The sequence below is a fragment of the Diadema antillarum genome, unplaced genomic scaffold (assembly GCF_040938485.1).
Source record: "Diadema antillarum isolate AM-2024a unplaced genomic scaffold, OU_Dant_1.0 seq00001265_RagTag, whole genome shotgun sequence".
Classification (NCBI taxonomy): domain Eukaryota; kingdom Metazoa; phylum Echinodermata; class Echinoidea; order Diadematoida; family Diadematidae; genus Diadema; species Diadema antillarum.
The window spans coordinates 1,897,744-1,969,832 of record NW_027272047.1 but is presented as its reverse complement, the minus strand read 5'-3'; the positions used below and the strand labels follow the sequence as shown (position 1 = coordinate 1,969,832).

The window sequence follows — 72,089 nt, the reverse complement described above, 5'->3', positions numbered from 1 at the left end:
AGCTGCATGGACGTTCAACTTTGAACGTTCGAATTCAATCAACATACAAAACTTGTATAGGCCCTTTTTTCACTTTAATATTGGATGATACAATTTCATTGTAATTTCAAAGTCTCTAAATTGTATTGTATTTATTTCTTTCCTGTCGATCTTTCTTTCACTTTCAATTCATCCCTAACAGTATGGATGTAACATTTAGGAAATAGCTATATCCCAAAATATCTTAGGAGTACTACCCGTCCAAATCCATATGGATCCATTTTGATTCCATTGCTTAGTTTCCCATGTCCATACCATAATTTGCCGCAATAGGATCAGCTGCTATAGATAGACCTATTTCACCAAAGGGTTATATCGCCAGTTTTGCTGGTCTTCACGGCGATGTTTGGCATCCACTAATTCTGTCTGTATTCGAGATGTTCACGTATACTCTGTAATGTAGCAGCGGCTACAATCGTGTATGAATAAAGTGTAAATATATGTGTTTGAAAGTTGGGTTATACGAGTTATTAGCCAGTATGATTAAAAAATCACATTTCAAGGTATATTTAGTTTGCATATTCAAACAGCTGAGTCATATACAAAGAATAAAAGCAACAACGAAAAAGACTGCACATACTTTGTAATTGTTTGCCTTATCGTGAACTTGGATATGATACCTTAACCCTCTTCACGGCGGTGCTGTTGCGAATTTGAATGCGTTGCACTTGCATTTTGAACACCCTTGTGTGAGAAACTCATGAAATCGCATGCAGATGAAATTAAATTGAATGAACTAGTGTAGTTACCTTTTTGAATGTCAATCTCGGTGACCATTCATATTCACTCGAACTTGAATGACCCCATCGTTAAATCGAATGCGAATCTGATGAAATTGGGCGGTAAAACCTATATTACTGAGACGATCAGGACCGGGAGCCTTTTGAGATTTGTTTGTTTGTTTGTTTATTATTTACCGTAAAATCACAAAAAAATAACAATGATACAATACAACTGGGTTATATAACTGAAGGAAAACGGATGGATTGCCCTGCTCAGCTCGGCCTTCATGGCCGTGCTGGTCTTCCCAGGAGTTCAACTTCACATTAAAAATTACAATAGTCGAAACTCTATACAATAAAAGTAATGATACACGCACTTACTTGCACATGACAATATAATACGGACAAAAAATTGATACAACAGTACAAAATCAACTAAAACGACATTACAAACATGACAAATAAAAGCTTGTGAAAATGGCACCCCCCATACCGACTACCAATATACCCTCCCCATACAACATAATCATTAACATATTACAGAGATACGTGATCATTATCATAGCATCCAGTGTAAAACATAACTATTTATTGCTTTCTTAAAGGAATCACATTGTGATGAAGATATTATATCCAAGGGAACAGTATTGTACATGGATGCCCCATAACATGCACGGTACGCGAACATGCGTCTACAATATTCTGTTCTGGGCTTTGACAGCGTTATTCTTCCATAAGATCGTAAAAATTATAGATGAGATCAAAATCAAACTGGTCCAATAAATAAGGAGCGGTGAAATTATTAAGAGTTTTAAATACCATTAACAAAATATGCTTTAAACGGCATGTTTTTAAAGATTCCCAATTTAGTGTCTGATGAATAGCCTTTTCAAAAAACAACCAGACATCGTGTTCAAAAACTGCAACTGTATTTTCCTGGGCGCCTATAACTGCTTTCATTTCCTGAACAATTCCATCATCACCGTTGACAAAATCATCACAGTCGAATCTGCAGTAGAATTCATTCACTTCATCAACAAATGACTGAGATATGAGGACATGCGGTACTCGAGGTTTTTGTTTATAATCTCTCAGAATTTGTACATCTTGCCAACCACCCTGCAAATCATTTTTCTGCATTTGTTTAAATCTTCCTTTTAAAATCCTCTTTAAATACCAGAACCTTCTCTTTAATTTGTCTTTATTCATTTGCAACTTCTTCTAAATTACCATTGTTGAGTTCATTGCTCTTTTTGTCCAGAAAGTCTCTCAATTCTTTCGATACCAGCATGGTTTGTTGTTTGGGTAAACTCTTGGCATTCTACGTGGAACATTAAAATCAACACTAAAGCTTACGTAGTCTGTGACAACTTCTGTAGCCTCATGGAGCGTGTCGGATGTATTCAAAAGAACATTTCAATCTGTGCAATCAAGGCAAGCTCGCGGGCCCTCTGTTGACTCATCAGACCAAACGTATCGTTGCCTAGTGACCACCGACGCTCGCTTCAGTTTCTGTCAATAAACCGGGATGAGTTGAATATTCACATGGTCGGATCCTAGGTGAAGTTTTGCTAAGTGAAGAATTGTACATGATCATGTAATTGTCGTTTGTATATAGTATCCAGGAGAAAAGTGAAAAAAAATAAAATAAAGCAAAATAAAGAAATAAGTAGCTCTTTTCTTCTAACTTTTGCTGCTGAATCACATTATTCTCTTTTGACATACAATACAATATACTTTTTTATGCAAATCGTTCCATGTACATACAAAAGTGATATAAAACTCTACATAAATCTCAGATTAAGCTATCTTGATCAACCTTATCAGACTAATCAACATCTGCTTCATTACACAAACGCTGGTGCTGCTGGATCACACCCACATACACACTCACACACAAACCTACACCCACACACACACACGGACACACTCACACACACACACACGCACACACACACACACATACACACGGAAAGAGCGCGGTCTTACACTCATTATCGTAGACAATCACCCTTTATATCGATAGAGGAGAGGCTACTGGGGGCACAAAATTTGCCCAGGCCTTGTGACCATGAAAGAGCTATCAATTGAGTGAAAATACAAAACACAAACAATACGATCGAATTCATTCCCAGTACCGTCGAGGACATCAATGACGCATTTTTACACAAAATTTGCTTTATTTGTTTTTGTAGTTGCTTTTTTTAAAGGAAATACGCCTTTTCTTTGCTAGCTCCATCAAAATTGCAACGAGCCACTTTGCCAGATTAATTGTTTTGAATAATTTCTATTTCACCAATATGTCCCCGCATGAAAGTGATAGAAAGAGAGAGAGAGAGAGAGGGGGGGGGGTGAGGTACACATCCTCGATATTGTGACATTGTGAATCTGTAATTCTGAATTAAATTGAATTAAATCTGAAATTCTCCGAAACATTTCCTCTTTTCTTTTCTTTTCTTTTTTTGCTGTGAAATGAGGTTTGGAATTGAGAAAGAGCCTATAGTCTGAAGTCAGTTAGTGTAACAATCTCGCTCTCCTTCAGGTCAGGCCTACAGATCGAATGTTAAATATCTTTTAAAATGGAAATTCGCTTTTGTTTCTTGTGAGTAGGCTTAACAGTCTATGACATGGGTTGGGAAGTCTACAACTTGAGCTTACAGCTGTCATAATGATTTTACTAGATTGCATTATAAGTTTCCCATATCACACTGACCTATACAGCTCGCGTTTCTACAACACCACCGAGTTTTCGCTCAGGGGACGGACGAACCATCTACGACGCGAGTGCTATCAGATTTGCGTCCATCGTAGACAGAGCCGACTGCCATTATTTGTTGCGGCACAGATTGTCGCCCACCCTCGAAGCACATTAGGGTTGTAATATCATTCTTGATATATAAGCACTGTAAAAGCAACACATAACTTACATGGCTACATCCATGCAAACAAGTTTCAAAGAAGTGTGTATGTACGCGCGCACATGATAATTGAGAGTCCGTTTGTGTGTGTGAGTGAGTGTGTGTATGTATGTATGTACACTGTATGTGTGGGGTGCGCGGGAAGAGGAGAGGAGTGGATTGATGGGGTGTGGGTTTGAGGGATGGGTTTGAATGTGTGTGTGTGTGTGTGTTTGTGTGTGCAGTGGGTGGATGACGGATGAGTGTAAGGGAAATGGGTGTGTATGAGTGTTATTGCATATGGAAGAATGTGTGTTAGAGGTGGCATTATGAGGATTTGTGTGAGTGTGTGTTTAATAGTGCTTGTTTATACATACTTATGTATTGGGGGAGTGTGCATACCAGTTCGTATGTGTTAATATACAAATGATGCACAGGATAGAGTGCGTTAGTGTAGGCGTAGTGCACTCGAGGGTATTTACAATTGTGAAACATGCACTACATTGTAAATACCCGAGAGTGAGCTACGCCTACACTAACGCCACGAAATAATCCTGTGCATCATTTGTTTTATAAAATGGGTCGAAAATTCGAAAACTAACATCATTTTTCAGCGTTTTTCACGTACCTTTGTGGGTCAAGACGTCCGAAGATGTTCGTCCCAAACTTTTACGCACGTCGCACTCGCGGAAGTCCCGCACATACAGTATAAGTATAATGGGGGGTTGGGTTTCCGGACACCCGCATGAAAACTTACTTATTTTACATAGAATATGCACCCTTTACCTTAAAGACTTGATATAGACTCCTCATATAGGCCTACTAGACAACATACTCTGAAAACGGCGTGAGAATTAACCTGCTAAATCGTTGGATTTGCTCTTCAAAGTGACTCCATGTACGCGTCCGGTCCCATAACGCTTGGTCTACTGTACTGTACAAAGTGTACGTATAGTACAGTATACGTACGTACGCCACATATGTTATGCACAACGCAAGCCCCTGGGAGCCGGGGGTGCTGGGGGTGCTGCAGCACCCCTGACTTTTTGAGCAGGGGGGCATAGCACCCCTGTGAAAAATAAAAGTTTGGGGTGCTTCTGCACCCCCAACTTATATCTTTTTACAGGGAAATTTGCTTCTTTTTTTTATAGAAAATTGTCCAAATATCCCACCCAAAGTGTGCATCAGATTGCTGAATTTCACTTCTGAAAATGCGAAATCCCCATAGCGTGGGAGGGGTATCCCCCTCCCACGCAGAACAAGCTTAAAGTGAAGACAGCACTATTAAAGCATTTCCATTGTCCCTGGATATTTTGCTTTTCCTACTTTTCTATTGATTTTTTTTTAAATATGCTATACCTGAAGAGCTCACTAGATTGCTGAATTTCAAATCTAAAAATGCAGAAGTTCCCTCATTAGGGGGAGGGTACCCCGTTCAGGAGAGCATCGATGGAGGGGGCAGCATATCATGTTGACCCCCCCCCCCCCCAGTAATTTCCAAGATGTGGATTTTTTTTTTATTCGACACTGTCCCAATCTTCATACAACGTGTGCACCTGTCAATTCTGAAATGCGAAATCTCCCTTGTATTGGAGGGAAATACCCCCTCTCACGATATTTTCCTTTCTATTCTAGAGTAATGCAAAAGCTCCCTCGTATGCAAGGGTGCGGGGTAGTTGCCATGATATTACCCCCCTCCAATAATGATTTTCGGGATGTCGGAGATTTTCTTGTTTTTTGTGATGGAAAACTGTCCAAATATTTTACCGAAACTGTGCACGGCATTGTTGCAGTTCAATTCTAAAAAATGGGTTTATACCCCTTCCACATCCTCCCCCTTTGGCCCTTTCCCATAAGATTGGCATATCTCCGAATGATTTCTTTCATCAAAAGATCTCTCATTTCTGTTCAAAAAATGCAAGATAAATTTTCTCGTGTGGGAATATAATATCCTCCTTTCATTAAGGCCCTAACCATTTCCCCGCTTAGTTCCCCTCCATACGTTCCATAGACGTAGTAGTAGTACACTTCTTGGATTGATTATTTCCCTACTTCCACCAAAAAAATGTGTTTGCGAGACAATGTCAATTGGATTCTAAAAATAACACAGTTTCCTCATACCAAATAGCATTAATCCTGGAATAAAAATATTGGGTGGGAGCTATGCAAAGCTTTGCCCCCACCCTCCCAATCCCCCCCCCCCCCCCCCAAAAAAAAAAAAATAAAAAAAATAAATTCCCACGATGTGGAATTTTGAATTTTTTTTTTAAATAGAAACTGTCCAGATATTTCACCAAAAGTGCACAAGATCGTTTAATTTCAATTCTGAAAATGGAAAATGACCCTGGAAGGGATACCCCCTCCCCCCCCCCCCTTATAGGCCAACTTCCATCCACTTAGTAGACTTTTGAGATCGACACTTTTTGAATATTTCATCAAAAAGTGCCCCCCAGATCTGTCACTTCAATTTAAGCAAATCCAAAAGTTCCAAAATGTGGGAAGGGGATATTCTCTTTCAGTTTACCCTTATTCCCCTGCTACATTTAGTGGGCTTATGCTTCTTTGTTTGACAGTTTTTCAAATACTCCATCATAAATGACTGTTGTGTAGAGACAAAATATTTTCATTTCAATCCTTAAAATACAAAGGCTCTCTCGAATGGGAGGCCTGGGGTTAGGGGATGGGGGACGACCCCTTCTAAAATCCTCCACCTTGCTGTATTAGCCTCCACCCCTTGCATTGATTATAGCTACATTACATTACATATTAAATCAAAAATATGCGCCAGAAATTCCACATCTTTGAATCACAGTCAAAAAGATGCAAAAGCTTTCTCTTGTAGGAAGTGGATACATCCTCCCACATCCTTCCCCCGCTTGGTCTCCCTCCATAGATGTCTTAATACACTTGTCTAATCGAAAACTCCAGGATATTCCACCAAGATTTTGCATCAGATCATTAAACATTGTACAATGTATATTCCAATTCTAAAAATGCAAAAGCTCCGTCGTTTGGGAGGGGGCTACCCCCTCCCAACCCCGCCTACTCAACTTCCTTACATTTATCACACAGTGATGATGCATACCTAGAACAAGAGCTGATTATACCCCGATTTAATGGTCATTCACATTTCTGTGAATATTTATCTTTCATACTTTTTTTTTTAAATTTCAAAAGTGTGCACCAAATCACTGAATTTCAGGTCTAAATATCCAAAATCTCCCTTGTGTGGGAGGGGGATACCCCCTCCCACACCCTCCCCCTTATGTCCCCTTCCATGACTTATACAAAGCAAAGACCAACAAACGATTCTTTGATACATATATGGGGATAGTCCATACCATGATTGTGCATCATATCGTTGTAATTAAATTCTACAAATGCAAAAGCTCCGTCGCATGGTAGCCACCTCCCATCCCCGCCTCATCAACTTCCATACAGTTATTTCACAGTGATGACGCACACATGGAACAAGAGTTGATTGTAACCCAATTTATTGGTCATTCACATTTCTGTGAATATTTTATTTTCATACTTTTTAAAAATATTCACCAAAAGTGTGCGTCAGATCCCTGAATTTCAGATATGAAAATTCAGAATCTCTCCAGGGTGGGAGGGGATACCCCTCACAGTGATGACGCGCACACGGAACAAGAGTTGATTGTAACCCGATTTAATGGTCATTCACATTTCTGTGAATATTTTTTTAAATACTTTTTAAGAAATTTCACCAAAAGTGTGCACCAGATCGCTGAATTTCAGGAATGAAAATTCAAAATCTCTCCAGTGTGGGAGGGGGATACCCCCTCCCACACACTCCCCCGTAGGTCCCCTTCCATGGACTTATACAAAGTGAAGACACACACAAGAATCAAGAGGTGGGGCGTTCAGCAATTCATCCATGAACATAGTCCACGAGTATTCACTTTTTTTTTTCTTTGATTGAAGAATTTCAAAATTTACCACATAAAGTGTGTTCAATTTCAATAAGAGTGCAAAAGTTTCCTTGTGTGGTAGACACCTAGATGGCTTTCTCACCCTCGTTTCCATGTCCCCATCCCCTCCCTTCACCTCCCCTGCCCCCCCCCCCCCCCCCCCCCCCAATATACTAAAACGCTGCTAATATGGTCCGGCAACCGGGGGTGGGTCAGGGGTTCAGCACCCCTGTGGAAAAAGTTGCTCCCAGGGGCCTGTGCACAAGGGAAGACAGGCCGGCCGGCCGGCAGCCCGAACTAGAAGTTGTTTACAGGATTGACAGCGCGTACGCGTATGCATGCAATTCATCAAAGGAGCCGCCGCGCGCACAGACGATCGGCAATCTACCATAGGATTACAGGCAGTGCAGTTGTACTGAAGTAAAGGAAGGAGGTGTGTCTCATTTCAGCGCTTCCTATTGGCTACATTCTTGAACCCATTTTATAAAACCAACTAACGATTTTATTTATCTATTTCAATATTCTTTTAGCAGGGTAGCCCTTTCAGTTGGTTAACTGTTCTACCAAGGGGCCCTGCTCACATTATGTACAGATAGAAATGTCTTGAACATCAAAACAGAGTACAAACAATGAAATAACTTATACTACTAATCAGCCACTACACCAAAACAAATATACAAACACAATCAAACAGTAATACAATTACAGCTTAATAACAGCTTGATAGGGCAATCAGAAAGTATTGCCACTTCACCTATCGCCCCCCCCTTACAATCAATATCATACAATAATATCATCAAATTTCGGTCTTCATTGTCATTACTTCATACAAAAGAAAAACACAAACTTAATGAACTTAGTTTATATATAACACAAAATAACATAAACACACAAATCTCAGTTGATTTTAATACATTTTCTATATGCATACTTTCATAACCGTTCAATCATGCTGAGTACCCTGCATATTTTTTTTTTTGAGAACAGTCAATGACTGCGCATTTCGAATAAATTTTGGCAAATTATTCCACATATCTAAAGCTTGATAATTTCAATTCAATTCAATTTATTCGGCACAAAATGAATCAAAAGTACATTATGTACACAATAAAAACAAAAGCAATGTGAATAAACATACATCCGCATATTGTGGAAATTAATGCCGGGACCCCTTTGAAGTATCTGGTGCTTGTTGTTGGGGCCCAAAACAAAATTATACAAAATACAGTTGCTAAATAGCATATTGTGCAAAAATGAAAATGAAAACAAAAAATACATCCACACACACTGGCGTAGCCAGGGGGGGGCGATGGGGGCGGTCGCCCCCCCCCCCCCCCTAAGATTTGGACCGGGGATTTGGGAGGCGGAAAAAAAATGCGTGTATACTGTATGCATGCACATGAAGCGGGTCTCCTTTGCAACCTTTCATCAAATAAGATATTTTTTTGAATATTTCACTCAAATTGTGCACCAGATCGTTGAATTTCAATTCAAAATATGCAAAATCTCTCGTGCTTGGGAGGGGGAAACCCCCTCCCAAACCCTCCCCCTCTGTGCCTCTTTCCCTAGCTTAGTACACTTTTTAGATTTGCACAAAAATTATGAATAATTCTGAGTGCACAAGACTTATCACTTATATTCCGAAAACTCAAGGTTCCCTCATGTATAAGGGGAGTTTCCCCTTTTAATCGACCCTTTCCTCCCTCAGTCCCCCCTCCCCCTCCCCATCAGTTGGTTTTTTTTTTTTTGTGATTTCCCAAATGTTGATTCCATCAAATATGCGTATACGAGATATCTCAATTTCAACCTCAAAAAGGCAAAAGCTCCATCGGAAGGGAAGGGTGGAGATAACACTCGCCCACGCCTTCTCCCTGCTCGCCCGCCCCTCCACCCCCCCCCCCCCCCCCCCCCCCCTTCCGCCATGCATAGAAGTAGACTGTGGCTATACCCAGATCGCTTTATTTCAATTCTAAAAACGCAAAAGCTCCGCGAGCGGGAGGGGAAATCCCCCTTCCCCTAAGCTCTACCTCACTAGACTTTATACATACACACAGATGGTGCACATTCGGAATAAGAGCTAAATTCCGTGATTTTAACACTTCGATGACAAAGTATTGCACCAAAAATTTGCACCAGATCGCTGAATTTCAGGTCTGAAAACGCAAAGTCACGTTCGTGTGGGAGGGGATATGCCCCTATCATCTACACCCTCGTGTGCATGTTTTTTCTGTTTGATTGCTGAACAGACAGCGTTCATGATATTCAGTGTAAGAATTAATACAAGAAGATTATTTAAATGATACCATTTTATAGGCATATTGTTCAATAATAATCTACACTAAAATATACTGCAACCTTCAACAAGTGGGACTGTTTCAACTCGTTAAAACACGCAAAAACATGCATCAAATTGCACCATTTGCAACATCAAAATGCAAAAAGTTCTCCCACACCTTCCCCTCCCCCCTCGCTCGCTCCGCTCGTTCGGGTTCAGTCGCGTTCATGATATTCAGAGAAAAAAATTAATACAAGAAGTGTATTTAAATCATTCCATATTACAGGCTAATTGTTCAATGATAATCTACATCAAGATATACTGCAACCTTAAACAAGTGGGACTGTTTCAACTCGTTAAAACACGCAAAAACATGCATCAAATTGCACCATTTGCAACATCAAAATGCAAAAAGTTCTTACCGTGGGAGGGGGGACACCCCCTCCCACACCCTCCCCTCCCCCTTCGCTCGCTCCGCTCGCTCGGGTTCAGTCGCGTTCATGATATTCAGTGAAAAGAATTAATACTAGAAGTGTATTTAAAGAATACCATTTTATAGGCAAATTGTTCAATAATAATCTACACCAAAATATACTGCTACCTTAAACAAGTGGGACTGTTTCACGTCGATAAAACGCGCAAAAACATGCATCAAACTGCACCATTTGCAACATCAAAATGCAAAAAGTTCTTACCGTGGGAAGGGGGACACCCCCCTCCCACACCCTCCCCCGCGCTCGCTCCGTTCGCTCGGGTTCAGTCGCGTTCATGATATTCAGTGAAAAAATTAATACAAGAAGTGTATCTAAATCATGCCATATTACAGGCAAATTGTTCAATGATAATCTACATCAAGATATACGGCAACCTTAAACAAGTGGGACTGTTTCAACTCGTTAAAACATGCAAAAACATGCATCAAATTGAACCATTTACAACATCAAAATGCAAAAAGTTCTTACCGTGGGAGGGGGGACACCCCCCTCCCACACCCTCCCCTCCCCCTTCGTTCGCTCCGTTCGCTCGCGTTCAGTCGCGTTCATGATATTCAGTGAAAAGAATTGATACTAGAAGTGTATTTGAATGATACCATTTTATAGGCAAATTGTTCAATAATAATCTACACTAAAATATACTGCTACCTTAAACAAGTGGGACTGTTTCACGTCGATAAAACGCGCAAAAACAAGCATCAAATTGCACTATTTGCAACATCAAAATGCAAAAAGTTCTCACCGTGGGAGGGGGGACACCCCCCTCCCACACCCTCCCCTCCCCCTTCGTTCGCTCCGTTCGCTCGCGTTCAGTCGCGTTCATGATATTCAGTGAAAAGAATTGATACTAGAAGTGTATTTAAATGATACCATTTTATAGGCAAATTGGTCAATAATAATCTACACTAAAATATACTGCTACCTTAAACAAGTGGGACTGTTTCACGTCGATAAAACGCGCAAAAACAAGCATCAAATTGCACTATTTGCAACATCAAAATGCAAAAAGTTCTCACCGTGGGAGGGGGGACACCCCCCTCCCACACCCTCCCCTCCCCCTCGCTCGCTCCGCTAGCTCGGGTTCAGCCGCGTTCATGATTCAGTGAAAAGAATTGATACAAGAAGTGTATTTAAATTATACAATTTTACAGGCAAATTGTTCAATAATGATCGACATCAAAATAAACTGCTACCTTAAACAAGTGGGACTGTTTCACGTCGATAAAACGCGCAAAAACATGCATCAAATTGCACCATTTACAACATCAAAATGCAAAAAGTTCTTACCGTGGGAGGGGGGACACCCCCCTCCTACACCCTCCCCTCCCCCTCGCTCGCTCCGCTCGCTCGGGTTCAGTCGCGTTCATGATATTCATGAAAAAATTAATACAAGAAGTGTATTTAAATCATGCCATATTACAGGCAAATTGTTCAATGATAATCTACATCAAGATATACTGCAACCTTAAACAAGTGGGACTGTTTCAACTCGTTAAAACATGCAAAAACATGCATCAAATTGAACCATTTACAACATCAAAATGCAAAAAGTTCTTACCGTGGGAGGGGGGACACCCCCTCCCACACCCTCCCCTCCCCCTTCGCTCGCTCCGTTCGCTCGCGTTCAGTCGCGTTCATGATATTCAGTGAAAAGAATTGATACTAGAAGCGTATTTAAATGATACCATTTTATAGGCAAATTGGTCAATAATAATCTACACTAAAATATACTGCTACCTTAAACAAGTGGGACTGTTTCACGTCGATAAAACGCGCAAAAACAAGCATCAAATTGCACTATTTGCAACATCAAAATGCAAAAAGTTCTCACCGTGGGAGGGGGGACACCCCCCTCCCACACCCTCCCCTCCCCCTCGCTCGCTCCGCTCGCTCGGGTTCAGCCGCGTTCATGATTCAGTGAAAAGAATTGATACAAGAAGTGTATTTAAATTATACAATTTTACAGGCAAATTGTTCAATAATAATCGACATCAAAATAAACTGCTACCTTAAACAAGTGGGACTGTTTCATGTCGATAAAACGCGCAAAAACATGCATCAAATTGCACCATTTACAACATCAAAATGCAAAAAGTTCTTACCGTGGGAGGGGGGACACCCCCCTCCCACACCATCCCCCCCTCGCTCGCTCCGCTCGCTCGGGCTCGGTCGCTTCGCTCCCTCGCAGACTAACCGCCCCCCCTAAGATGAAATCCTGGCTACGCCGTTGTCCACACACACACAAAAAAAAACCTTATCAGCCCTACACTAAGCACACACACACCACATTCTCATCATACACACAGCGCACACCCAACACACTCATTCAGTAGCGATGTCAGGATCAAAGAAGTGAAAAGTAGAAGAAATTTGGTAGCAAGCAGTCTTCACAGACATGGATAACAGTTTCTTAAAAGTATGTTGTTTGAATAATGTTTTGAAGCGAGAAAGTGTAGTGCTGGACTTAAGATCTGGACTAATTGAATTCCATTCATTTACACCTGTAAATCGAATTGAATGGGTTCTAACTGTTAAACGGGCTAATGGCATTCTCAGGCTATATCTTTCCCGAAAACACAAATTACATTTAAACATATCATGAAACAAAATTGGGAGAATACCTTTATGATACTTAAACATAAACACTAATATATTAAATCGAACAAGTTCATGAATAGGTAGAATCTTTAACTTGACAAAGATTGGTAAACTTAAACTTTGAGAATTGCTCTTAGAAATCAATCTTATCGCACGCTGTTGTAACATATATTATTTCTCGACATGAGTTTTATAAGTCTTACCCCATATTTCATTACAATAATTAAAATGTGTTAATATTATTGCATTGTATATATAGAATGAAATTTTTCTAGGCACAAAATCTACCAATTTAGATAACACTCCAACGCATTTTGATATTCTCGAAGATATTTTTTCTAAGTGGTGCTTCCACTCAAGAGATTCATGAATAAAAATACCAAGAAAATGTATAATTTGAGTTCTTTCAATAATTACATTTTCAATCTTAATCAAATCAGACTTTACAAAAATGTTCTTTCTCTTAGAATGAAATAAAACATATTTTGTTTTGGTAAAATTCAAAAATAACTTATTACATTTAAACCATTCATTCAACATTTGTGATTCATTAATCAGGGTAAATATAAGTGTGTTTACATTTCTGTGAGAATATAATACTACAGTGTCATCAGCAAAAAGAGAACATCTCAATATATCTGAACAATTTACAATATCATTAACACAATGATACTAGAAATAACAGTGGCCCCAGCACAGAGCCCTGAGGTACACCGATGTGTACCTCTCCTTGCATGGATTCGACACCATCAATGAAAAGAGTTCTTAAAATAATCTGTTTTAGGGACATTTATAAATAAGGGACAATTAATGGCATATCGTGTATAAAATGGTGTGTGTCTTACAACAATTAATTGTTTGAGATAACGTGAGCTCATCCCATTGATTATCTTATACAAATATATGCAACTCTGATACTGAACTCGTTGATGTTTTGATTGCCATTGTAATTTGGAGAGCATTTGCTTATGTGGCGTTAATATACTGGCTTTCAGAACGATTCTTGCATACCGATTTTTAAGTTTTTGGAGTTTCTCCAAATGACAATGTGCACTTCTACCCCAAACAACAATACAATAATCTATTTGTGGCAAGATCAAACTCTTATATAACAAATGCATTATACTTTCGGGCAAATAATGTTTAATTCTACGAATGTATCCAATTATTCGAGAAATCTTACTAAATACTGCATTGATATGCTTATCCCATCTGAGATTACTATCAATAATCACACCTAAATATTTGAATGAATCAACATGTTCAATACTACAACCTTTATACACAATACGCAACTTATTCTTCTTTATCCTCCCTTTCGATCCAATTAACATAACTTTCGTTTTTTTTAATATTCATAAAAAGACAATTTATCTCCAGCCATTGACCGATTAAATTCATTTTATCTTGCAAAAGTTGACCTTATTCCTGTACATTTTTCGAACGAACAAACACTGCAGTGTCATCTGCATACAAACACATTTTTTAATCATTTCCCAAATCAACTGTACAAATATCATTTACAAATAACGTGAAAAATAATGAACCCAACAGGGAGCCTTGAGGTGTCCCAATGGAAACTTTTCTAAGCACAGACTGGGCCCCATTAATACAAACACACTGTTCTCTATTTCGGAAATAATTAACACACCACTCTAATTCTTTACCAACAATACCATAGCTACTCAATTTTTCAAACAATATAGCATGATTCACTGTATCAAAAGCACGTTTTAAATCCAGAAATATCGCCCCAATAGCATAACTTTGATCAATACACCTTAACATATATTCCTTCAAATCAAGCAGGACTGTACTTGCTGAATGCAGTGGACGAAATCCCGATTGACAATCGCTTAGCAAATTGAAATCATTCAAATAGCGATATAATTGACCATGAACTAATTTTTCCACTGATTTTTATTATGACTGACACCACAGATATAGGTCGGTAATTTTTTTGGTTTTGTCTTTTCACCTGATTTATGAACTGGTGTGACTCTTTTCTGCTTCCACTCACCGGGTATTATACCTGTTTCACTGGATGCATTAAACAAATGAGTAAGAGGCTGTGTGACAAATGGGATGTCCTCTGATAACATCCGAGGGTGAATGTCGTCTAATCCAGGTGCCTTGTAAAAAGACACATTATCTAGGGCTTTGGCCACTTCTGCCTCTGTTATTTGAACAAACATAAACTTACTGTCAGTGAACTTATAGTCCATGGGCCAAGACCCGAAAAATGGGTTGTTGGTACCATCTGAGGTGGCACAACCTTTTTGGTGTCAGTTTGTTTGTCGGGCATAGATATGCTTATCAAGCTATGATAGCATTTCCAAATGAGTAGCTTAGTCATAATAAATGAATTTTTAACCAATTTGGTCTCGTTTTTATATCCCTATACTTCTGAATCGAAACTAAACCGCTATACAAAGAAGAGCACTGCCTTCTGTATGTCCACATGTGTTCTGTTGTAAACGCGGTGCGCTTAGTCTTTATTCAAGGCAGCGAAGGGAATATCCAAAGGGTTATGATGTCCACAGCTGTCACGCGGTGTGCTTAGTCTTTATCTAGACCAATGTACCGTTATCATATCTAAAGTTCCTCATAAAAGGGATTATCTATACTGTTTTTATACTACCCTATCAACATACAGCAGTTTTAAACAAAAATCACTTTGTTCATTTACAATATCATTCATTATAATGTATTGTAGTGTACCAGTACATTGTTTTTGCATTATCTTTTATTGTTGGAGGGAAATAAAGCGACATTGGCGTGGTATCAGCGTTTTCACCGTAGCGTTTTCGCCGGAAAATGATAAAATAATAATTGAAAGATACGGTAAAATTCACGAAGAATTGTTTTTGTTGTTGTTTTCTTAGATAAAAGGATATACACTGTATCATACGCTTTGGATATTCCCTTCGCCGTCTAGAATAAAGACTAAGCGCTGTGGACATCATAACCTTTGGATATTCCCTTCGCTGCCTTGAATAAAGACTAAGCGCACCGCGTTTACAATAGAACACCTGTGAACATACCATAGAGCTGCATGAACATACAGAAGACAGCGCTCTTCTTTGTGTAGCGGTTAGTTTCGATTCAGAAGTATAGGGATATAACAACGAGACCAAATTGGTTAAAAATTCATTTACTATGACTAAGCTACCCATTTGGAAATGCTATCATAGCTTGATAAGCGTATCTATGCCCAACAAACAAAATGACACCAAAAAGGTTTTGCCACCTCAGATGGTACCAATATCTGGCCTGGCCCATGGACTATTAGGGGGATTATTAGAGCCTGTATTTGACTTCGGTATCTCATTGACAGTAGTAAAGTGCTCATTGAAAGCATTGGCAACGTCACGTGCATTCGATAATTTGGTACCATTGACATTCAGGTCAACCTGTCTAGTCTTTGAACTAGTCGTGAATGACTGCAACGCTTTCCACGTCTTTCTAGAATCGTGGCTGCAAGAGTGAAATTCATCAAAATAATATTGCCGCTTTAACTTCTTATTCATATTATTAAGTGAATTACGGACCCTCTTATATTTTTCCCAATACATTGTATTACCAGTGTCATCAAATTTTCTTTTCAGAAAATCTCTTTCTCTAGACAATTCAAAATATGTATTATTTATCCAAGGCGAATTTCTATTCCGTTTTCTCATTGATATCTTGGGGGCATGCTTGTCACATAACTTCAAAAAAGATTCCTCAAAAAATTTCCATAATTGATTTACGTCACGTTGCAGATAATATGTGGACCACAATAGCTCATTACCGTCGGAAAGAAATTGTTCTCTGTCAAACGTTTTAAACGAACGAAATATACAACTCTGAGAAATATCATGGGGTACTTCGATTTTCAGATTAACATAACTCAGCCCCATTGAAATAACTCCTGATTTTACATTGCTCTTCCCATTTGGTACAAGAATAAGGTCAATGCATGTACGACTACGTTCAGTAATTCTCGTGGGCTTGTCAACAATCTGTTGCAACTGAAGGTAAGTACATAGATTAAGAATCTTGTCTGACATTGGCTTTTGACTTAACATGTTGACGTTAAAATCACCAAGTATCATCGTCTGATATTGTGTCATCTAACCAACTTTCCGAAATGGTTAGCACGTTAATCGGGTTGTGTAATACAAAATATCTTATTATTATGATCCATTTTATTTCTTAAACTTCTTACATTCGAATGGCCAATCGTGAGGCCCGTGCCTTTTAATTCACTGATGACAGGACTATTATCCATCTCAATCGGCGGACTAACGTTTATGCAATTATTGCTTGACATTGCTTCAAATTCATACTCTTGATGAGCAACATCAACAAAAGGAAGCTCCTTAAATGTGCATGCATTACAAATCCAATCCTGATCACTCTGATATGATATACGTCGAGTGGAACATTGCACTTTAAATGACACCATTGTTTACATTTCACACAGAGTATAGCATTCTGATTACTTTTTACAGGTAAGCTGCAGCATGCAAAACAAGGATACTTAACATTTCTGATATATCTAGGTTGAGAATTAAATTGAATACTTTGAGTAATCGACATAATGAAAAAAAAAAACATACCTATCTCTGTATCACAAACTGCATAAATCCATTTAGAGACGGTCAAGATCACGTGTGTTTACGATGTTTATTACTTTATTCTGCGTAGTGAGAGCACGAATTCTTCCGTCGTTGGACCAGGCTTTCGACACCGAGTCGTGTTTGAGAGTTTTCCGCATGAGTTCTTGTCGTCGGGGTGTGAGGTCCTCGTGTACGTAGATCTTCGTTCTTTTCAGCTTCGATCGCGCTGCATACACTTTCTGCTTCATGTTGTGTCTTGCAAATTTCACGATGATGGGTCCTAGATGCTCAGATGGTTTCCTTGGAGTAACACGATGACTTCTGTCGAGATCGCCTTCAGTGACTGTTACGTCGAGCTGTAGTTTCGTGTTGATGAATTCTACGACGACCTTATCGGTTATCTCACCACTCTCCTCCTTGATTCCATGCAGTAGCAAGGAGTTGCGTCTCGAGTATTGTGTTGTTACTCGTGACCACTTGTACGTTGTTGTTTTTTTTTTGGAAATTGTTACAAATATGTTCTGCAAATGTATTGTATAAATTTTCCCTGTTTATTCAATGGAAATCGAAGTAAAATTGAAATTGAAATTGAATTGAACTAACGGATCGCCTGCGGCGTCTGACCGTCCGTCGTCCGTCCGCCCGTCCGCCGTCCCTCCGTCCGTCGTCTGTCCGTGCCGCTACAAAAACTTTAATAACTCTTTACTCTGGGCTTCAATTGCAATTAAACTTCGAGGGAAGAGGGGGTCATTAAAAGTTTCACATTTTACCATTCTTTTTTTTTTAATATGAAGATCACCTCAAGGTAAAGCTCGCAGGTAGGGGTCAATGAACTTTAGGATCAGATGTTAAGTTTTAATGGCGCGTTTCTATTATGGGTCATAACTTTTGTTCCATAGGTCCGTTTGTAACTAAACTTCAACGGTAGATGTCCCTTGGGACTCTGGTGGATGGTCACCACAAGGTCAAAGGTCATAAACAGGGGTCAACAAACTTCTAGAGCCCAATGTTAAGTTTTTATGGCGCGTTTCTATTATGGGTCATAACTTCTAATCCATAAGTCCGTTTGTGACTAAACTTGGATGGTAGATGTCCCTTGGGGAGTGGATGATCACCACAAAGACAAAGGTCACAAGCAGGGTCAAAAACTTTTAGAGGCCAATGTTAAGTTTTTATGGCGCGTTTCTATTATGGGTCATAGCTTTTGATCCATAACTCCATTTGTGACTAAACTTGGATGGTAGATGTCCCTTGGGGAGTGGATGGTCACCACAAGGTCAATGGTCACAAGCATGGGTCAACGAACTTTTAGAGCCCAATGTTAAGTTTTTAAGGCACGTTTCTATTATGGGTCATAACTTTTGATCCATAGGTACGTTTGTGACCAAACTTGGATAGTAGATGTCCCTTGGGTAGGTTAAGGTCAACTCAAGTTCAAAGGTCACAGACAGGGGTCAACAAACTTTTAGGGCACAATGTTATGTTTTCACGGCACATTTCGATTATGGCTCTTAAATTTGTATCCCTTTGTCCATTTGGGACCAAACTTGGGTTGTAAATATCCCTTTGGAAGCTGAAGGTCACCACCAGGTCAAAGGTCATAGGCGGGTCAATACATTTCCGGGAATTAGATTAACATTAATTTCTTCTTCGCGAATGGGCCAGACACAATTTGGCACTTGCCTTGTTGAGTTCATTGCTCTTTTTGTCCAGTAGGTCTCTCAATTCTTTCGACACCAGCATGGTTTGTTGTTTGGGTATGCTCTTGTCATTCTACGTGCAACACTAACATCAACACAAATGTGTAAGTTTTTCTTGAGAACTTCTGTAGCCTCATTTAGCGTGTCTGATGCATTCAAAAGAACATTTCAATCTGTGCAGTCAAGGAAAGCTCGCAGGCGCTCTGTTGACTCATCAGACCAAACGTACCGTTGCCTAGAGACCACCGACGCTCGCTTCAATTTCTCCTTATAAACCGGGATGAGTTGAATATTCGCATGATCGGAGTATCAGTGAAGTTTTGCCAAATTAAGTTTGTTCAATTTAAAATTTAAATTTACCAAAGAATTTTACATGATCATGTAATTGTTGTTTGTATATAGTAGCCAGGAGAAAAGTAGAAAAAAAAGAATAAATGGAATAAAGCAAAATAAAGATATAAGAAACTCCTCTCGTCTCGTTTGTACTGCTGAATCAAATTATTTCATTTAAAGATAACATAAAGTTTTGGTACCTCAAAAGTTTCCCTGAGTTTCCTTGTCTTCGTTGTAGTTTATATTTCAGGTTAAAGTACTTTTCATCTAACTTACACTGTGAGACTTACTCGCCCCAAAGTGCTCTCATGTCTTAGTAATCATGCAATAATGGATTCGTACCAGAGCAGAGCGAGCTCTGAAAAATTCGAACAAACCGTTAGTTTGACTCGACGCGGTACCGCGAGAATCAATATGCACGTATTGTACGAAACCATTATTGCATGATTATTAAGACATGAGAGCACTTTGGGGAGAGTAAGTCTCACAGTGTTAGTAGTTATATGAAAGGTACTTTAACCTGAAACACAAACTAAGACAAGAAAACTCAGGGAGACTTTTTTGAGGTACCAAAAATTTATATGATCTTTAACACACAATACAATGTTATACTTTTTTATGTAGGCCTAAATCGTTCCATGTATACAAAAGTGATATAAAATTCTACATAAATCTCAGAATAAGCTCTCTTGATCAACCTAATCAGACTTATCAACATCTGCTTCATTAGACAAACGCTAGTGCTGCTGGATCACACACGCATACACACTCACACACATCCCCACATCCACACAAATACACACACACGCGGAAAGAATGCGGTCTTACACTCATTATCATATACAATCACTCTTTATATCGATAGAGAAGAGGCTACAGGGGGCACAGGATTTGCCAAGGTCTTGTGACCATGAAAGAGCTATAAACTGAGTGAAAAGACAAAACACACAAACAATAGGATTGAATTCATTTCCAGTACCGTGAAGAGCAGCAATGACGCATTTTTACACAAATTTTGCTTTATTTGTTGTTGCAGTTGCTTTTTTAAAGGAAATATGACTTTTCTTTGCTAGCTCCATCAAAATTGCAACGAGCCACTTTGCCAGATTAATTGTTTTGAATAATTTCTATTTCACAAATATGTCCCTGCATGACAGTGATAGAAAGAGAGAGAGAGGGGGGGGGGGGGGGGGGGTGGGGGAGGTGAGGTACACATCCTCGATATTGTGACATTGTGAATCTGTAATTCTGAATTAAATTGAATTAAATCTGAAATTTTCAGAAACATGTCCTTGTTCTTCTTTCTTTTTTTTTCTTTTTTTTTTTTTGCTATGAGGGTTGGAATTGAGAAAGTGCCTATAGTCTGAAGTCAGTCAGTGTCACAATCTCGCTCTCCCACAGGTCAGGCCTACAGATCGAATATCAAATATTCTTTAAAATGGAAATTCTGTTTTGTTTCTTGTGAGTAGGCTTAAAGGGGATGGCTAGTAACTGGTCAGTGGGAATCAGTGGGAATGCTTGGGGTGATTGTTCCAATTCTTGTGGGATTCATTTAAGAGTACATTATATATCTATTGTTATGTGAAAATTATTTGCTTCAGAACGGTATCATATTCAAGTAATGTGCAGTTTAATGCCCCGTCACTGTACAGGCATGCTAACCTGCAACCATTTAACTGCGTATTACTTGAATATGAGACCATTCTGAAGAAAATAATTTTCACACAACAACAGATATATTTATAATGTTTTCGTAAATGAATCCCACAAGGATTGGAACAACCATCCCCAAGCATTCCCAGTTATTCCTACTGATCAGTTACTAGCCTTCCCCTTTAAAAATCTATGACATGAGTTGGCAGGTCTAAACCTTGAGCTTACAGCTAACAATCTTTATTAGATTCCATTATATGTTTCCCATATCACACTGACCTATACAGCTCGCGCTTCTACAAAACCATCGAGTTTTCGCTCAGGCGACGGACTAACCATCTACGACGCGGGTGATATCAGATACTGTATGGAGTCCATGGGGCATACAATGATCCTTGCATTTCAACTGAACTTTAGCTAAATATTGTGCATTATACCGGGTGTCCCAAAAAAGCGGAACGGTGGATTTCCAGTACCTTGCGGTCTGAAAGCTATATATCTATTGACATCATTAGAAAGAGCATCTTCCGCAGAAGACTATGATACCAAAATCATTAAATTTGGTTTAGCACTTTTTATTCTACGCCAATTTCTGAAAATGCAGTCATTGTCAAATTTCGGCGGTTTTTTGCGACTTATGAGATAATAATTTGAGTGCGACACGCGATCCATACGATGAATATTGTGTAAGCTCGGTGATCCATGTCAACAAAAGATACAGCTTTCACATTGGGCACGGCCAGGAAAAAACAGTGTGTGTGTGTGTCTGTGTGTGTGTGTGTGTGTGTGCGCGCTCCCAATATGAAAGCGTTATCTTTTGTTGACATGGATCAACGAGCTTACACAATTCACCGTATGGAACGCGTGTCGCATCCAAATTATTATCTCATAAGTCGCAAAAAATTGAAAATGATTGCATTTACAGAAATTGGCGTAGAATAAAAAGTACTGATCCAAATTTAATGATTTTGGTATCATTGTCTTCTGCGGAAGATGCTCTTTCTAATGATGTCAAAAAATATATCACTTTTAGAACGCAAGGTACCGAAAATCCACCGTTCCGCTTTTTTGGGGACACCCGGTGTAGTATTCTGTGCACTCGACCCGTTGTGCGCTCTGTACGATGGGTGCACCTCCCTGGTGGGTGCGATCCCCGCTGTAGTGTCGTTTTTGTTTTTGTTGCTTTTTCCCCCTCCGCGACTTTGGCGAGTGTTGGCGTTCCATTCGTGCGGACGCTGCTTATGATGATCAATTATCGAGTAAAAAAGTCAATACCATTTTTTTTTTTCACTGATCCAATCGCATTGTCAATCTGTCTGCAAACTTGAAATGAATAGAAAAAATTGAACCCACATATATACACTGAATAGTTTTAAATTATGTTCAGCAGATATTTTGTTTCATTCTCTTCAATCTGAGTATAACCTTGTTTGATATGTTGTAATGATAGGGACTGGGTTGAAGAAAGCTTACGATGAGGTGATATTCGGGAAAGCTGGTAGTATTAATCAGCTATACGCTTATTACCTACACTCTCTTATGATATGTTCTGTATTTGTTGTTTGTTTTTCTTTGTTCTTCTCTGATTTCTTTTCCGTTTTTTTTTCTTTCCTTCATGACATTCCCAGCGAACAAATATTTAGAATTGATTTCTATACATTGTAGTTGTCTATCATGACTTGTGAAGATATTACACTTATTGTTTTACTATGGCCAATAGCCACTCACTGTTAATATAGAAACTGCAGCGTAGGTGTATACAGTAATCATTACAGTTCTATTCGTGTCTCCCTTCGTCTCTCTCCTTCTCTCCTGACCCCCAAATAACCTCAAACATTTATATTAATTGTTTGAATTATGCACATGAAAATATCTCGTATGAAATTTTATTTTTGAATATCAAGGGAGCTCACTCACCCAAATGCAGTCTGTTGTTAAATCCATGCTGATATTATTGCTTATGCCTCGTTTTGTCTTTGCAGAGCAGACGCAGGCCACGGCCGTGTGTGCCAAACCTCATATCATCGGCTATGTCTTGTCTGCGTCCTTGTTGTTTCCCGTGTCTTGTGTGTGTCTCATGTCTGTGTTTCATGTGTGTGTTTCTTGTATGTGTTTCATGTTTGTGTGTAAGCGTTTCTCTTTCTCTTTTCCCGGTCTGTACAATCCCACATAACTACAATCTCCAGGTCCAGGTCTAAGTGGAACTCTTGTCGATTCTGGTGTAATTTTCTTTATACTTATGGCTAATCCAACATTTGTTTTCAACTCTGTGAACGATGATGAATTTTATGATACAGTTGGGCGCTCTTTTACGTCTGCGCAGGAAAACAAAACTTCCACCTTATATGAAGCATATATATCGAACAAACTTAATGCTTCGGCACAAGAATTTGAATATAATTTTGATCCCCAAGATCCTGTGCACAAGTTCATCATGTGTTTATCTGACTGTAAACCAGTATAAACAATATGTTATGAATAGTGATGATGATAACCTTTTGTTAGCTCATTTGAATATACGAAGCATAAGTAGAAATTTTGATAAATTGCGATAATTTTTAGAAAATTCTGGTAAAAACTGTTCCGTTATAGTCCTAACCGAAACATGGTTGAACTCCCAATATAAGTCATTTATATTTTATGTCCGGCTTTGATTTTGTGTACAGAAATAGAAAAGAAAGAATGGGTGGTGGTGTGGGTTTATACATCCCCAACAAATTTGAATATTCTATCCAAGAAGAACTGAATGTCATGAATGATGTAGTTGAATCGCTTTTTGTTGAATTGGCAAACCCCAATGGGAAAAAAATTTGATTGGAGTTGTTTACAGACCCCTTGGATCGAATCCGAATGATTTTTTGTTGTATATACAAAATTTAATGCAGAACTCTATTTTTACAAATAAACATGTATATTTAATGGGTGATTTCAATATTGATCTTATGAAATGTAGCTCCCAACATATTTCGCAAGAATTTGTAGAAACCTTAATGTTTGCTTCTTTATTACCGTTAATTTCTAAGCCGACCCGTGTTACTGACCGATCTGCCACTTTGATTGTTAATAATGTTTGTAATATCCTCCCAATCCCCGAGTCTGGTATTGTTTTATCTGACATCTCTGATCATTATCCTATATTTACACAAGTGCCAATTAAGTTATCTCTTAGGCAAAATAAGTATCAGGGACGTCGTAAGATTACGAACAATAATTTTATTAATTTGCAAAATAGTTTAAAAGATATTGATTGGTCTTTTATATACAATAATACCGATCTTGATTTATGTTATGATTATTTTATGAAAACTATCACTTCTAAAATTCATTAACATATTCCGTTTTGCACAAGGAAAAGTAGTTACAAAAGAACTCCTAGACTCCCGTGGATAACCTAATCACTTAATCGATTAATAGAAAAAATAATTTGTTTTATATATACAGGAGTAACCCTACGGATAAAAATAGACAAGAATATGTGATTTATGAAAACACGCTTACTAATCTATTACGTTTACAAAAGAGAACATTTTATGTTAACCAGATAACAAAATACAAAAATGATAGCAAGAATACCTGGAAAGCAATAACAAATGTTATGAATACATCTAATGATGTATCTAATATTTCAGAAGTACGATTTGGTAATACCTCAAGCAATGTACCTGCTGCCATGGCCGAAATTTTTAATGATTTTTTTTTTTTTTTTGCGTCGATTGGGAAAAAATTATCACAAAGTATCTCTTCATCTAATAAAGTGTGTTATGATTTTTTAGATATACATCGTGTCCCAGAAAAAAAAAACGAAACCGAGTTTCATTGCAATTCTTTGCGATCATAGTCACATATTTGCTTTATGAGTTGTACATGGATTGAAAGATACACTTCTCTTCTTTCATTCGATGCACAACACGTTGTTCATAATTCATGCATGACTGAGTTAGAACAATAGACAGTGGTGCTACTAGAATTTCATTTGCACGAGCAAATGGCAACTTTGAATGAATTTTTTAGACTTTTCCAGCAATCTTTTACAAAAGACAGAGTCATAGCTTTAATATCCATTCTTTTTCCTTTCATATGATATCCCATGCGTAAAAAATGATCAACGCCTGCTCGAAAAAACTTAATTTGAAAATATCCTTACATTTTACCCAGATAGATAGATAGTAAAAAAAGGAGCAGTTAGCTATTTCCCGACTCCTGCCCGACTTGGCAGATAACAATGGCCTTCATGCTTCAATGAATTTCCACAAACATGAAGGGAGGGGGTAAAAGGGAATGTTACAGACGATTCGGTTGTGAATAGGGTCCTAAATTAGCACGTGATCATGAGCTTGCCTGACCATGCAGCTAACTACAGAGCAAAGGGTGTTCATCAGCGGAATGTTTGGGAAGGTAGGGTGGGAGTAACGGACCGAAAAAAAAGCCTTCCGAGCCCCCCCCCCCCCCCCCAAAAAAAAAAAAAACAAAACAAAACAAAACAAAACAAAACAAAACAAAAAAAAACAAAAAAAAAACAAACAAACAAAACAAAACAAAACAAAACAAAAACAAAAACAAAAAAACAGACAACTTTCTGCCCTGCAGTTGCACCTTTGAAATGTTAGAAGTTCATTGATAAACAAAGTGATGTACCCTCTCTTTCTGCTTCGCCCCCCCCCCCCCCTTCAAAAACTTCAAAACCCTGTCAGTGATGAAGGACTAACCATGCGTGAGGGAAATGTAGGGAGGAATTAAAAACAGTTAATAAGTTTGGGGTATCATCAAAATGTGTATCATTGTTGTAATGTTGATTTCTCGTAGCCATTGGACTGCGTGCAGCCTGAGAATACTCGCGATATTAGTCTTCAATTATTATAAATAATTATGTCTCATAGCTTATTCTAAATAAATGACAACAAAGGGCTGTCCGTCTCATACCTCATTTTCTGTAAATACCCCCCCCCCCCCCCCCCCGAACAACATCCACTGTAGCACTACGGTTGTTTTGTGTGAATCCAATAGCGGAGATGAGCCCATTGTCTGTTTGCTAAGACGGGAGAGCTGAATGCTTGTTTTTTTCGCTTATTCGTAGAATTGGTAGAAATGAAGCATGCTTTCATACAGATTTTTCTCAAGCATGCGTTATTCATATTTGACGCGTAAAGTCTCATATGAAAGAAAAAAATATGAATATTTGGGTTATGAACTTTATTTTTCGAACACGTAACGTTGTAAGTCTGAAAAATTCACTTAAAGTCACCATTTGCGCGTGCAAATGAAAATTTGATAGCACCATTGTTCATTGTTCTAACTCAGTCATGCATGAACAATGAACATTAAGTTGTACATCAAATGAAAGAAGAAGAGGTTATCTTTCCATTGATGTATATCTCATAGAGAAAATGTATGATTTCGATAGTAAAAAGTTGCATGGAAACCCGGTTTCGTTTTTTTTCTGGGACACGCTGTACCTACGTATAATGAAGAAGTTATTGACATTATTTAGAATTTGAAAGAAGGGAAAAGCCCAGGTTGTGATGGGATCGATAATTATTTGTTGAAAAATATAATTCTTCAAATAATAGATCCTTTAGTATATATTATCAATTCATCACTTATTGCTGGGCTTGTACCAAAGCAGATGAAGACTGCCAAAGTTATACCTATACATAAGAAAGGGGAGAAGAATGATGTCAATAATTACAGACCAATATCGTTATTAACTTCAATTTCTAAAATTCTGGAAAAAGTAGTATATATCCGAACTGTATATATGAGTAATATATTTACGAATTTTCAATTTGGATTCAGAGACAATCATAACACCATCCACGCTTTACTTACCTTTGTGGAAAAGATTACACATGCACTTGATACATTTTCACATACAATAGGCATCTTCCTGGGTTTTTCCAAAGCCTTTGATACGATTAATCACGGTATACTTCTCTCTAAGTTATCTCATTATGGTATTCGCGGAAAAGCCTTGCAATGGTTCACGAGCTATTTATCTGACAGATTTCAATATGTACATGTGAAAAGTTTTGATTCTTCCATGAAGAAAATCGAATGTGGCGTTCCTCAAGGCAGTTTGTTAGGCCCACTGTTATTTATAGTTTATATTAATGATTTTTATAGATCTTCAGATAAACTCTCTTTCATATTATTTGCGGATGATTCCAATCTTTTTTATTCCCACCCTGACCCTAATATTTTAATTAGTACAGTGAATTATGAAATGAAAAATGTCTCACAATGGATACATGCAAATAAATTGTCACTGAATATTGAGAAGACTAAGTATATGTTCTTCAGTAATTCCTTAGATAGATTACCAGGTAATGTTATATTTCCCACTACTCCATTAGAAGAGGTTTCGTCTATTAACTCTTTATGTGCCACGTTCGCAAGTCCCGCTCAGTCGACGGCGTGCCAACTTCGCATATTCTGCTCAACAAACAAAGCTGCCAAAACCGATCGATAAATCGCTAATCCCGCGGTACAATCAAAGCGTTTCTCGCGCTTTTGTTCCTCTAACATACGGCTTGCATTCTATGTGGTGATTGACTGTCAAGCGGTGTTCCCAACTAGATTTGCGTGTACATTCTAAGTTGCTGTCACTATTTTATGTGCAAAAGTCATGCCTTTACAGTAATGTAGCAACTGGTAATTCAAAAGAAAAATTGAAAATAGAATTGTTATATAAAAAGGAAGCAAAGTTTGGCATTCCTCTTTAACTTTGCTCACTATTATGTCCAGCTTAACAGGAATTTGTAGAAGTTATACAAATTGGAAGAAAAAATATTCTTTCTCAAAGCATGACTACCTTCTTGTCTCAGAATAACGTGGCACACAGGGGGTTTCCACCATGGCACATAAAGAGTTAAATTCTTAGGTGTTTGTGTTGATAATAAGTTATCATGGAAGTTTCATATAAACAACATTTGTAATGTAATTGCACGTAACATAGGCATAATGAATAGATTGAAATATTATCTTCCTTCTTCGGCTTTGATTACGCTTTATTCAAGTTTGGTATTGCCGTACTTGAATTACGGAATTCTTGCTTGGGGGAATACATATTCGACATTGTTAAATAAACTTTTTCTTCTGCAAAAGATGGCGCTCAGAACTGTTTTTAACCTTCATATCCGAGCACATACTGGCAAGCTGTTCCTTGAACACAAAATTCTGTAAATAAAAGAGTTGTATTTGTTTCAACTTGGTCAATTTATGTTTAATTACAACTGCAACCATCTACCCAAAATATTGTATTCTTTATTTCACTGTAACAGCCTCGCACATAATTATCCCACGAGACAATCTAAAGAATTTCATCTTCCCTTAGTGAGAACTGTACACACTCAAAATACATTTGAGTATCTGAATATAAGAACGACCCAAGTCCATGGAAGACGATTTTGAGTAAACTTAAAAAAAAAAACTTCATGTTTTTTTTTTATTTGTGCAATAGTATTCTATTTAACTGTGATGGGAAGGCAACATTGTATATGTAAATTAGAACATATAATTATTATGACAATTAACATTTACATTACTTTTGGAGAGGCAATTTTATGTGATGAACTTGGGTCGTTCTTTGAATCATATGGACTTGGGTCGTTCTTTGATTCATAGACATGATATTCTGCTATAGAGATGAGAGAAGGATGAGAGAGGGCGCTATAATATGAATGTAAGAATGACCCAAGTCCTTCATTCTTACATTAATATAAAATTTAACTCATTCATTTCAGGAACTCCCGGGGGTAATTAGGATTTATCACTTATACACAAGATGAGTCCATGCATAAGCTACAATTTCCCATGTCAAACTGAATTTGGCCAAAAATTGGACTTTGGTCATTTTTATATCCAGGTCTTCATTTGTTTACACCGGACCCAGATTTTGGAATAGCTTGGATAATGATTTAAAAGAATCTGTGAATTTAATTACATTTAAGAGTAAACTTCAAAAAATATTTGTTTTCTAAATATACCAGTTAATTTTGTTTAATGAAAAAACCCCTCATATTTCACTATGATCTTGTCCTTGAGATTTTGTAGTGTGTCCTCAGACATTTTCAATCCCTGTCCTTTTCGCTCTCCTTTTCCTTCTCTATTCTTCCCTCTTTCGTCGTTCTTCGTTGTCCAGTATCTGTCTGAGTGCATATCCTCAAGTGCTGTTATTTCTGTGTTTTGTGTTGTTATTGTTGTCGGTTTTTTTTTTCTTGTGGCCGATTGCATATGAAGAGTTTGTTCGCAAAAACCGATAAGTCCACTTTTGAAGATTTTGTAGTACGATCTCTGACATAAAGTACAAAATAATACCTTTCAAATGATATATTGGTCACTACATATAAAGGTACATTTTCGAAGTTATGGTCAAAAGAAGCAAACATTTTCTTATTATTTTCTTTATTTTACTTGACCTTTAATCGCAAATATCTCAATTTGGCAAATATGGACTTATCGGTTTTTGTGAACAAACTCTTCATAAATGCGTGATGGAAAACTGCGTTGCCATAGGAACGACATATTTTCATTCATGTGCTCCAGTTTCGTCCCGACTCGGACGAAAGCTTGGCTGCCTTTAGAAGACTTTATTTTATGCCTCCGTAATTATTTAGATCAGCGTGCATTTGGCGCTGGAGCCTGCATAAATCACGAAGTCCGCATCGTGCGCGTGTGTACATTAATAATAAATACTGCATGCATTGCAGCGTAATAATCATGGGGGCACACATCTTCAGATCATTTGGTACATAAAATCTAGTGTTGATTGGTTAAAGTGGACATCTCGGCTTTAGGAAACAATGGAGGATGGCGGTTATCTGTTCATTAAACAAAACTCAAATCTTAAACCTGAAAACCCGAGTAGTATTGCGTTGTGTGCCAAACTAATCTTATCTTATAGATGGTACAGTCAGATACTTTCTTAAATAACAGTTTGTATCGACGGATTTTCTTGAAGAATTAATCTCGTCTTTATCTTTTTTTTTTCTTTGCGATCATTATTTCATTGTTCTTTATTGTATATTGTTTTCTTTAAAAAAAAAGCAGAAATTCATACATGAATGACACCCCCTACACACACACACACACACACACACACACACACACACACAAACACACAAGGGGTCTCAGGAAGAGAGTGCGGTCGCGCCTGCGTAATCGCATACAATCCCTCGATATGGAGACTAATGGAGGCACAGAAATTACCCCGGTCTTCGTGACCTCGGGAGAACAAAGCGAGTGAAACGACAAAACCAAAAACCGTATACGATTGATTTCATATCCAGGATTGTCAGGGGCGTCAGCAGTACACATTTTCGCGCAAAATCTAATTCTTTTTTTTTTTGGGGGGGGGGGGAGGTGGGGGGGTTGTTTCATTGCTAGCCCCATTATTATTGCAATGGAACCACTTCGTCTGATTAAAATTTTCGAACACTATCCATCTCAGCAATGCGTTCTTGCATACGAAAGAGAGTGACAAAAGAGATAATTGCAGTGAGGAGATTCCAGCCTTGTAAGTTTGCAAATACTGAAACTTCTACATATTACAACCCCCCCTCCCATGAATTTGGTATTGAGACAGCTATGCTAAATAATAACAATTTGCCTGTTTATAGAAGTTACAATTCTTGAAATCCTTTATATTTTTTTTCATTTATAAGGCCACGTACTGCCCCACCCCCCAGTCAATGCCACAATCGCGGTCTTCTTCGACGGCAAAAGCAAACAAACAAACAAACATAAACTTTGTCTTTTGTGAGCAGGCTAAACAATTGACGGCATATATTGGGGATACTAAATGTTGGGCTTACGGCCATTATATTATAGGTTTTCCCATTCATTTTCAAACTTTTTTCATTCAATTTCACAAATTTTTGCTTCAATTTCGTCGCGAGATGTCGGGAATAGGCCAATCTTACTTTCAAATTCGTCTTTCGTCGTTCATTTTCAAATAAAGTCCATACAATTTAGTCATTTGGCATACATTTTCGTCATTTACAGTTCAAATTCGTCAGTCTCACTTGCAGCACTCAAAACAGCAGGATCGATTTCGTCTTTCGTCAATCATTTTCGTTAAATTTTCATTCATATTCGTCTCATATCTCTATCCGGTGTGATTTCCCAGTCATTCTTGTATTTTTTTTTCTGTAACCGTTCACATTAAAATTTTTACATTCAGGAGATATACACACAAGTGCCCCCCCCCCCCCCCACACACACACACACACAGAGAACCACAGATACAGACACACACACAAGCAATCCGAGTACACACTGATACAAACAGACGTACCGTCTCGCATACAACATCTGGCTGATTTGAATGAAAAATTCATGAAATTGTGTGAACAAAAACGAATTTGGTCTTCACATTCTGCGATCCATCAGCAGGAGGGATGAATTTGAATGACAATTGACGATTTTGAAGTTAGGATTTGCGTTCCACATGCTTCTCGGGACGAAATTGAATAATAAATCTTTCAAATTGAATGACAAAAGTGCGAAAATGGATGGGAAGACCTATTTTTCTTTTGTAACCGTTCACATTTTACATTCAGGAGTTAGCATACACACAAGTGTCCCCCCCCCCCCACACACACACAGAACCACAGATACAGACACATACACAAGCAATCCGAGTACACACTGATACAAACTGACATACCGTCTCGCATACAACATCTGGCTAATTGGAATGAAAAATTCATGAAATTGCGTGAACAACAACGAATTTGATCTTCACATTCTGCGATCCGTCAGCGGGAGGGATGAATTTGAATGACAATTGACGATTTTTAATGCTATGTCTTCGAAAATGTTTGACGAAAAACGAATTACAATGACAATAGACGAAATTGAATAATAAATCTTTGAAATTGAATGACAAAAGTGGGAAAATGGATGGGAAAGGTTTTCGTCCCGAGAAGCACGAGGAACGCAATCCTAACTTCAGTTTCGTCAATATTGTCATTGTAATTCGTTTTTCGTCAAACATTTTCAAAGACATAGCATTCAAAATCGTCAATTGTCATTCAAATTCATCCCTCCCTCTTACGGATCGCAGAATGTGAAGATCAAATTCGTTTTTGTTCACACAATTTCATGAATTTTTCATTTAAATTAGCCAGATATATGTTGTCGATTCTTTATTTTGAGGGTGAATCAACTTTAAGCCGGCATATCACTCTCTCTCGTAAATCGTATCGTTACACATTATTCCCAAACCATTTGACACTTCAAACAGACTACAATTCTACACTTAAAATTTTATCTTTGATCATGTTTGCTTAGAAATCGTTTGTCAGTGTTTTCGTATGCGAGACGGTACGTCTGTTTGTATCAGTGTGTACTCGGATTGCTTGTGTATGTGTCTGTATCTGTGGTTCTCTGTGTGTGTGTGTGTGGGGGGGGGGCACTTGTGTGTATGTTAACTCCTGAATGTAAAATGTGAACGGTTACAGAAAAAAAAAATACATGAATGACTGGGAAATCACATCGGATAGATATATGAGACGAATATGAATGAAAATTTAACGAAAATGATTAACAAAAGACGAAATCGATCCTGCTGTTTTAAGTGCTGCGAGTGAGACTGGCGAATTTGAACTGTAAATGATAAAAATGTATGCCAAATGACTAAATTGAATGGACTTTATTTGAAAATGAACGACGGAAGACGAATTTGAAAGTAAGATTGGCCTGTTCCCGACATCTCGCGACGAAATTGAAGCAAAAATTTGTGAAATTGAATGAAAAAAGTTTGAAAATGAATGGGAAAACATATATTACATTATATTTCCCACATCACACTGATCTATACACAGCTCGTGCTTCTACAATTCAACAACGCGCACAGTATTTTACAGCACGCCCTCTAACATTTTTGTGGATGTGGAAGAGGCAGGGGGAGGGATAAGAGGCAAGGAAACCCCACCAACATCTCAGCATCTCAACATCTCAGCAACCAACATGAGGGACATGGAAGTCAGAGGCAACCACTTTGGGGCAAAAGAGATGAAAGCTTAAAGTTAGTGTCGATATGTTAACGTAGAATAATAATCTAGTTATGGTTTGGTTACCTTATCATTCATAAAAGGCCTATTGATTGAAGAAGAAATGAATGACAAGAGATAGGAAAATTGAAATATGAAATTAAATAGGAATAGAAAAATGCTGTAAAATATAGAAGAAAACAAAATATTTTGGAAAATTCTAATCTATTCTAATCTTTGTTCCTTCTTGTGTGTTCCTCAATAATTTGGTTTTATTTCCTAATTTCTAGTTATCTGAGGTATCACATACAATTGTAGCTGAGGTTTATTAGTTGATAATTTAACTTAAGATCTTTTGCCTCGAGTTTTATGTTAAATAACTAATTAATCAACACATCACAAATCACATAGGTACATTAATAAACACAAGTAGCTCGTTAGAAATTTCCGGCAGAGACCGGCGGGTGGCCGCCGGTACGCCTACGGGTCACCGGTAGATGACCTATCGATCACCCGTCGGTTGCTGAGCGATTTCGTAAAAATCGGCCGGTGGCCGGTGGGAGATCGTCCAGTTGCCGATGGGTCATCGCTCGGTGATTGCTCGGACTCTGCGCGTTGCAGATCCCCATATTTCGCCAAAATTTTACTGAAAATCGATCGGTGACCGACGGGAAATCGACAGGGCACTGCTCGGTCATCGCTAGGGTTTTACAGCCTGCTCAACATCTCCAAAAACTGCTGAGCGGTGCCAAAATTTCAGCAGCGACCGAGCAGGCTACAAATCGGTCGGTCGCCGCTCTGAGTTGTGACCGTAGCCTAATCAATATAATATGGCTCATCATTCAGTTAACAACAACTGATACCACGCCAGATCCCCGTGTTCGATGGCTAGTTATCCTACTCAATATGTCTACATGCATGCGTGCACACACCTACAAAGACAATCACACACGCAAAAACATCCCCCACACATATACACACGAGTCCACATACCCATGACACACCCACTGTTTTGTAGACGCAGAAATATGATTATAGATAAAATCATAGATATAATAATAAATATATTGACAAGTAAATACAAGCAAGACTTATTATGTATGTAGGCAAGGAGAATTATGATTATGGACATGCGTTTGTTTGTGTAAACATATATTTTTACATTCAAGATAATAATAACTTTATTCACTTATCACACAATTAATCTGCCTGAAAATGGTAGGAAGAAAAACAATGTCATAACATCTAGATAAAGATGGGTTAAAGGTCCAGTTTACCTTTGGGAGCAGTGATTTCAAAAATGTTCAAGATATCACATTTGATGCATACGTGTAGGTCTGTTGTATCACAAAACATCCTACCATATAAATTTTTTGCAATAAAGCCTAAAATATGAGGAGATATCTGCATTTTTCTCAATAAACCATAACTGTATACGGTTTAGTCTGGAAGCATTCTTATTCTAACTATTGTTCACATTTTGTGTATTTAACAACACTTAACATCGATTATACGGATTCAAATTTTTACAGTGGTTGTTTCTATTCCTAACTCACATTCTGGAACTATTATAAAGCACTAATGTTGGGTTTTTGCTTCATCTGCAAATGGTAAATTATGCCTTTAAAATTGATGACAAAAACAAGAATATGACAATTATGCTGAATGATAAAATGTTCATATGATTAAGGACAACCGGCGGAGTTTGCCCAGATCATCCGTCATTCAATGGCTGCACACGTCTCACGTGAATGAGCTGACGGTCCTGTTTACCTTTGAGAGCACTGATCTAAAAATGTTCAAGATATCACATCTGATGCATATATGCACGTCAGTTGTATCACAAAACATCCTACCATCTATGAATGTTGCGATAGAACCTGAAATATAAGGAGATATCACTATTTTTCTCAAAAAAACTATAACTGTACACGGCTTAGTATGGAAACATTTTTGTTATAACCATTGTTCACATGTTGTGTATTTAACAATACTTGATTTTACTAATTCAACAACATTGATTATACTAATTCAAATTTTTACATTGGTTGTTTCTATCCCTAACACACATGTTGGAACTATTTTGAGCATTAATGATGGGTTTTTATTTCATGCAATGGTAAATTATGCCTTTAAGGTATTATTAAATTGGAAGGGCGTGTGCAGAGGAGAGTGAAAAAAACAACAACACAAGGGGAAAAGCAAACGTCAAAACAATGCAAGGATGATAGAAGAGGATGAACATAAGGAAAGAGAGGGATACGTTATTCCAGGAATACAAAGACAATCTGAGATTTGAGCTATCTGGTGGGCGCGAGAGTGCAAACATGTTTATAAAAGCTAATCACACGACTGATGTTTGCTGTGTGGCTATCCGCACGATATTGAAAGATTAGGTCTTTTGATATCAATTACATGCAGTATGTCCAAAAAAAAAAACACACAAACAATTGGATATTTGCATTGAAAACTTTCAATATGATTATAATAATTATTACAATCTAAATGCTACTTCAGTCTCTTAGAATATAACATCTGAGCTATATTTTGCAGAAAATCCCATTCAATTTGGTTAAGTTGTCACAAAGAAATATGGATCTTTGTAAAGCATATGCCACGGGTCTGATTCTTCCAAATTAAGCACTCATTGATACTGCTTGGTAGTGTGAACACACTGGAAAGAACTTGGAGGGAAGGGATTCCTAACAACCTCTACAAAACTCCTCATTTCTCTGTGACTACTGAAGTAAATTGGTTGGGGTTCTCAGTAAGATGTGGTTGTAGTTTCATATACCCTGAAATTGTATTAGGATGGATTCACTAATTCTACAGTTGCCATTGCAGAAGGTCCCATTGTAATTTTTGGAGGACATACGGTACAGTCACTCACTCTCGAGCACATAGCCCATAGTAGGTATGCTCATTCTAGTAGAAGTGAATTGTTTGAAAGAAAATGTAAGTGTCTGCTTAGAAATGGTATATTTTCTGCTGCATAGTACTTTTGTATATCAACACAATGTATGGTAGTTTGTAATACATGTACCGTAAGAGTAGGTACAGCAGTCACGTCACGTCTTGCAAGATGGCAATTCATATTGAATTCCACAGACTTAAGAGTTTGATGTGTACAGATCTCTCCCCTCAGCGTGTGTGCATTATATCAATTGTTGCTACATGGTAAGCGAGTCTTCACTAATCTTTTTTCCATCAAATATGATACTGTACAGAATTGTATTAGTAAACTGGTCCACTGGCATCACAGCAAGACATCTATTGTTTTCATAATAGTGTGTGATTATGCAATAAGATCGTGTTCATGAACAAAATCAGTGCTACATCATAATTACACTTTATATGATATATTGAATGAGTTGCTCTGGCACACAATATAAAACTAACATATTAACAACTATGTAAAAGCAACATTCTTTTTATGTATCTCATCAGGTATACATTACAGTGCACTCCCATTATAACGAAAGACTCGGGACCGGCAGTTTTCTTTCGTTATAACGAAATTTCGTTACAACCGAACAAATAAAATATATAACAAAAACAAGGAAACCACACATATATCATATTCTGTTTGTTGAATACTCATCTTACAATGCGCAGCTATGTGAAACGGGACGGTACACTGTAGGCTACCTCTTAAATTTCCTTTGGATATTACATTAAAGAGAGCATAAAATTGACAGAAACTGTGCGTGACACACGGAGCGAACACACCGCAGTGTGAAGCGTTTGCCCATGCTTGTTCCGCTACGTATTTTCGAAAGCGATCCGCATTTTGTTATAACGGAGCACATTTCTTTTGTTTTTCTTTGTCTGTGGGGCTCGGAAAAGACTTCGTTATAACGAAAATTTTGCTATAACCGTGTTCGTTATAAGCGAATTTTGTACCATAGACATTAATGGCAATAATTTTGGGTCCAGAAGTTTTACTTCGTTATAACGAAATTTCGTTATAACCGTGTTCGTTGTAACGGGAGTGCACTGTATCACACAATATACACAAACATGATGCCACGAAACAATATCAACAAACAAAACACAGGAATAAAAACTGTGACATCAAAACACACAAAAATGCATACAGGAATGTAATTGGAATGATGCAATTTATTTTCTAAATGCATAGTGTAACATAGCAATACTTGTATTAGCATGCCTATACACAAGACTGGGTATACTTGCATAGTTGAATAAAAATGGACAGCTTACATGGTCTGCATAATATGATGCATTGTCATACCATAATAATATATAATGAAACCCTGTAAGTGTAATTTCTTTTCTACTAGCATATTCAAAATTTGTGGAAAAATAATCTTTCATCCGAATACAGTCTTCATTTTGAATGCATTTGTAAATTAATACTGCAGATGTGTATACATTGTATTGTGGGTTGCATTAAATTGAATAAATACTGACCTGACTTCATTCTTTTGAACAGAGCTGGGTTACTTGAACTGAATTGAATTAGATCAAATTGAATTGGATTGAATTGAATTGGATTGAATTGAATTGAATTGAATTGAATTGAATTGAATTGAATTGAATTGAATTGAATTGAATTGAATTGAATTGAATTGAATTTAATTTAATTTAATTGAACTGAATTGAATTGAATTGAATTGAACTGAATTCTTTTGAACTGAACTGACCTGAACTTAGATGAACTGAATTGGATTGTTTTTCTTTTCTTTTAACCCCTGAACACAATGGAAGCAATGAAAGCTTAAAAAGCAAGCATCAATGGAACTGATGGCTGTACATCCCTTTCGAAGGGCTGAGCAATAGGAACAAGAAGCCTGGGGCTTGAGCCAAGGACCTTGTCATTGACAGTCTGGTACCCCTTTCAGTAACCCTCTTGGCTCGGACCAGGAGCGGACCAGGAGCGGACCAAGTTGAAAATTTTGAGTTTATGAATGGGAGGGGACCAAAGTGGCCCGCGCCAGGTGCGGACTATTTTGGCGCTGCTACAGCTAGCACCAGTCACAGACCAGGCGCGGGCCTGGCGCTGATCGAAGAGTTTATGAACGATAGCAGCGCCAGGTGCTGGCCAAATTTCCTTTCACGGTCAAAGGTTACAGCTTACGCTGCTCAGCTTGTAAGCGCGCGGCACGCACATCAAATATCGTGCAAATAATGCACTTCCGCTCTGTCCATGATGTGTTCAGTTACCATGGCAGTTATCCCATACTTGACCGTAATGGGTCATCCTAAAAGTAGCACTGCTCTGCTATAGTTACTGAACGCAATTTTTAATGCTTGTTGTGGGCTATTTTAGCTCGGACTAGGAGCGGGCCAAAAATACATGAGTTTATGAAAGCGGTATAGACCTCGTTTACTGTGCAGGGCCGGGCTGAGGCGCGGCTGAGCCGCAGCCGAGCCCGGCCTCAACTGCGGTACTCGGCCCCGCAATTTTGTCCGTTTACGGTGCTGGGCTTGGCCCGGGCTTTTAATTCAAAGCTTTTAATATTTTTTTGTAGTGGCCCTCTGCTTGTAAACAAACACTATTGTTGGGAGGGCCCCAGTCGCAATGTGATTTAGTCTGGTTTCCAGACTCTTTGCCAACTGGACTCCGCAGCGATGAATTCGCCGCCTTCGCCGAAGGCAAAGACCTCTGCAGGACAAAACCACCTTAAACTATACTAGTTTTCGATATTGAGGGCATTAATATCTTGAATAGCGAAATAGTACGGGCAAAGGGTCTGGAAGCCAGATTGGATTTGGTACCGCATTTGGCCCCATTTGTGTTTGCAGTGAGAAAAGGCTGGGCTCGGCCTCGACCGAGCCACGGCCAAGAGTACCTCCAGAGCTTGGCCAAATGCGCGGCCGTTTTTGGTACTGCATTTGGCCTTTTCACTCACTGTAAACGGGGTCCAAGTCATAACCACTAAGTCACAACAGATCCTCAAATTCTACTACACTTGTATTCCACTCAAGCAGATGGTTTTCAAATCCTGTGTATGACACACATATTGAATACTTAGTACCAAATTGGTGTCTATTCTAAGGTACTCAGAATAATGTTAGATATACCTTGTACATGTACCACTGCGTGCAAGCATAATTATTATGATAATTGCAGCAGTTATGGAGTTGGTAAATTGGAATGACATCAGTTTTCTCTAAAATGAAATATAAGACAGTCAAGTTAATGTACTTTTAAACAGTAACAACATCTCTGCCTAGAATAGAATCATCGTTACTGGAAAAAAGAATACATGTATTATGTGCATGATCATCATCCTTCTAAGAAAAAATAAAATTATATAAAATAAAAAATAAAATGAAACATGTTTTATTCAAATAGTATATCAATAATAGTCCATGAAATTAGTTCACCTGCCTCAAAACGATTAGTAGCTTATCAGCATCAAATCCGAATTGATCTATGCTCTTATCTTGATAATAGAATCCTAAATATGTAATCATAATTTTGATAACTTGATGATCTAATTGCATGATAAGGAGAGTCATACATATGCAGCTGATATCTTGATAGCTAACAAGAAGCACTGTTTATTCACCAAAACTGCTGCTTTCATCCTAAATTTATCCTACATCTGTAACAACTTGCATCCATTAAACAAGGTTAAATTAACTCGCCATATTAAATATACCATAGCATCATGCACAAAGGTAAAGTACAATGTATTCTTAGGTAGGTGGAACTACACCAAATTACATTTGGCCTACACTTCTTTGCCTTTGGGGGATTACACTGATGTAGATGGTGCGTCTCCATGGCAACCAGCAGACATCTTACTTGTAGATGTTTACCTTGGCTGGAGCAGGGCTCTGTGGCAGGAGAGAGAACAAGATAATCCTGACATGATATTGTTTCAGATTTATTACATTCTTTCAAATGACAACACTGATAAGACATTGGCATTCGATTTTAAACATTATAGAATGGGTAGCGAGAATCCTGCGATCTGATTGGTCGAGAGCTATGTGTTCATTTTTACTGGCCGCACGCTGAGTCACAGTGGTAAACATGTTATCGCGCACTTAGCAAGAGTACGCGTACTTGTAACAAAGGTTCGCGCACTAAAGCAAGCGTTCGCGCACTCAGCTTGGCCATGCATCCAGTAAAAACTTATGCATGGCTGGCCATGCATCCAGTAAAAACGGTAAGTACGGGTATGCATGCCCTTTACGGAAAGCCAAAAGGAAATGCATCCAGTAATTTTGTCATCGGGTAACACGATAGAAAACTGGGTTTTTGACAAGAAAATTACCCATTCTATAAATCAAATGACGCACATGTCTTTTCGTGCGTCAGTCGGAATATAGTGTGCATGCGGTAACTATGGAATTTAGCCTAAACCCACTCGGCTTCGCCTCGTGGGTTAAGCATTCCATAGTTACCTTATGCACACAATTCCGACTGACGCACTCAGACCTGTGCGTCATTTGTATACTGTTCAACTTCATCATCATTATCATTATGCACAGTAGAACGTGATGCTGAATGCTACCCAATATTTACTTGCCTCACTGGCGTCTCATGCAGCATACCTCAACAATGCATCAACTAAATTCGGCCAATGATTTCCAAAAAATACCCTCAATATACTGAGGGTGTAACAACAGGAAAATATAGTGGAAAAATCGAACCCGAATCCTCCGGAATGCTAGCCCGGTGCTCTACCGACTGAGCTATTGTAGAAAGCCCTAGTTCAGTGTTCATCCCAGAAACCCTAAATTCTCAATGCTCGGATGGTCAGAAGCTATAGCAGTGTGTTTGTGTGTGACACACACACACACACACTTAAACCTGGCATAAACCCGAAGGATAATTCAACTTGGGGATAAATGCATGGGATCACCGAAGTGATACAGCTTTTTGAGTATGTAACAAATAAAGACAGAATAAACTGACCAGAAAGAATATAAATTATTATTGGAAAACCAGTAAAAGATAACAGTCTACAGTTATAATTTATTGACAAAAATAGTGATATCTCCTTATATTTCAGGATTTATTATGATTGTTTTTTTTTATATGGCAGGATGTTTTGTGATATAACTGACCTACACATATCACGCATCAAATGTTCTCACAAATGTGATTTTTTTTTTTAGTCACTGCTTCCAACGATAAATAGTACCTTTAGGTATGGTGTAGCTCTTACCTTAGGTTTCTCCGCTGGAGACTGGCCGGCAGAAAACATGGCCATCCTCCCCTTCACCCCTCCCTCAGATGAGATACTTCCCAGCTCCTTGGGCTTGGGTGACTTGCCGACACCATTCTGGAAACAAAGAGAGAGGGAAAGAGAAATACAGATGAATGTATCCCAATGTCAACGGAGGAGAATAAGAACTAGTAAACTACTCAGAGAGCAGAGACCTCTGCCAAAAACGTGCCAAACACGTATATGTTAAAAATGACCCTATTTCCCAATGACAAAGATTCTTTTCCAGTGTCTTTAGCTTGAGTTTTTTGCTGCAACTCAAATGCACGCTCAGTTCATGTATGCGCACCTTAACCTGTTGAGGACAAGTCCCGAGTATACTCGGGTAGGTGTCTATGGGACATGTGTGTTGTAGGAAAATTAGTCTTGTCCTCAATGAGTTAAATATGTGGACCCTGAATTCCCTTATTGTTGGCCCACTTCCTCAATAATAAAGAATCCTTCAAAAAAAATGATAATAACAATCCTAGATCCAAATGGTGATCTGGATTACTACAAAATTTAATCATCTGTTCCTTGTGTCATTCTCAACTTTTCCTGCAAGTTTCCTCCAAATCTGTGCTCAACTTTTTAAATTCTATAATTCTATGATACATATATTTACAGTGATCTTCACATTTGACTTTAGATATAGATTTATTAAAAACTAGAGAAGCACTCTGACAGTGCAGACCTCTTCCCAGCAGTTGATGTCTGACACTGATCTTGTTCTTTCATATTCACTGATTTCCACCCATAGATTTCCCAATATAGAAGCCTTTTGATACATAATCAATTTCCAGCTGCCTGGCACGCTTCGTGCTAGCAGAAACTAGAGCTCACACAGTGCTCGTATGCAAACCTCAAAGTATGTGCAGCTTCAAGTCCCAAGTTCATTGACCCTACCTGACAAAATATTGAAAATCCTTCAATAATCCATACAAACACTCGGATCAGAACCAAAATTTAATCAATTGCTTCTTGTGTCATTCTCATCCTTTCCCGAAAGTTTCATCCAAATTCGTGCACAACTTTTTGAGTTATTTTCCACACGGTCAGACAAACAAACAAACAAACACCACAGAAAATATAAACTCCTCCCTTGGCGGAGGTAACAAGGAGAGAGATCAACAGAGGAATGTGGGCGGGACAGCAAGGGGGAATGCGGGAATGGGGAATGATTCCCGCTCCCGGACGTACCTGTTTCTTGGCTGTCCACGCTCCTCCGTCCTTCATCTTGCTCACACTGTTTGGATGGCAGGTGCAAATAAAATCAATGTAGTGACTTTCATGTCCCAACAATACTATACAACCAGAAATTCTGTGAATTACTCGAAGAGCCAAGATTTATGAATATAATGCGCACTCAATTTTGTTTACACACTGCATTGAATGCTGTGTGGCAATTTGCAAAAGTTTCATGCTCTTAAAAAGTCTGTCGACTTCGATTCGCAAGTTTCATGGTTAATGTTTCTGGTTTTGCAGTAGTGGCAATAAAAAAAACTTTAAAAGTAATTAATGTAAAGGTCAGTGTATGGCAAGGGCACACAAGTAGACATGTGACTTTCTGGCTGTAAAGGAATACCTTTACCATTTTTACGCAACAATTTTCCCGAAACATTTCAAAAGTTCTGCTGTATGTGTAATGGATATTTTCTGTTGGTACCTCCTGAAAGAGATAAAATGAGGTATTGATATTGGGGAAAACATAATATCACAACTCTTATAATAGATGAAGAATATGTATGATGATGAACTGCATTTTTATAGACAGCATAAAAAAAAAAAGTGAACCTTCATCACTGGTTAAATGAGTGTGCTGAGTAAGCATCTATAATGTACTTGTAAGTAAACCACAATGTTTTGTATACAACATTGTATAAATCTACTGTGTATGGTGTATACTTTGTGAGGTTTTCATTCTCAAAAATTTCACAAGTCTGGTACTATTCGCAAATCTAAATACACGTACATGCATGATTATTATCTGACCTTCACAGGAATAAAACTTGCATGTATACAATGTACATGTCTCCTTTCATTGCTGCACCAAACGATCGCTCATGAAATTGTTGGGAAGTCCCGATTTGCGAAATATTACACTCGCTATTAGACTTGACGTGTACAGTATCTAACATGGTCACAAATCAAGCACTGAAGTGTTTCATGAGCAAGATCTTATGTAGCTAATATGAGACAAACAGCTTTTTAAGTCCCCTTTCAAGGTCTGGACAATGAGGATAAAGTGCTTCGCCTCGAGGAACAACCACTGCTGCCTGGGGAACTTGAACCAAGAACCTCAAAACTGAGAGTCCACAGTCCACAACCACTGAGCCACACAGACCACAAAATGAAATTTCTTGTATTCAACCATATAAGAAGAGTAGAACTCACATTCCAGTGCTCACTATGGGCGATGACCTGAAATGAAATGAAAGACAAACTTTCGTAAATAATGGAAGAACTTCTACACAATAATGAATTACAACAGCATGATATGTATTTAATTTCTTTATTCCCATTTCTGACATTCATAACAATTATTCCCTCGAACAATGGCTGCTGTTTTAAAATTGTGTACCACTATCAACATACATGTATAAGCTGTTATTTTCGCGAATGTTTAATTTTCGCGAACTTCGCGAACAGTTGGATCGTGAATTTAACAACACGCGAAAATGTCTCCACGTACTGTGTCAATAGTCGAAGAGCATTAACGTAAGCGTCGGCATCGATTCGCGAAAACAACATCATGCGAAAATGTCTATGACCTCGTTACTCGCAAAAATATCTGTACGCAAAAATAACAGCGTATACAGTACTCAAGATAACCATGGTCAGGTTATGAATCATGCAAGCATCATAGGGTACAATTGATGCAAATCTTTTATAAGACAGGAATATAAACAGAACAATTTTTTTGGTTTCCTTAGTTTCTCCTGTGAGGACAACACAAAAGTCATTTTAAATTGTCATTTTCTGTGGGTCTTGTGAGAACACTCCAAGCAAAAAACAAATAGAAATCACTGTGCATTGAGGGGCACTATTGAAAATGCCACACATTGCTGTAAATGATGCATATGTACAAGTGATTACCACAAAAATTCTACAAGCAAATGAAATATTAACCTACACTGAAATAGGCAAATATCATAGCCTACTATCTGTCTATGGGGGTGTTGCAAGAAAATTTGAGTTGCAATGAATTGCAAATATCTATTGCAAACTTTGCAGCAGATAGATCAACCGCAACTTGCATTCAATCGCCAAGTTGCCGTTGTAAGAAGGGAGCTTGCAATTAATTGCAAATTGGCAATTGACTGCAGGATTTGCGATTGATTTGGGGAAGTTGCAATTAATTGCAACTTTCTTGCAACACCCCTTATAACTGATTAGCAACATAACAAAGAAAAAACCAAGAGCCGTGGAAAAAAAAAAAAAAAAACTAATCTTGAAGCTTACTTGTTTGCCTTCAAGTATCCAACACGTTCTGTCAGCTCAGTTTTCTGTAGAACACAAAAACAAAAGTTAAAACAATGACAAATTTGATGAGTTTTGTTTCATAACATACTATACAAATGAAACATCTATCCTGGGTATTCAAATCAGGCGATGGTTAAACACATTCTAGTAAATGTGACCCGCTACAACAAAAGGATCCTAAAGTCGCTGACGGGCAAGCAAAGCATGACCCAGAAAAATGCTGTTTTCAGGCCTTTCCTTTGATCATTTAGCTTCGAAATTTCGGCAGATGATAGAAGATACATTAGACTACTGTGGGGATATGCTAATTATGAATGAGACATCAGCAACGGAGGGGCGCCCCCATGTGGCAGGCACCTCTCTGCTTGCTGTTCACAGGTGAGTTGATGGAAATGAGAATGTCGCAAATTACACAAGAATTTCAGTGCTTAGATGTTATGGTGCTGTATTATCATTATTGGTAATTGTTATGAAGAGTTTCAGGGACCAAACAGGCATATTATGTGGAGTGAGAGTGTTTGTCATAATTTACATGAAGCCATTCTGTGTCTCTGGTTGATGGTGGTTTTGTTCAGTGGCACTGAATGCACGGTAACCTATGTATGTACGTACCTGTGTTAAGTCGGTCTACGGACGTGTGTTGTGTGTACGGGCGTATGTAGTTAATTGCGGCTGCCGTAGTCTTGTACGCACAATGTATTCGTAGTGCAGTAGTACAATGCAAGGGCTACAGGCCTGCGTAGGTTTGTGTACGTGACCAATTACGGTATTGAACAGTGTATTATGTAGCGCTGTGTAACAGTATAGGGCGTTTAGCGTGATCTGTGTACTCTCGTATTACATGGTGCTGTGTAGTACGCGGCCCCTATAATAGTGTGAGAAGATACCTAGTTGATGGTTTTTGATGGAAGCTATTTACCTATTTTGGTAATGCATTTATGGTGATAGAGTTGAGGAGGATCGAAGTTTAACCAGGGAGATGTGTAGCGTAGGCACATTATAGGTACAATGTTGCAACATTTGTAATGTATTTAAGGTGAAAGAGATGATAAGAATCAAAGTTGATCAGAAGAGATGTGCAGCGTAGTAAAGGCACAATGTTGTTCAATAAGGGTTGTACAGTAATTCAGCCGAGGTTTTAATTAATAGAGGGAACCTTTGTATTGCATTCCTTAATGATTTGTGATGGCTGTGTAGGTTGCAGTTATAGTGCTACAGCATAACTTTTGTAGTAGGAGGGTCTCGGTGTAAGAAGTGGTGTGAGTTAATTATTTCGGTTAATTATAGGCTACAACGAGCGGGTTAGAGGTGTGTGTACTTAGTGTCAATGGTAACATTTGAGTTATGTAGAGGCTATGGTAAAGAAGGAGTTTGATAGAGGTGTCCCAGATGAGACATTCTTTCTTTTAAGGATTCCAATTGTTTTAGATGTGCATAAATATAATAATTATTGGATTAAGCCAGGGTACATTTGGATATGGTACCATAATCATATGTCTGACGTATCATATACTTCTTATGTCATGTGATAATTCTCACAATACATTGCATGCAGTTCGATCCTTAATGTGGGAGATTTTGAAGGACTCAGTAGTAATGTTGGGACGTATTTTAATACTGTGCCTCCTTTATGGTACTGTATGCATATGTTTTTGAACCGTTGTGTCTAGTGAAATAACACAATGAGTTTCTAGGTCGCACTCAGCTGTTGATGGCAGATGCTTTCATTAGATATAAGATTATTATTGATACCCCATTGTGGATTTATATAGCTTTAGAGACAATAACTCACTTGGTATTTGTGTGTTATTATGAATGAGTTGTTTTGGTGTTAAACATGTGCGGATTTGATGATGTGCACATAGTGTTTCATGGGTTCTCCTAAAGTGCATTTTAGGAGCTGTAATTGTGTTATGACTATATTATGAGTCAATAAAAAAGACCTCTCTGCTTGCTGTTCACAGGACTCCTGTCGAGTGCTTGTCTTTACTGACTGCACGACCTCCCACCCGAACCCACGTGCCGTATAACCATGTCTCCTTCATAGACACACATACCCACACACACCGTCTTCACATCAATCCTGTCTTCTCCATCTCTCTCTCCATCCATCCCCCACATATCGGCCCACCCCCTACACTACAAAATTATGTTAAAAACAGAAATCCGAACGTTTTGACAGATTTTGGTGATCTGACTTCAAACTTGATTTTCTCGGCTCACCCGTCAGCGACTTTAGGATCCTTTTTGTTATAGCGGGTCACAAATGAAATGTAATATGTTCATGCTGACATAAAGCTATGCTGCTATTTTCTATACAGTTCATCCACACCCATGTAGGGTTCAAAAGGAACAAGAGATACAAAAACTGTTGATACCTATTTGCAATGCGTGTACATCAAAATATACAAGTCTTTTTCCAGGGACTACTTTAAAGGGGAAATTCTAGAGCAAATAATTTTAAATGCTTGGCCTAGTAAGCTTATTATCACTTGATTTTTAATTCTGCGGAATCAAAATACATATTGGTAGTACATATAACAAAGTGAGAAAAAATTGTGTTTCTAATTCATCAAGAGTTTCATGTTACTTGAAATGTACAAGAATTACCTGAAAAAAAAAAAATCCTACTTTCACAGGAAGACTGGCCAAAATTTCATTCTGAACCTTTGAAGAAATGAGTATGCAAGAAAAATGGTGGAGGGTAAGGATGATTTCTTACATCGTACTCGTTCCTGTTCTTCTTCTCCTCGAGGTCAAAGATGTCCCCGTAAGTGGTCTTGAGCCGGTTGTACAGGTCGTTGGCGATCTCGCGTAGTTCTGCATCCGACGTAGAGCTGGAGATCTTTAGCGGCGGGACACGCTCGGCGATGGTATCCTCACGATTCTTGGCCTTTTGTTTGGACACCACTTTCTGTATTAGCACAAAGTGATAATCATTACAAGGGTTATATCACTTCACCTCTTTGTGCCTCGCAATGTATAACTATCCCCACATGACAAGAACATATTAAAAGTGTGCTCATCAACTCCCTGTGGAGTATATCGGCGAGGCTGAGTACGTATCTACAACCTGTAGAACTTATCACGGAAAGTGGAGAGCGCAATTCCTCTGGGCCACCCCAACTCCTAGCAACACTGGGATGATAAGACGCTTCATCATCTGAAGCTTTAAAACAACATGATTTACGATAGAGGTCCAAAGATATACACTGTACTTGGACAAATATAAAATTCCCGATAACAGTTTTTAGAATGTTAAGAAGTACGGATGAAATATTTCTACATATCTTGAATACTCTTCACCCCTCCCCCCTCCCCAAAAAAGGAGACGCGATTTTTTGACAATGCGTCAGAAATTCAATTCGTCAGTTTTTGTGAACTATCTAATCTCTTCTGCACAGTATTTCCTTAAGCCCATGAACATAATAATATGATGGAATATTGATTAGTGGTCATCAGAAACATAGTGTAAAGTCCCACAAGTGCACATGACTGTTGACCTTTTGAAATCTTGGGAGTATAGACAGATCACAACTTGTCAAGCAAGTACTGCATTGTCCTGTTCAAAGAACTCATAGACTCAGAGAATTAAGCCTTTGCATGCCATCCCCCCCCCCCCCCCCCCCCCCCCCCCAGTCTGGGAGACTAGTAGGCCGTGATCTGGCAAAACTACGCATCTCGTTTGAAGCGATTTCGAGATATTCACATTTAAAGCTCAAATGCCTGCCGTTTAACATACAGTGATTTACATAACTTAGAACTGTGTTCTATAACCTAAAGGAAACTTTTATGTTTTATGTAACTCAAAATACATGCTCATTGCCACATACTTACGTTTATTAAAAGAGACGTAGTTCTGCCTGCTCATGAGAATCCCATAGATAGTGTACAAATATGATACGAACATACGGATCAGAACTTGAGATACGTAGTTCTGCCAACCGCTCAAGCTGAAGGAGTATGATCAGGCAAAACTACATTATTATAGCAGTTACTTACTTCTGCCAGCTCACTGACATCATTTTTACCCCAAAACCTTGCTATTTGAGGATTTTTTTTTGTTAATGACAAAGAGTTATAACATAATTTCTTAACATATTGAGCATGATATTATGAAAAACTCGATAAGCCAAAAAACAGAAAATGTCAAAAAATTGTGATACATAGTTCTGCCAAAGCACAGCCCTAGTGTGACACTCACGCCGATGCTGACGGGGGAAGCGAAGGAGTTAACGCTGGTGGCTGCCTGCCTGGCCTTCTCCCTCTCCTCCTTCTCCCTCTTCAGCCGCGCCCTCTCCTCCTCCTGCCTGCGACGCTCCTCTTCCTCCCGCTTGCGACGCTCCTCCTCGTACTGCTCCATCCTCCGACGCTCCTCCTCCCGCTTCTTCCGGTTCTCCTCCTTGAACCAGACACAAGTTGGAACAAACTTTTGTGATTAACCCCTTCGCACATCCCCAGGCACTTACAAGTACCTTATTTAAAGGGACTGTACAATACTGGTTGAGGTGGGGATTCATGTTTTGAACATTCCTAAGTGAGATAATGAGAAACCTCTTATGAAATATGAAAGAGCATGTAATTTTAAGAAGGATTGAACGTTTATTTGGTGAAAATTGGTTTTCAAATGGCTGAGATATCCAAAAAAAGTGATAATAATAAAAGGCGACAGGCCACGCCTTTTATTAGAATCTCTTTAATTCACCTTGTTTTGGGATATCTCAGCCATTTCAAAACCGATTTTCATCAAATAAAGTTTTGATACCCCTTAGAATTGCATGCTCTTTGACATAGTGGTTTCTGAATATCTCGCAAAACGTTAAAAGCTAAATCCTCACCTCGACCAGAACTGTACACACCCTCTAACCCCGTTGAGGACTAGCTGATTTTGCTATAACATGCATGTCCCATAAACACCTGCCCAAGTATACTTGGGAATAGTATGCAATCAATTAACTTGTCAAGTCTTTTAATCCGCATTCAGTAATCAAAACAGCTAAACTTGGCCTAGTTGTCAAGTCAGGAAGCTCCCCTCTTGCTTGTCTCTGCTTGGATATATCCAATCTGACCTTCCGTCTAACCTTTATCCCCTTCTCCAGAAGTTTAGAACAAAGAGGGACTAAACTCACCTTGCCTCTACTTTGTATTAGAATACATTTCATCTGCCCTTCCTACCAGCTGTTACCCCCAACCCCTCCCACAGTTCTGATCAAGGGGTCCAAACTCACCCTTTGCCGTCTGAAGAACTCCACTTCCCTCTTGTTCACCTCTGCTTACATACTGTAAAACCATAAATTTTCCTGCACATGACACTTTTGCAAATTTCGAGGGGAGGCAAGATTTGGGGAAAGTAAGTTGCATGTAAAAGAAGTGTTTATCTGGACAATGCATTGAATGCCAGGGGCAATTTGCAAAAGTTTCATGTCGTGAATGTTTCCAGTTTTACAGTATATTCCATCTGCTCTTTCACGGCAACCCTTCCTTAACATCCCAAAAGTTCTGAACAAGGGGGGACAAAACTCACCCTCTGCTGCCGGAAGCGCTCCACCTCTCTCTTGCTAGCCTCTACTTCCTCCTTGACCTGCTCCGCGGTGCTGAACGTTCTCATGATCGGCTCCTTCTTAATATTCTTGTCGGCAATCTCCTGACATGGCAAAGTGAACATATTTTATAATTGAGTTGAGGACAAGTGGGAACACTTGAAAAGATGAATTGCATAACCGGTGAAGTGCCATTTTGGAAGATTTATGAGTAAGTCCATCATCATATGGAAAAAAAATAAAAACTTTTCAGTAATACCTCACATGTAACATAACAAGGAATATTCTTGAAGTTATGATTAAGCATATCCAGGGCTGCAAACATTCCCTCCTCATCCAAATCAAGGAGATTCCACACAGCAATCAGGGAGATATCTGTGTGTTATATGCATTTCAATGGGCAACAATAATTCCCAAATCAGGGAGATTTTGATATTCTCTCTTACTCAGACATGAACAGATTTTGACATTTTCAGGGAGACTCCTGCAGAATCAGGGAGACTTGGCAGCTCTGCATATCTCATCCATTTTCTTATCATTATCATTTTTTTTTTCTGCAGCTTCAATCACTTTATCTCAAATCAACAAGAATGGACCTTACTAATTTTGCAATCAAATTCTTCACTTTGTGGACTTGAGGCCTAGCCCCAGTATTCACCCAGGTAGTCTCCAACGACAACATAATTCTATCTAAAACATGACATCTACTGCATTTATACACCTTTCAGGTCATAGCCATGGTTACATACACCAGTTCCTGGTTCGCAATGGTTAATAATAACCTCTGAACCACAGCCTTTTCGTAACAAGGATTAAAATTTTACTCAAAAGAGCAGTTGAAGACACCCAAGCAGATGGTGGTACTTCATCATCGGTCTGACTCTAAGTCTTCCTTTGACATACAAAATATGGTAGGCTACTTGTATATCCCTGAGGAATTCCCCATCTCTATAAAGCCAATCAAACCTGGCAGAACACCCGCTATTAACTGCGGTGTCCAAGTTGTGCACATGTATGCTAAATGCATGATAAAATATTGCGGTTGGTGCCAGTCTGTTGCCATATTTCACCAAAGGTCTGCGCGTACAGAGACCACAGTAATGGCAAGTTTTGCTGTAAGGTCAGATCTGTCACATCTTTGGGGCATGAATCATTATGAAAACTACTATGCAAGCATCATAAGTCAATTTTCCTTTAATTTCTATATTTTCCCCACCTTCCAAACGACAGAGACATAAATTTATTTTTGTGACAGGCGTTGGATAAAAATGATTCATCATTATCATTATCAAAGCCCGTGGAGAATTTCAAGCACTACAAGCAAAAACGCAATGTGATGTAACATTGATAATAAATGCACACCACCACACGAATGTGCAAAGTGTGTCTACAATGTATCTGAAGTTTGCTTTAGGCCGGAGCCTAAACTTCTGGTGTGAATCGGACCATGGTGCCTGTCTATGAATAAAGGCTCCTCACCTGATCTTTCTTCAAGTTGTTCTGAAGCTGCTGGAGCCTGTCTGAAATGCTGCCAGTAGAGGGCAGGCTTGCCTTGGTGTCCAGCTGTTGCTTGGGCTTGGTCTGCGGAACATTAATAGACACATGATGGATCTTGGCTCAATCACACTCACAGGCTAATTTGTTATCCGTAAAAGCTTAGCCATTTAGGAACAGTGCTGCTATGAAAGGGATGGCAGGTTGAATGACACACACACACACACACACACACACACACACACACTGCAAATATGAGTAACAGACATGCCCATTTCATACTTAATCTATAATAAACCTCACTGTGCATGAACTGCTCCCTGATAAACACACTTTCATACTTTCTCTATTAAGAAACAAGCTTTCATACACAGTCACTCTCCAGTTTAAGCTGTTTTGATTTTTTGGTAACAATGTGAAAAAAAAAATGTTTGTCAATGGAAGGTATTTTTTTTTTGCTGTTGGTGTTGCTCTCTGTTAACCCATGCTTGAAGAAGAGCCGTGAGTATACTTGGGCAGGTGTCTATGGGAAATGTGTGGTGTAGCAAAATCAGCCCGACAGTAACGGGTTAAAGATCGCATGTCTGAGAAGCATATCATGACCAAGAGACACAGGAGGAACAAGCCGGGAACTTGAACCTATCGCCTGCTCTCTCCTGCGCAGCAGCACTACCAATAGAGCAGTAGCCATTTGCAGGTATGATGCTTATCATGACAGGATGTACAATGTACACAATTTTTCTCTAATCCAATGGGAATTTACTTCCTGTCCCAATGAAAAAAGAAGAGAAAAATTATAATATCAATAAATAAAAAATATAATAACTAGAGAAGCATTCTGAGAGCACAGACCTCCGCCAAGCATGCAGCTATTTCCACCACTGATTTTGTTTTTCCATAGAGAGATATCATCGATTTCCACCCATATGTACTTACAGCATTGTGTGCTGAAAGTCGCCCGATTTCCCAATATAGAAGCCTTTGTTACGTCATAAACCCTCAGCTGCACTGCGCGCCTCGCCCCAGCAGAAACTAGAGCACGCACTTTAGTGCGCGCATACAAACCTCAAATACGCGCAACCTGAACTTCCAAGTTCATTTACCCTACCTGCCAAATATCAGAAATCCTTCATGAATTCCCCCAAAATTCTCGGATCACTACCAAAGGTTAATCGTTTGTTACTTGTGTCATTCTCAATCTTTCCTGCAAGTTTCATCCAAATCTGTTAACTACTTTTTGAGTTATTCTGCACACGGACAAACTAACTAACTACCTAACTAACAAACAAACCAACGGTAACGAAAACATAACCTCCTCCCTTGGCGGAGGTAATAATAATGAAGATAATAATGATAACAATAATAATAATAATAATAATAATAATAATAATAATAATAATAATAATAAAAATAATAAGAAGAAGAAGAAGAAAAAGAAGAAGAAGAAGAATGATACTAATAATAATAATAGTAATAATAATAATAATAATAACAATAATAATAATAACAATCCTCAGAAAAGCACTAGAAGTCTAAGGTTCCAGGATGGAACTTGATGTGATATTGATCTCCAGGAGATATCTTGTGACAATAGAGACAATAATAACAATAACACTAAAAATAATAATACTAGCAATATAAATAACAATAATAATTCCATTCAGATTCAGCCCTACATGCTGCATTCTATCCTCATTTTTTTTTTTTGATAAATGCAAGGTGTTAACACAGGTAATGGTACACAGTGTGTTACCAAAGGGTCAAAGAAGTAAATACTTCCTATAAAGTCTCGCGATAGTGAACCGCGACACTCTCATCCAGTCTGCATGTGACATTTGTTACAGACAACAAGCTGGAATATCAAACTACTGTAAAAGTGGATATTTTCGCCCAACAAATTTTTTCGCAACTAGATCGGCGGGGTTAGAAGAGTTTTGGATGCTTGTAATTATGCAGAATCACGACATCACCTGTACTGGAATATACAGCTTTGTACGGCAAGCAAAAATATTCGCTTGGTTTCATTTTCGTGCTAGTTTGTGGTCGCACGAAATGCGCAAAAATTACAACGCGAAAATTTCCACTTTTACAATAGTTAGCCACCTGTCTGCAGAGACCACCTTCCTATAAAGACCACCTTTTATGTGGCCACTCTACACAGGTTGGACTGTATTCAGACTCCAGCATACCTTTTCTTCCACAGTCAAGGCTCGCTCCTTCAGCATACTGACATGTCTGATGAAAGTATAAAGTGATTAAAACAAAAACAGTGCAGGCAAACATAAAAGAGTGCATGTCAAAAACAACAACAAGAACTCAAAGACATCGTCATGAGAAAACCCAAGCAATATTTGAACACTCATCACCATACATTTCATCCTTTGAAGACTAGTCCCGAGTATACTCAGGCAGGTGTCTATAGGAAATGTGTGTCATAGCAAAATCAGCTCCTCCTCAATTGGTTAAAAAAAAAGAGAAGAAAGAAACAAGTAGTTTGTGCCAAATTGTCAAAAATATTAATTGCTCTGCACCATACATTGTTGGTGAGAAAGGCTTAAATTTTAATGAACCGGCTCAAAAAGATTCAATTCACATTTTACTTCCCTGATTTCACCTGGCATGTTAACAGGGTGACTACTAATCAAGAAATGGGCTTTCGTATTTGTGCTTTGTCCCAATTTCAGAAATTACTAGTAGGTTTCTTGAAGTGATTTTCTGCACACCATCTGCCAGAGTGACTCTGAAGAGATGAATGGTATTCAAACATTCAGTGTGCATGCAAAACTTCAAATCATAAGGTGTGAAACAGATTTGGTGCAATGTCAAACCACATAAAAAAATCAGTTACAGTGTCACAACAGAAATATAAAAATGGAACACTTTCAGAAAATCATGGGACTCCAAAATCTGTTAGAAACACTACTTTCAATTGATGCTTCCAATTTATTCCATGCTTCAAAATTCTTTCAAATTCACACAAGAAGGACGACTTGTTCCAAAAAATCCCCAAACTTAAAATTAGTGGTGACCAACAACACATATTCTGACCTTATGTGGGGGAAATCGACTGATGAGAGTTTTTTGTGGTTTTAGTGATGCAGTCAAGATGGTTGCAAGCCGTGTTCTGCCATTTTATGGTTCTGACCTAAATTTTACCATTCACACCAGAGCAGTCAAATGCGATACTCGATTCAAAAATATTCAGCAAATTCAAGGAGTGATATTTGGGCATATCCAGGAGCAATATGTCACATGAAAGTTAAATCAATCCATCCATAAATCCTTTTGCAAAACACACTTGCAGTGAAGCACAAGATGGCAAAAACTGTGGAAATCAAATTAGTTCATAAAACACACCACTAGAAGAAAATATTAAACAAGAAAACATGTATCACTGAAATGCAATTAAAACTGAGTGATAATGAAAGTATCATGAGAGACCCACAAAAGAAGACATAATGCTGCAAGCAAACTTACCCACGATCCACCGTCGTCACAATCACAGTCCTACGAAAATTCAAAAGGAATCACTAATTCAATGGAATTTCAATGGTTTATTGATGGAAATCATATAGTTACAGTAACATAACAGCCAACAGGTTGAGTTGCTGTTTACTTTACAATGAAGTAAAATTACAAGCTGAAAACTGGTATACAAATACAGAGAAATTTATAAAGATAGATATTTGTAAGATATGAAAATATGCATTATGTGCAAGCTAGAATTCCATATATAATGAAAATATGATAAAAAGTTTGCAATACAACGTGAATGCAGTTGCTAAGATTCCTTTATGACAACACAGAAAGTATGTAGTCAATTTAATTAACATGCAGACCGATTGGCCAAGAATATACTTCGACATATCAAGATATTAAAGGTGAGAAAAATTGTTAAATTCTACACATTTTTCCATCAATATCAAAACTACTTTGATAAATGAGCTGTGTGCAACATGATTCTTAACAATGCCATCGCACCAGTGGACACCTGACACCTATCCAGGTAAGGTTTTCAGCATGTGTCGCTTTATAACGGTACCCTTCACTCTCTCCTGCGGTCTTATTGCCCGAGGCGAAGAATTATCGACATATTGTCGTGATATTGTCACGGTAAGGTCTGTTAAAACAGGGCTAGAGATGGATTTTTATATCAAACACTTACTTCTGCTTGGTCAGATCCTTGATACGGGCATTCATCTCAGACAGCTGTGAAGGAAACAAACACATTGTATGCCTATAACTTTTTTCTTGTAACAAACCTCTAAATCTGTAATTTCAAAGCAAAAGCACTCAAAGTTTACATCAATTTATTCTAGCATACAATTTGTATTTTGTTTATTTTGCAGCTTAAATATACATGTAGCTATAATGGGAGAACCATTCTTGACTAGCACTTGTGCTAACTTTTGGTTCCCCCTTTAACAACATTATCTTCTGTTTTTCTATTATTTTTTTTCAGAACCTTTGTCTATGCATATATGTCTACATTACATACTTACTCATTTTCTTTGCCTTTTCAGTGATAAATGTATCACAACGAAACTAAATCTATTATACCACATGTATTCTTATGTAAGGTAGATATAAGTATGTGAAATATATGCTTGCAAAGCTGTAAGAACCTTGTACAAAATCATTGTATTCTCATAAAAATTTCATGTTATTGTATCTTACACTGTGGAATTTTATGTTATCATGTTATCATATTCATATGTATGTTTTTAATAAAGTCAACCCAACCAAACCCAAAATACCTAGAATGTAATAATACAGGTATTCATTAACAAAGTAGTGACATAAAAATCAAATTAGACAGAGTGCATTCAAACAATATCATTAAAGATATTTGAAGACTCTGCATGAATGATTCACATTGCAGCAAGCAAACAAAGAGGAAAAAGAGAAGAGTGGGAGGAATATCAGGAGGAGGACAAAGATGGGAGGTGGAAGAGAAGGAAGAAGAAAAAGAGGAGAAAGTTGGGAGCAGGAGGAGGAGAAGAGGAGGAGAAAGAGGAGGAAGATGTGGAGGAAGAAAAGGAAGGAGAGGAGGAGGAGGGGGAGGAGGAAAAAGAGGAGGGATAGGGAGAGAAAGTTGGGAGGGGCAGGAGGAGGAGGAGGAAGAGGAAGAGGAAGAGGAGGAGGAGGAGAAAGAGGAAGAGGAGGAGGAAGAAGAGGAAGAGAAAGTTGGGAGGAGCAGGAGCAGGAGCAGGAAGAAGCTGTGGAAGAGAACAAAAGAAGGAAGTGGGAGGAGCAGGAAGAGGATGAGAAAGAGGAGAAAGGGGAAGAGGAGGAGGAGGATGGTGATGGAGATGTCAGTGGTAATGATGATGATGAGGAGGAGGAATAGAAGGAGAAAGTCAGTGGAGCAGGAGGATGAGGAGGAAGAGGAGGAGGAGAAATAGGAGGAGAAATAGGAGGAGAAAGGAGGAGGAAGAGAAAGACAAGGCAGTTGTGGAGGAAGAAGAGGAAGAAAGGAGGGAGTGGGAGGAGGAGGAGGATGATGATGATGATGATGATGATGAAACAGTATTTATATAATACCACTTATTTGTAGAGACTGTACAGGAGGAAGAGGATGAGAAAGAAAAGGAGGAACAGGAGGAGGAGTAGAAGAGGAGGAAGAAGAAGAGAAGGAAGAAAGAGGAAGAGGAAGACAAAGTTGATAGGAGGAGGAGGAGGAAGAAGAAGAAGAGAAAGAGAAAGTCAAGGAGGAAGCTGTGGAGGAGGAAGAGGAGGAAGAGGATGACAAAGAAGAGAAGGAGCAGGAGGAGGAGTAAGAGGAAGAAGAAAAAGACAAGGAGGAATTGGTGGAGGAGGAAGAGGAGGAAGAGGATAATGATGATGATGATGATGATAAGGATCAGGAGGAGGAAGAGAAGGAAGAAGACTCCAACTCACATCATACTGCTGCCTCTCCTTCCTCTGTTTCAGGTCGTAAATGTCCCCGTAGACCTCCACCAGCTTGGCATGCAGCATCTCAGCAATCTCCCTCAAGCGCTCCTCAGAGTCGCGAGCGCTGATGCGGATCTGGGGAACGTTCTGCTCGACGCGGCGCTCCCGTTCCACCATCATCTCCGCGGAGGTCTGCGATTTCTCCTTCTTAGCTTTGGCGATGCTTTCCTGCACAGCAAGCAAACATGAAATGCACTTGAACAAATCTCTGAGAGGACATCCAAGATAATAGATACATTTTAATTCAAAAGAAGAGGAAGGAGCATAGGTTTTTGAGGTGTAAAACTAAAATTCTCACTCATGCTGCAATATAAATCACATCCCTTTCACTTGACACGAAAGAACATTGCATCTGTGGAATACTGCGAGGTGTTTTCAACAATTTGAAGATATTCAAAGCTTCAAACATCCATCAATCAGCTATGTCTACTTTGTTTCTTACTGCCTGCTTTATGTACATACCTATGGAAAACTGAGGCATGAAAAGAAACTAGAATATTACTCTGTATTTCATAAGCTTTGAGTTAGAATTCAAATACACTTGTACCAGCAATTGAACATGTAGTAATGTTCACTCCCAAATATATCTGACTCTCTTTTCATGTGCAGTTTGTATGAACATTAGCTACACAGTTTCTCAAATGCCACAATTTTCATCATCAGTGATAACAGACACAATCTCATTCCACAAAATTTGTACAGCATTCACGCCCTTCTGCTTCTAAACAATGACATGAACATTCAGTGGCGTTTCACAGGGTGAAGGAAGATAAGGAGGAACCACTTACAGCGATGTTGTATTTTGGGATGGAGTAAGCCTTCGGGTCCTGCTCCGTGGCTTGACGGCGCTTGGCCTCCGCCTCTTGACGACGACGCTGAATGTCTTCGCGCATCTTCCGCATCTCCTCCTGCAGGGAGTGTTCCGGAAGATTCCAAAGGAGGCGGGGAAAGAATGTAACTTTAATAGTCATCCTGTGAACTGTGGATCACTAAACCGGTTTTATAATCTCCTACAAAGTAAAAAAGGGCCAGTTTTCAGGAGACTGCCTATGAAGGGAGGGAAAACTCGCCTTTAGTTGTGATCTCATAAACAAGTTCTATGATCTCATTTGAAATAAAAACAGGACCAGTTTCTGGAAGATTCCAGAGGCGGAAAAAACTTGAGTTTAGTCATCCTGTAAACTGTGCATTGCAAGCTAGTTTCGTAATCTCAGATGAAATAAAAAAGGACCTACTTATCCCATTTATCCAGGTACCCATTTATACACCTTGTTCACGAGGGACGTGGTGGGTGATATCAAATCTTGTCCCCTAAACATTTGCACTTGACAGGATTGAACACTAAGCTCATACTGAAAATCAAGAGTCTTATCCAGCCAGTATGCATAATCATCATGTTGTACCAGGTCGACAGGACTGCTTTCTGCTTTTTAAAATCATTGTGTGTATGTCAGATTGTCTTTAACACGCTCTCCTGCGCATGGCAGATTGTTGCTCACCCTATGCGCACTCCCACTCCCTAAAGACAATCTGCCACGCGCAGGGATCCTAGCACTGTAACGACAATCTGCCAATATTGTCATGCAAGAAGCCAATTTTTATCTTTAAAAAGTTTTGACATTCTTTTCCCCTTTCCTACGTACCTCAGCTCTGGCTTTCCGCTCCTCTTCCTCCGCCTTCTCCAATCTCTCTCGCTCTTCACGGGCTCGCTCTCGTTCCTCGCGGGCTCTGCGAATCTCCTCCTGAAAAAGCATAACAAATGAGGTGATTCTACAAATCAAATGGCTATTTGAAATGTAGAGTAGTTACAATGTAGCGCTCTAGCATTGTTTTAACATTTCTGATCAACAAGTCAAACCTCCTACTGCATTATTCACTTGTTCATCAATTCTTTGAGGGTATTTGAAACCACTGTGTATTCTTTCCAATCCCCTAACTCAGATTATAAACTGTTGTGGTACCATTAAGCCACGCTTATGCTGTAGCCCCACTGTATTACTCATTGTTGTATGTTTCTTGTACGTTTTGCTGTACATTGTGCAAAGGCAAGGAAGAAAAAATATCCTGTGACCGACTTATATAAAATGTATGTACATGAATGTGCATGTACAATGATGATTCAGAAACCAATAAATCAAATCAAATCAAAGCAATTTTTCATATAATTGCAGGGATCGTATCAATCTAGATTATTCTGATGGCTGGAATGGTGTATTTTTGGTGGAAAAATAAAATATTTACCTTTCCTGCAGTAGACATGTGTAGTAACAAACAAGGGAAAACACTATTTTCCATGAAATCTGCAGTATTCATGACAACAAAAAAGGTACAAAACTGTAAACACAGTATAATACCAGCTGTATCTGTTGGCATCTCTGCATATTTGAAATATGTTTTGGGTGACTTTTAAATGCTGAGCAAATTTCAAAATACATGCACACACACAAAGAATACGAAATGAATCACTACTATGGCAAGTATTTCATCCTGCAACACTATCAATGCATTGTCAAGGCATACAAACTTATTTTGGCTGTGTTTGAAGCCGAAACCAAAGTTCAGGCTTTTACCTTGCGCTCCGGAGTCAAAGCTGAAACTGTAGAGTTCTGCAGTATTTCCCGGTGAGTGCGCTGCTCCGCTTCCACACGATCTTGCTCCCTCTTGTCGCGTAACTCCTGCAAACCGGACAGGTGTAACCAAGGGTGTTATACACCAACTTTTTTTGCACTACTTACTCCAAGCAGATTTTCAAATTGTTGCAGAATAATTGCTTAATCATGAATTTTACTTGCCCATAAAGAAAGTCAAAAAATATAAGAAAATAATCACATGTAAAGTCAAGGGATATTTTTGGCATTTTATTTAAATCCCCCACCCCCATCATGCATCATATCATTAGAGAGTGTGTGAAATGGTGAGTGTGTGTGTGAGAGAGAGAGAGAGAGAGAGAGAGAGAGAGAGAGAGAGAAACCTGAAATGAAATGTATACACTTTTCTTCTTATGCCTTTGGGGATGGAGAGATACAGTATTTTCCCCTGACGAGGACACACAGAAAACATACTCTAACTTTGTACCAAGAACAGTTCTCAAGAAAATATTTTTCGAAAGAAAATGAAAATTGGAGAATTTTGGGAATACAAAGATATTTTCCCCTGACAAGGACAGAAACAAAACATACTCTGTCTTTGTACCAAGAACAGTGCTCAAGAAAATATATTTCAAAAGAAAATGAAAATTGGTTAATTTTCGGGTACAAACAGAAAGGAGAGCTCCTCAATACCAAGATCACAAAGAGTTGCCAACATGTTTAATACTCTCTAAAACTTTTACATTTCCAATCTTTTTTACATACCATATTTGACTTTTTTCCCAAAATTTCCACTTATCTGCTTTTCTGATATATCTGTTTTCATACAAAGCAGGATGTCAGGATGGACATTCTCTTTAACTCTTTATGTGCTACGTTCGCATGCCCGATTCGGTCGACAGCGTGCCAACTTCGCATATTCCGCTCAAACGCACAGACCTGCCCAAACTGCTTGATAAATCACCCAGTGCCACAGTACAATGAAAGAGTTTCTTGCGATTCCGTTCCTTTTTTTTTTTTTTTCGATTGACTATCAAACGGTGTTCCCTTCTGGATTTGAGTGTATAATCTAGGATTCTGTCACTGTTTGTGTGCAAAAGTCACACCTTTAAAGTAATGTAGCTACTGAGCAAAAGTCACACCTTTTAAGTAATGTAGCTACTGAGCATTTGAAAGAAAAGTAGTCATAGATTGTCATACAATTCACATCAATGCAAAGCTTGGCATTTTCTGTACTATTTTGCTCACTGCATCTACACTTCAACAAAAATGTATTAAAGTGACATAAGATTTGAAAACCAGAATGTTTTCACAAAGCATGACTACGTTGGTGTCTCAGAATAATGTGGCACACAGGGGTTTCCACCATGGCACATAAAGAGTTATTAAAAGGGGATGGCTAGTAACTGATCAGTGGGAATCAGTGGGAATGCTGGGGATGATTGTTCCAATCCTTGTGGGATTCATTTAAGAGAACATTATATATCTATTGTTGAGTGAAAATTTCTTGCTTCAGAATGGTCTCATATTCAAGCAATGTGCAGTTTAATGTTTCCAGGTTAGCATGCCTGTCCAGTGACAGGGCATTAAACTGCACATTACTTGAATATGAGACCGTTCTGAGGCAAATAATTTTTAACACAACAATAGATATATAATGTACTCTTAAATGAATCCCACAAGGACTGGAACAATCTTCCCCCAGCATTCCCACTGATTCCCACTGATCAGTTACTAGCCATCCCCTTTAAAGGACAAGTTCACCTTCATAGACATGTGGGTTGAGTGAATGCAGCAATATTAGTAGAACACATCAGTTAGAATTTGAGCAAAATCGGACAATCCGTTCAAAAGTTATGAATTTTTGAAGTTTCTGCTCAGTCACGGCTGGATGAAAAGACTACTATAGCTTGTGATGTCACATGAGTACAACGATACAAAGAAAGAATAAAGAAAATTCAACATATTCCCATTTTTCTTGTGTAACAAAAGACCACTCGACTTCTCTCTTTCAGAAGGCAGGGGGAATAATATTACCCTTAACATACGTCAGTAGCAAGTCGAAGAAATGTGCACTTTATTCAAAAAGTAAAGTTTTGTGAAATTCTCCTTTTATTTTCCTTTCTAGTTGTACGCATGTGACATCATACACTGTAGTAGTCTTCTCTTCCAGCAGTGACTGCGCAGATACTTAAAATATTCATAACTTTTGAACGGATTGTCCAATTTTCCTCAAACTTTCACTGATGTGTTCTACTAATATTGCTGCATTCTCTCAATCCTTATGTATATACCATGAAGGTGGACTTGTCCTTTAAAGGGCAATACCAGTCTAGTCTGGGGGAGGATAGGAATGCAAGCACACAGGCAATAAAACCACTTCTCACCTGAGCCTTCCTCTCCGCCTCAGTCATGGTTTTCTCACCACCAAGAGATGACTTCTCTGACCTACATGTAGCCAAAAGAAAGTAACATTTACCAGTAGTTCACCTACAACATATGTGAAGTATCTTATCTTGGATTATACTGTATGTATGCTTTTGATTTGACCATATGGACAGTCAATAAATTGAGAGATACCCAGTGAGTGAAATGGAAAATAACAGATACTGTACCAAGTATTGAAGAAGAGAGTTGTTATACCAAGGAGGTACTAGGCTCACCTAGTACAATTGTTCCTCCTTGCTTATACTGTGTGGAAAACAAGGATAATAGTGTTGCTAGCCCCAAGACCTATTCTGGTGTAACATTGTAACTTATGTCAGTCATAACAAGGAGGCTTCCACAATAAGAATCTGAAACAATTATTCGCTGGGTGTAATATAGTAGTGAAAGAGGAGCTGCAGTATGTCTGCACATAAATCAACTATTGTTAGGTATACGTACTTCAAGCACTTGTGCTAGCATCCTTATGCCCTCTAACCATCTCTTACATGGTAGCATAGCTCTGATAGAAAAGGAAAAGATACAAACTCTAAAAAGGCGGGGGGGGGGGGGTGAATCAACCCCTCCAACATTTTTCGCGACTATTCCGCTGCGCGAAATTTTTTGACCGCGCCGTTCACTGACTTTTTACTTTCAAGTCTCGCACATCTTTTGGCACCAGTTTCCTGAAAATCGCGCATACTGTTATGACGCAACCTACATGCCTGTCAGACCGAAAATGTCTCAAAAACGTGATTTTGTGCATAAAGTCTATGCCAATGGAGTTTTCTCACCATATTCATAAAGATATGATTATTTTCACTTTCACAGGTTGAAATCAATTGATTTTAGCATAATGCTTGAAAAAGGTTCTGTCATAAATTTTGTGGAAAAAATGATAAAACAATAGGTCTAAAAACAAAGAACATTTAAGAAATTCATAAAACAATAAAATACATAAGAAATTAAGTTTGACAATCAGATTTTTTTTCGAGTAAATTGTTAGGAATGCTACAAAGAATGTTATCACCAAAAATTAGGATTCTAGGAGCTTTACTTTCTGATTTAGGGCAAAATGTATGATTTTATGCATACAGTATAAGTAAGATGTATATCAGCATAATTAATTAATATCACGAAAATTTCCATTTCTTCTTGTATAGGTGGTAGATTACGCCACAGGTAATGGACATGCCAATTTTCATGGTGATTCATTGCTTGATTGACGGGGGGAGGGGGTTGAATCCACCCCCCTCGGCCACAGAACACCCGAAAAAGTCCGGCCTGATTAGGGTTCACTCAAAGTCACCACACAATATAAACTGACATGTTGCACTTCAATAGAACAGCATGGGTCTAAAAGGGTTTTTCTTGTCTTTTTATTTCTCAATAAACATTATGAGTAAATTGTCAATTATCAAATGAAAAAATTTGAAAAGATAGTCCTGACTACCTCCTCCAAATAAAGACACTTGGTTTGGATTTTGGATTATCTATAGTGGAATATTAAAGACCAGGCTACTATCCATTAACCCATTGAGGACAAGTCCCGAGTGCACTCGGGCAGGTACAAATGTACGTTGTACAATGTATCTACTGTACATGGGAAATGCATGTTAGCAAAATCAGTCCGTCTCAATGGGTTAAAGGGATGGTATTGGTTGAGGCAAGGATTGACCTTCTACAACTGTAACTTTTTGCGAGACACAAGGAAACCACCTGCACCCACGAAATGTTATACAGAGCATGCAATTGAATTCTAAGAGGAATTCAAAGGTTATTTGATGAAAATCAGTTTTGAAATGGCTGAGACTATTAAAAAACAAAGTAACACAAAGCGCTCCGGATAAAAGGTGGGTCCTAACCTTTACATGTATATTTTGGATATATCTCAGCCACTTCAAAACCAATTTTCATTGAACAAATGTAGAATTCCTCTTTGAATTATAGTACATGCTCTTGTATTTCATAAGAGGTTTCTCATTATCTCATCGAAAAACCACAACTATACCCTCCCTTTAACACTCAAGAATATTTGTTCTCAAGATTTTTGTTACGTTTGGGGTGTACAATGTAAGTCAATTCAGCATGACTTGTGTTATTGTACTTCACAAAGTATGAACACTGTGTAAACAAACTAAACATGTACACAATTAAGGGTACTAGTGTTCACATACAAAACTTAATTCACTTATAATGCACTGATTATACAACTAGACAGATAAAGGGCACTTCAGTCTCAAATGACTCATAGCCCATAATCGCATACCTGCTGTCTCCTTAAGAGCTTTGCACTTTAACAGAGATTTTGTTTACACATCCACAACACTTAGCCATAAAGCAAAGGTCATGCCAGTAATAAAGCAGGTCAATGTACTCAAGTACTTAACCACATTCCAGGCTTCATGTATTTTGTTATTAAAGGCTTGATTTTCTTGTCAGCAAAGTTGTAATAGCTTTTCACACTCCTGTCAACTACAATGTATATGACAGGTTTTATGGACACTATTCAACACTTTGGTGGATCATGTAAAAAAAAGAATTGAATCTTCTCAAACTGATTTGCAGAATGTTGTCCAAATGGATTTAAACAGATGAACTCAAACTTTTCTCACCTCGTCAAGTACGACAAGCTTTAAAATACACTGTTAAAGGGGTCATATAGTTTTGGTTGAGACCTGATTTCAGGTTTCTTACATTTTTTTGGTGAGATAATGAGAAAGCTCTTATGAAATATGAAAGAGCATGTAATTCCATAAGGAATTCAACGTTTATTTGATGAAAATTGGTTTTAAAATGGCTGAGATATCCAAAACAGAGCGATTCTAATAAGTGTGGGACCCACACTTTATTACGATCGCTTTGTTTTACTTTATTTTTGGCTGTTTCAGTCATTCCAAACCCGATTTTCATCAAATAAACTTTTGAATTCCTCTTAAAATGGTATGCTCTGTACTATTTCATAAGTATTTTCTTGGTATCTCGCAAAAAGTTAAAAGCCCAATTCGCATCCCCACCAATACTGTACCATCCCTTTAACAATGTGGGGGACCAACTGAAATAAATTACAGGGTGTAGTTGAATCTTTGGTCTTGAATCTTGAAACTTTCTTTATGCACAATTAAATTTTTGTTCTTATGGTCAAGTGAAATTAATTTTGTACCAACAATTTCAAATTCTATTGAGTGTTGACACATCACACTAGCATTAAGTAGTGCAAAATTCACAAAACATGGGTACAAAATATTAACACACCCATCTTTTTATTTTCGCATCAGAATTGGTATCAAGCTAGGCTAAATAAACAAACATTTATATCTGACAAATTATTATTTTTACTACGTAACAGCTGGGGCCGCAAAACTTCACAAGTTTGTATTTGTTTTTATTTTTTTATTATTATTATTTATTCATCTATTTATTTTTTTTATTTATTTTTTTTTATTATTTTTATATATATATATATTTTTTTTTCTTTTTTTTTTTTTTTTTTGGGGGGGGGGCTTCTGGGAGAGGGTCAAGGGTCACTGGTACTCAAATCCCTCAGACGGGCGGGGGGGGGGGGGGGGGCTACACAGTACTTCAACTCACTTTGTGAGAGATTTCTCCTGCTCCATCCTCTTGCGCTGGCGCTCTTCCTTCTTCTGCTGCCACTCCTCCTGGAAACTCATGGTGATCAGATTTGCTCCGTCGGCTCTGATGGAGGAGAAATGATGTGAGAGAATCCTGAAAAATAAAGTGACTTGCAATCAGACAGATGGTGACATCAAAAAGATTTAACCAATCTCCCCCCCCCCCCCCCCCCCCCCCCCCGCTTTCATCCATTCCTGCAAACATACATCTACATGTACCTACCTACCTACCTACATCTATCGTTGTATTTTGCACTGCCTTGCTCTCCTCCCCTTTCATGAATATCATACTCACATAAATACTATTTCTCTCACTACAATTTATTATTGATGTTTCAAGTTTGTTTTCATACCAGTATTTTCCCCCTCATCATAGGGGGCAAAGCAACTTTACAACAAAAGGAAAGCATTTGTTGTTGCTGTATTTTTCACTCTACAATGTAAAGTCAGATTTATACACAGGGCCCAACATTGGCAGTGGCCCAGCCGCCCAGGACCACCAACAATTGATGTCGGACCACCAAATTTCCCCAAAAAAAGAGTTTTTCTTTTCATTTTTATCTATTTCTTTTTTAGTTTGTGGCCTGATCAGGCAACTAAATTTCAAAATCAAAATTCACATTTTCTTTATTTTGGGCCACTACATTTATTTTTCTGGCTACCAAAATGTCTAATTCAGAGATTTTGTTGGCCCAAACGGGCTATCAAAGATAAGTGTTAGTGTCGAGCCCTGCTACACACACTCCTCAATATGGAACAAGGAAAAGTAGAAATTACGCGGTGCGTAATATATGTCCCCGCCGGAAGTAGCATTTAGTAGCAAAATGTACAATATAGGTAAAAAATCAAGGTCAAAGGTCAAAGAAGTCAAAGGTCAAAATTCTGTGTAGAAGTTTTGAAGCCCTCATCTAGTGCCATCACATAAAGCAAACGGAATCGAAATCGGGTTAGAAATGGCGAAGGAGTAGCATTTTGTAGCCAATGTACAATATAGGTCAAAAATCAAGGTCAAAGGTCAAAGGTCAAAATTCTGTGTAGAAGTTTTGAAGCCCTATCCTAGTGCCATCACATAAAGCAAACGGAATCGAAATCGGGTTAGAAATGGCGAAGGAGTAGCATTTGGTAGCAAAATGTACAATACAGGTCAAAAATCAAGGTCAGAGGTCAAAGAAGTCAAAGGTCAAAATTCTGTGTACAAGTTTTGAAGCCCTCACCTGGTGCCATCACTTAAAGCAAACGGAACTGAAATCGGGTTACAAATGGCGAAGGAGTAGCATTTTGTAGCAAAATGTACAATATAGGTCAAAAATCAAGGTCAAAGGTCAAAGAAGTCAAAGGTCAAAATTCTGTATAGAAGTTTTGAAGCCCTCACCTAGTGCCATCACATAAAGCAAACAGAATCGAAATCGGGTTACAAATGGCGAAGGAGTAGCATTTTGTAGCCAATGTACAATATAGGTCAAAAATCAAGGTCAAAGGTCACAACTGAAATTCTGTGTAGAAGTTTCAAAGCTCCCATGTAGTGCTATCATATAAAGCGAACAGAATCAAAATTGGGTTAGAAATGGCGAAGGAGTACCATTTTGAAGCAAAATGTACAATATAGGTCAAAGGTCAAGGTCAAAGGTCACAACTGAAATTCTGTGTAGAAATTTCAAAGCTCCCATGTAGTGCTATCATATAAAGGAAACAGAATCAAAATTGGCTCATAAATGACAGAGAAGTAGCAAATTGAACATTTTGATCACACAAGGACGCACAGACGGACGGACGCACAGACGGACAGACAGACGGACACACACACGTACGGAGCCCGTTTCATAGTCCCCTGCTTGAACTCGTTCGGCGGGGACAAAAAGTCATGCACACAGCTTCAGAACAAGATATTATATCAGTAGTATGCATTTAGTAAAGGGGCAAAGGAACCCTACGATACAATTCTTTCCCAGCATGATATTACATTACTAAATCAAACCTGCACCTAATGGCACAGTGCATTATAATCTACTCCCTGGGTACACTGCATTCCAGTCAAGTTGCCTTGGTGGCATTAATAAGCAAATCATTTTCTAGTCACTTCAAAATATTTGGCTCCCCACTAGGTACTCATTAAACAATTTGTAGGTGTAGAGGGGTGATGTGGACTATTTAAAGTTCATCAAAATACCAAGGGAACTATGTACTTGGAATGCCATCTCTTGGTTGCACTAAAGACAATTTGATATTAACCCGTTGAAGACAAGTCCTGAGAATACTCCGGGAAAGGGTCTATGGGAAATAATGTGTGTTATAGCAAAATCAGTCTGCCCACAAGTGGTTAAAAGCTCTGCTGTTCAGGGGGAAAAAATGACTATGTTTTGATAGTACACATACATAATGGTATCAGCTTTTGAATAATCCATACACCATGCAATACATGTTGCTCTCATTCAAACGATACATAGCTCGGATCTAGATGTAAACATGTGTACAGTTGTAGCATGCTGTAATTAAAAAGAGATCCCAGCGCTGAAATTGGAAGTAGAATAGAAGTGATAAAAGTCCTGTGAAATTAACATACATAAAACACCATGATGTATTGACTATTTTTAGATATTAGATATTCAAAACATGAATCCTTACCTCAACCAGTACTGTACAGTCAATTTAACATCCTGATGATTCATTTTACAATTACAATACGGGCCTACATACGGACTTATCTATTTTTTGGCATCATACTCTCAGAGGAAGAGTGGGTGTGATGTCCCCCCCCCCCCCCCGCCTTGCTAATTTTTCCATACCACTCTTTACTACCCTACCTTCGTTCGCTATCAATACACATGGATACACACACTCACAGTCCCAGAGTGGACTACTAACATTACGATTAGGACGAATGTGAAGCTGTCTAACACCGCGTTACATGTCAATTGCATTAGGCTACGCCAGCTAGGCTGCATGGCTGGAATGTTTACATTCACTTATTTGATGAGTTGGTCAAGGTTTAGGAACAGTATCGACAGGTCAAAACAGGCGCTGATTTCTCTAAAAAAATATCCGTAGCTTCGGTAGGCTACATAACTGCGGTGCAGTGACCACATCACGATCCCATCCCTGCCTGGCCCGTACCCCCGAGAGTAGACGGGGCACAACACTGACCGAGCCGCACCCACCTACCACCTGTTTACTGTTTACTGCGTAGATGGGTAGAACAGCTACACGAGCAAGGGCGAGAAGAAACGAACACAGAGCCTTCGCACATCATGTCTGAATAAAAGACGATAATCACAAAGCAAGTCACAACCGCACCTCTGCATACACTACAAGACGTCAGAAAGGCTGATACATGAAAAATTGTCATTCAAATATGACTGACGTACGACTCAGCTCAGATTACCTCGTATTGCGCTGAAAATATGTCGAATATCAACGCAATTTGAAGGGTTTACGGTCGGATTGCCCTGCTGAGACTGCCCTGGTTGTGCGAGAGTTCGTCCTGTATGGTGTTGTATAAACAGTCTGCACTCAGGAGAAGTTTGCGTCAGGTGGTGGGTGCTTGATCCAAGACGTGAGAAGCGCACTGTGTGTGTGCAGTGTACACACAGCTAAGCTGCTCGCGTTTTTTGAAAGCGCGGGTAGGAGCTGCAGAATCACCCTCCCAGTCTGATCATTGAAGCCATGTGAACAACAAGCAAAACAAAACAAGAAAAAACGAAACAAACAAAGCACAAAAACCCATGTAACCAAACAAACAAATTCATTGACAATCACTTAAATACAGAAAAATATAAAACCACCGCCAGAAGGGGAGGCGAACTGTTCCAGAATCACTTTTAAAACAGAAACTCGGTCACATTCAATAGACACATATCTTTTTTCTTTTCCTTTTTTTAATCTTTTTGATTTGGGGAATTGAAGGGGTTAAGAAGATGAAACAGTGCGCCCCATTGTAGGCCCCTATATGTTTTTTATGTGGTTCCCAAAGGAAACCAAAACCCAAATATGAACGGGGATTGAGTGAAAGCAGCAATATTGGTACAACACGTCATCAGTGAAAGTTCGAGGAAAGTCGGACGATTATATTCATAAGTTACGAATATTTGTTTCGGTGCCATCATAGCTGTATTTAAAAGACCTTCGCTTCATGACGCCATGTATGGACAAAAAAAAAATGAATAAAGGAAGTAACTAAGGAAAAGTCATAATATTTTCACCTTTTTTTGCCATAATGAAGAACATTTGACTTTACGACCTTTTTTTATTTTTTTTAATTTATTCAAGATTTCATGCGTGTTCACAAAATAGGAGTGCATACAAAATGTATGCAAGTACGTCTCATATAGCCAAGACAGAATATACGATAAGTATACATTGATAAGAAGCAGTTACAGAAATAGTATACAACTCTAAGAGAGCTACATTATTCAAGGTAACGAACACGCAAAGGAATTGCAACATAAGCTTAAAGCTTGAAAATCGTTGCAACCCCCGTGCACACAATCTATATGCTTGCAAATAGTTTAAATGATGAGTTGGGGGGGGGGTATTTACAAAGAGAGGAACATGAGGGGGGAGGAAGAAGAAATGCATGTGTGGTGCCTATTTGTCCTGTCGGACATTGACAAGAGAGAACAAAAAAAAGTTTAAAGTGTCAAATCATTATAAGCAAATTATACTGATTAAATTTCTCACAAGGCAGAGGGAATATGTCACCCTTAACAATGGTAAGTCGATGGAATGTATACTTTTTATTAAGAACTTTTCCCTTTATAGTTATTGGGTGTTCATACATGGCGTCATGAACTTTAACAGTCTTCTTGTCTAGCGAAGTCGTAACCGAGACTCCTATCCCCCCCCCCATAACTAGATTTTTCTCTAACTTTCCTCAAACTTTCAATGATGTGTTCTTTAATATGCTGCTTCCACTTAATCCAACACATTTACTTGTGGTTTACTTTGGCCCCCATATTATATAGGCCTATATAGATACATCTTAGAATTTTCCACGTGTTGGATTTCAAATAATAATTATAAGTAGAAGAAGGAGTCTCGAGTACGCCATTTGTAGTTCCAACAAGGTTTTTATTAACAAGAAAAAAACCTTACGAAAAAATCAACACCTTGTTTTAATTTCAAGTTCTTAAAGGGGATGGCTAGTAACTGATCAGTGGAAATCAGTGGGAATGCTGGGGGATTCTTTTAAGAATACATTATATTTAATTTGTGTGAAAATGAGTTATTGTTTGTTTCAGAATGGTCTCATATTCAAGTAATGTGCAGTTCAATGTTTCCAGGTTAGCATGCATATACAGTGACGGGGCGATCGTTAACGGCCCATTTTCACACAACAATACTCTTAAATGAATCCCACGAGGATCCCCCAGAATTCCCACTAATTCCCACTGATCAGTTACTAGCCATCCCCTTTAAATCTAAAAGTGCGGTGTTAAATAGTGAACACCGAGCTGGTCTTAAATTTTCGGTGCTCATTTATGGTGTTAAATTAACACCTCCGGGTGTCATTTCCAAATTTTAAACTGTTTTTGAAGAGTTTCTTAGTAA

The 72,089-nt window shown here is 38.5% G+C and overlaps 1 protein-coding gene across 2 annotated transcripts; it reads right to left on the bottom strand.

Moving 5' to 3' along the window:
- Positions 1-39,681: 39,681 nt before the first annotated feature.
- LOC139745448 (uncharacterized) lies at positions 39,682-70,039 on the bottom strand. 2 transcript variants are annotated; one of them, XM_071655835.1, is made up of 19 exons: positions 69,925-70,039; positions 66,505-66,609; positions 62,877-62,937; positions 60,472-60,576; positions 59,545-59,643; positions 58,690-58,809; positions 57,848-58,069; positions 56,112-56,155; positions 55,424-55,453; positions 54,136-54,181; positions 51,932-52,033; positions 50,437-50,556; positions 49,117-49,314; positions 47,635-47,826; positions 44,892-44,935; positions 43,824-43,850; positions 42,630-42,675; positions 41,391-41,507; positions 39,682-40,050 (listed from the first exon to the last, which is right to left on the bottom strand). In XM_071655835.1, exons 2-19 carry the CDS (start codon positions 66,582-66,584, stop codon positions 40,015-40,017), a joined length of 1,689 nt encoding a protein of 562 aa, XP_071511936.1. In that variant the 5' UTR covers positions 66,585-66,609; positions 69,925-70,039; the 3' UTR covers positions 39,682-40,014. The 2 variants fall into 2 exon arrangements, with proteins under 2 accessions (XP_071511936.1, XP_071511937.1); XM_071655836.1 differs by lacking the exon at positions 69,925-70,039 and adding an exon at positions 69,701-69,778.
- Between the last annotated feature and the right edge of the window lie 2,050 nt (positions 70,040-72,089).

Excerpts from the sequence above, each read along its gene's own strand:
- LOC139745448 (XM_071655835.1), bottom strand. The coding sequence starts at position 66,584 with ATGAGTTTCCAGGAGGAGTGGCAGCAGAAGAAGGAAGAGCGCCAGCGC. Across the intron at positions 62,938-66,504 it reads CAGGAGAAATCTCTCACAAA|GTCAGAGAAGTCATCTCTTG; the intron begins GTGAGTTGAAGT and ends GGCTACATGTAG. Across the intron at positions 52,034-54,135 it reads CCTTGACTGTGGAAGAAAAG|ACCAAGCCCAAGCAACAGCT; the intron begins GTATGCTGGAGT and ends AATGTTCCGCAG.